Source organism: Chenopodium quinoa, unplaced genomic scaffold (assembly GCF_001683475.1).
Source record: "Chenopodium quinoa cultivar QQ74 unplaced genomic scaffold, ASM168347v1, whole genome shotgun sequence".
NCBI lineage: Eukaryota > Viridiplantae > Streptophyta > Magnoliopsida > Caryophyllales > Amaranthaceae > Chenopodium > Chenopodium quinoa.
The window spans coordinates 824,846-896,934 of record NW_018743623.1 but is presented as its reverse complement, the minus strand read 5'-3'; the positions used below and the strand labels follow the sequence as shown (position 1 = coordinate 896,934).

The 72,089-nt window shown below is 38.7% G+C and overlaps 2 protein-coding genes and 1 pseudogene across 3 annotated transcripts; 1 reads left to right on the top strand and 2 right to left on the bottom strand.

Annotated features, from left to right (window-relative positions):
• Positions 1–30,872: 30,872 nt before the first annotated feature.
• LOC110683191 lies at positions 30,873–35,156 on the bottom strand (annotated as a pseudogene).
• A 4,605-nt stretch (positions 35,157–39,761) lies between these two features.
• Positions 39,762–42,800, top strand: LOC110683190 (40S ribosomal protein S3-3-like). The gene is made up of 5 exons (XM_021859539.1): positions 39,762–40,079; positions 40,172–40,343; positions 41,951–42,005; positions 42,088–42,219; positions 42,324–42,800. The coding sequence occupies exons 1-5, from the start codon at positions 39,902–39,904 to the stop codon at positions 42,516–42,518; spliced, it is 732 nt and encodes a 243-aa protein (XP_021715231.1). The 5' UTR covers positions 39,762–39,901; the 3' UTR covers positions 42,519–42,800.
• A 1,312-nt stretch (positions 42,801–44,112) lies between these two features.
• On the bottom strand, positions 44,113–49,916 carry LOC110683189 (beta-glucosidase BoGH3B-like). Of its 2 annotated transcripts, XM_021859537.1 has the most exons (10): positions 49,747–49,916; positions 48,807–49,065; positions 48,489–48,693; positions 48,058–48,148; positions 47,788–47,933; positions 46,268–46,511; positions 46,050–46,154; positions 45,747–45,929; positions 45,448–45,652; positions 44,343–44,830 (listed from the first exon to the last, which is right to left on the bottom strand). In XM_021859537.1, exons 2-10 carry the CDS (start codon positions 49,027–49,029, stop codon positions 44,343–44,345), a joined length of 1,890 nt encoding a protein of 629 aa, XP_021715229.1. In that variant the 5' UTR covers positions 49,030–49,065; positions 49,747–49,916. The 2 variants fall into 2 exon arrangements, with proteins under 2 accessions (XP_021715230.1, XP_021715229.1); XM_021859538.1 differs by lacking the exon at positions 49,747–49,916 and having other exon boundaries at positions 44,113–44,830; positions 48,807–49,029.
• Positions 49,917–72,089: the final 22,173 nt, after the last annotated feature.

Sequence of the window (72,089 nt, the reverse complement as noted above, 5' to 3'; positions counted from 1 at the left end):
CCTCGATCCGATCGAAGTTCTTTTATTTTCTTGCCAAGTTGATTTTCAATCACTCTGAAATTCTTTGAATTTCTTAAAAGATTCAGATTTGTTCGACATAAGGTAGACATAACCATATCTACTATAGTCGTCCGTGAAGGTAATGAAATATCGATAACCTTGTCTTGTGGGTGTACTCATTGGTCCAGATACATCTGTATGTTTTTAGACTCAATAAGTAACTTGCCCTTTCTCCCAACTTGGAGAATGGATGCTTTATCATCTTGCCCAATAGACATCCTTCGTAATTTTCAAACGACTCCAAGTTGACACCTTCTTGAAGAATTTTCTTGATGCGTTTGACGTTAATGTGGCCAAGACGACAATGCCACAAGTAGGTTTGATTCGACTCAATGGTCTTAGCCCTTTTAGCGGTATCATTAATGTTATAAACTTGTTTGTCTAGAGAAAGCACATAAAGACCATTTTCTGAATATGCCTTACCATATAAAACATTATCGAAATAAAATGAACAACTATTGTTCTTAATTCGAAATTCAAAACCTTTGGCTTCCAACGTTGAAATTGAAATAATGTTTTTGGTAACTCTAGGAACATGATAGCAATTGTCAAGTTCGAAAAAAAAGCCCAAAGGGCAAAGACAAACTGAGAGTTCCAACGGATACGACAGACATCCTTGCTCCATTGCCGACCCGAAGCTTGACCTCTCCCTTCTCTAGCCTCCTATTTATCCTTAGTCCCTGAGCATTGGAACAAAGGTGTGAGCCACATCCGGTATCTAATACCCATGATGTTTTGCTAGCGAAGTTTAAGTCTATAACAAAAATACCTGATGAAGAAGCAACAGTGCCATTCTTCTTATCTTCCTTGAACTTGAGGCAATCCCGCTTCCAATGTCCCTTCTTCTTGCAACAGAAACATTCAGAATCGGATTTATAAGAGGTTACCTTCTTGTCCTTGCCACTCTTAGCAGCACTTGACTTAGGCGGAAAATTCTTCTTATTTTTTTTCCTTTAAATCTTCTCTTCTTGCCCGAGCGCTTAAATGGATTGCCTTTTCTCACCATGAGCATGTCATGCTTTCCCTCACCTTTGAGGGTTTGCTCGGCCTGCTTCAACATACCATGAAGCTCGGTGAGAGTTTTCTCCATGCTATGCATAGTATAGTTCATCTTGAACTGATCATAGCCTTTGTGTAGTGAGTGGATAATGATGTTAATTGCCATCTCGGTTGAATACCCAGCATCGAGCCTTTCCATGTTCTCAAACAATCCAATCATTTTAAGAACATGCGGGCTTACTGGCTCTCCTTTCTTAAGCTTGCTCTCAAGGATCTGCCTGTAGGTTTCGAACCTTTCAGTTCGGGCCTGCTCTTGAAACATATTTTGAAGCTTAGAAATGATCTCAAAAGCCGTCTCCTTTTTCAAAGAAAGTCTTTTGAAGGTCCAGAGACATAGTGGCCAACATGATGCATTTGACATCCCGATTGGCACTTTGCCATCGGTTAAGGGTAGCCTGGGTGACCTCCTCATTTTGAGTGTCGGGTATTTCCTCATCAAGAACGTATTCCTTTTACTCTTGCATGAGAACAATACGCAAATTCCTTTGCCAATCAAGAAAATTTGGCCCACTCAACTTTTCCTTGTCGAGAATTGAGCGTAATGAAAACTGGTTGTTTGAGTTACTTGCAGACATGTTTCTACAATTGAAAGAATTTGAAATGAAAAACTATTCATAAACCAATATGAATTTAGGCGAGAATAAAAAGATTCCAAGATCTTATTGAGCATTTTATCCACGCATTAACATTAGTCCCTTTTAGGCGAGAATAAAAAGATTCCAAGATCCCAAAAATCAAAAAGTGATTAAGTATGCTTTGGCTTGTCTTAACACTTAATATTTTAGGGTAAGAAATCCACTTGCTAATAGCTCCAAGCTACTCTTGGTTCGATAAAACATCGCATCTAATGCTTTCTTGACATTTTATCTCCATTGCCACGACATCTAAGGACTCCTTACCGATATTGTTGAGCTTAACCAAGACAACTTGTATACCTAGTATACCTTACGTTCCTAGGGGAGTAGTGATGCCTCGCTTTGGCATAGCCCATCACATACGCGCATTAGTTCGGTAAGTGTTGTTCTTGGAATGACATATTTTAGCTCAATATTTTAGGGACCTAGGGTTTTCATGTTGGTTGATTTAAGTGAACTCAATTAATCATCGCAACATTTGAAATCCTAAACATGCACCTAACATATCATTCAAATATATAAGAACAATTATATATAAAAAAACATGAAACAAGATGCATTTGACAACTAGCATGACCCCTTGAAATCTTCAAATCTTCAAGGGTCTTCATCTTGGCTCGTCTTCATGGAAACGTCGTCTTGAGACATTTTTGCCAAAATAAAATTACTAGCTACTACGATTAAGGTTAATCTAAATATTAAGGTACAAAAATACGTAACAGTACGCAGACCGTATTTAGATTTACAAAAATACATAATGGATCGCAGTCCGTATTTACTATCCTAATCGGGCCCCACTAGTTGTCATTTTCACGAAACCTGTGAAACAATATATTCTCCATTCATCCATTCACTATATGTGAATGGCCCATTCATTTTACAACAAAAAACAAGTAACAATGCATGACACGCGCGAACTAGTAACTAAATTAGGTAGTTAATCCAATTAACGCGCCAAATTAAAAGTAGTCAAAGTTGTTTAACATTTTATGTGATTAAGACGCAATTATATCATGCAATTAACGAAGATCCCACTAAATTCCGCATCCAACTTAATTAATCTAATTAATTAAGCCGGTTAACCCAAATTTTGTCAAAATTAAAATTTTGCAATAGCCGAAAAAACCGAGTTCTAACCTCGTTAAAATAATTAAATAAATTAAAACGGCAAAATTTGTAAAGCGATAGCCCAAGTTTAAGCAAAAATGGCCCACCCTTAAAACTCGTTGACTGCGCACCATGGCTGCTAGGTAACCCTTGTTGTTGCGCCTACTATGCTGGGTGCAAGCATGCTCGCCCATCGTAGCACGCTACACTAGCTAGCACTAGCAGCACGCAACGCATGCTGCGCATGCTAGCATGCTTGCTGGCGCCTGGCAGCGTATGGCAGGCTGGCTGGGGTTTGCTGCCATGCTGCCCAGCAGCTTGCCCAGGCTTCTCTAGCAACCTAGGCCACGCACTTAGCAACAGGCAGCACGCAACAAGCCTCGCCACACAGCACAACAGCATTACGAGGCTAGGCACCTTGCGCATACCTAAGGCAGCCACATGTGGGCTGCGTGGGCTGCCCGGCTAGCCTTAGTGGAACTTGGGTGTTATTGCCTCGATTTGTGTGCCATTTCTCAGGATTTTAATCCCGATTTATGTGTGACATAAAATTAGTTCTAAATTTATTTTAGAATTAACTTAAGGCAAAAATGAAAATAAAACAAGTCTAACTTAATTAAATTCAATTTTAATGGTGCATAAGCCTAAATCATCCAAAATTACCTTTGAACAATTTAGGTCTTTCTTGATGCTTAAAATTGAAAGGCTTCATCCATAATTAATTTAACCAAAACGCAAATTAATAATGAGTTTTGACAAAATAGGGAGTTGGGAAAATGAACCTTTTTCATCCAATGAATTTTTTTTCCAACAATAACTTGTGTAAAATTGAAAAATTACATCTTACAACATGAAGATTAATCAAAATTCAATCACAAATTTTGAACTTTAAGAACTTTAATCAACACAAAATGATTAAATCCAAAAATTAGTTCAACATGGAATTTAGCAATCAAAGTTCCAACCAAATAAACAATTAAAGATTGAATCTTTGAAATTTTAGGGGCTTCAAAATTGCAAGTTCACCATAAACATTCACACTTAAAGCAATTTATTTGCAATTATGTGAAAAATACAAGTTTATGTGAAAAGTGAACACACCAAATTAAGCACCAATTATGACTTATAAACATGCTTAATGAGGTTTATAATTGCAGTAGATTAGGGATGCAACCATACATTTAATCTACCTTCATCATGCAATAATTAATCAAGGTTAAGAGATTTAAAAAATTTCGTCAAAAACAAAAAACCCCTTGAAAAACATATTTTCTGGGTGGATTTTGGCTTCTGGACATTCCTAAAAGTATCATAAACGATTTAGAACATCGGTTCCACCCAAAAATCACTATTTTTGAGTCGAAATCTAGGTTCATCAGCAAAAATAAAAAAAATACGAGATTAAAATTAATTAAAACGAGCTTCTAATCCAATTAGAAAGCACAACCAGAAATTTAAATCCATTTTAAATCAACTTAATTAATTATTAGTCACAATAATTAAATGAGCGCGGCTCCGATACCGCTGTTGGGTTTCGTAGAGTTCGACTCTACACGGAAGGCAAACCCACACAAGACCCGCACACTAATTAAAGCGACTAGGGGTGAGCAAACCGGGTACCCGGTCAAAATTTTAGGATCCGGACCCGGAATTGGTTGGGACCGGGTCCTAAAATTTGGAACCGGAATTGGAACCGGTACAACTGGGTCCTAAAATTTAGGAATTGGAATTGGTTCCACCGGGTACCGATTCTGATTCCGGGTACCCACTTATATATATAAGTGTTGAAATATAATACAAATCGTAATATTTTTTTTGGTGTAATTTTACTTTTAGCGTTTAATACTAATTATATTTTTATATACATTAAGCTATTTTTATTATATTAAATATTAATTTTTTATTTATTTTACTAATTAGTTACGTTCAATATATTTTTGTTTTTTAAAATATATTTTGTACAATATATGTTGGGTAACTGGTATAGTAGAGCGGAGAGAAAAATCTAGAAGTTTTAGGGTTTTGTTTAATAGTGGGTTGAAAGTTTTATAAGCAATTGGGCTTAGAAATTAAAATGGGCTTTACAGAACTCTTTACTTTCTTAAAAACACAAACAATCCACATACTATATCATATACAACCGGGTACCCAGTGGGTACCGAGTCCAAAATTTTAGGATTTGGAACCGGAACCGGTGGCAATCGGGTTCGAAATTTTGGACCCAGTCCCGGAACCGATGAGACCAGTTCTGGGTCCGGACCCGGCGGGTCCTAACCGGTTTCGGGTCTGGTACAGGGTACCCTGGATCTTTGCTCACCCCGCAAATACGAAGGTCTCCGACGGCTCGTACCCACGAACTCGACCCGAACGATCCAAGTCCCGAAGGTTAGTCGGGACCCGACCAATAAAAACTAGAGTTTTACGAACTTAAGGTTTTCTCACTTTTCTAAGGAAATGCCTTTTTAGTTCAACTCAAGTGATCTTCCCAAATCCCAAAACCTTGGTATTTATAGGGAAATGAACCTTGAATTCCCACTCTTGATCAATGTGGGAGATTTGCAATTTTCCCATTTAATTTTAATTAAAACAAAATTAAAATTGGCATGTTCGATGTAATTTGAATGTCGCCTGTGATCTTAAGGGGCTTTGATCTTGGTATATGGCAACTCACACCCAATTCTTGGGTGAACATTGTCAGCTATGTTGCCGCCTGTGAACTTCAAAACATGACGCCTAGCTGGGAGGCGTTTGCACATATGCATTACCTAAGCCGTGCCCCAGGCGGCTGGAAGGCATGGTATACTTTAACCACGCATCCAGAGTATATGATGACACTTGATAAACCGTCTAAGTGGAGCAACTGGAAAAGCAAGTTCTACTTAGTTTCCTCACTATCCAGACGTCTAAACCGTATGCTCCGTCACTATAATAAGGACCCGGCTCTCCTGGGGAAAAAGTGTGTCCTTCCGCGTGTCCCGGAGGAGGCTTGGGCACAAATAATGGAGCCGGAGTTTTTCAAGAGTTCCACCATGCCTCTAGATGATGGAACTGAAATAATTGTACCCAAGAACTGGGTACCCCATCCAAACTGGCTCAAGGATGAGGCTTTCCTCTCCGCTTGTGGCCTTAGTACCATTTTTAGCAGACGTACGCAGACTAATTAACCAGCACTTTTTTGTAGTCTCCATGATTCTGTGTTGTTTTGTATTTAACCAACCGGTTTTCCTTTTGTAGAAAAAGGTCTAGAAATGGTTCCGCTTGAAAAGACGACGGCTAGGTCAGCAGCCCAAATCCGGAAGGATCAATTGGAAAAGAAAAGGGCTCAATTGGCGGTTAAGGATGATGGGGTAAGCACCGGTTGCATCCTTTATCTTGTAAAAATTTTGTCATTAAACGGCTTTTAACCGGCTGAGACCCTTGTTTGACTTTTAGAGTGGAAACAAGATTGTCCTACGCTCTATCCCCAAGATGCTAAAGCAGAAGGCTGAGGAACCTTCCGAAGCTCCCTCCAAGGAAAGGAAAGGCCCACCTGCCCAGACAGCTTCGTCAAGGCTGCCTGTATAGGACAAACCAACTTCCGCAGGCAAAAGCCTGAAGGATCTTAGTCTGAGTACCGAGTCGGCTGACAAATAGCTGGGCGTCCCGTTTCTGCTGCATCCGGTTCTGCAGCGGCTGGGGGTAGGGTGACCCCCAGTCTGAACCTTAAGGTATGGCTTACAGCTTTGATCCCCTATGGCCGCTTAGGCCTATGCGAGTCAAATCCCAAGTTACCCAATTAGGGGATTCTTTTAGCAGCCGGCATAATATTGGTGCCGCCTATGCTGCCGTCTCACCACATCATTCTATTGGTGAAGATTCCTCTCCAAGATGGACTAGCCTCCAGCAATATTCCAGACGGATGTTAAGGTGCCTCACCCGGTCTGAAAAGGAGTCAATTCCGGGAGTACATCAGGTCAATATGGACCGCATCAACTCCTTGCTTGCTGAGGTAACTTGTCGGATGTGTTGACTGAGCTAAATTAACTCTTTACCGACTGAGGTATATGAGGTAAATTAACATTTTTCCAGCTGAGTTTTGCAGGTAATGTTGAGAGTGGATGGGCTCAAAGTTCCATTTAAAAAGAATCAAGAGGAGGTAAGAGACACCAATAAATGGGCGGTTGATACCCTTGATGTTGCTCAATACAAATATACTGTGAAGGAATTAAGGACTAAAGCCCGAGAGATGAAACAGGAGGAGTTGATCAAGGAGTTCACGACTGCTGTGGAGACAACCAATAATAAGATGTCTGACCTTAAGCTTCAAATTATAAACCTTTAGTCAGATCTCAAGGCACTGGAGGATGCTGACAAAGAGAATACCCAGCTTAGGGCAGACGTCTCCCGATTGAAGGATGAGTTGGCCTAGGTGCAAATTGACCACAAGGCCGAGCTGGCTGCTGAACAAGAACTGTTGGTGGATGAGAATGAGCGAGATTTTGAAGCTCGTATGAAAATGGCATGGAATCTCATCCATCCGGACTACGACTGGGAGTTCTTCAACTTGAGGTACAAGTATGCCTCTAAGGGATACGATGCCCAGTCCCTCGATCTTGAGGCGCCGACTCCCTTCGAAGAATGGGCCGGCATTGAACCATCTGATGAGGAGCTTGAGGATGAGGAGCTCAATGAGCCAGAAGAGCAGGTGCTGGTTGACCAAACTCAACCAAGGCAACTTGAAGATGAGCTCCCATCCGGCCAAGACCAGACGGCGCCTCCACCTCAGCAACAACAAAATTAAACTTCTGTCTTTGTTTCCGACTTGCGTGCCTAATATTTCAATGTTAATTTGGGTTTGGGCGTCTGTATTGCCTCTGAACAATAACAGGAGTTTATCACTATACCATATTAGGATTATATCTAACCCAGATAGTAACCGGATACCGGTTGCCTTCTAGGTTTCATGGAATCTAATCAAACGGCTATGAATGTATCTTAATCCAGACAGTCAGTAGCGCCGTTTGTTTTTAAGTTTATAGAGCAATGTGTCACCCGGATGGGAGATGCTCTCTGCGACGAATTCACCCGCATGGGCGTCGCCAGGTGTCTGCTCATGTTGGAGCAGACGGGTAGATGTTTAATATTATCCGGCCATTGGCCTTATCAGTTCATTCTAAATGAACAATTTTCATGCGCTAAGTTTTTGGCTTAGCTTTTATCTACTCATGTGTGGAGAAGACGTGAGATTTTAAAAAGTCCGTCTGTACATTGCACAAACGGTATACATACTGAAAGAAATAAATATTGTTGAAAATAAAAAGCAACTTTTCATTGATAGGCTTTTCATTTACAAAAAATTTACAAGCCTTAGAAATAGTACTTTTTAAAGTTGTTTACATTCCAAGTTAGCCATCTACTGTCTAGGGTTTCCAGGTGGTAGGTGTCACCTCTTACTTCTTCATAGATCCGGTATGGACCTTCCCAATTGGGAGTCAATTTTCCATGCTCATTGGCCCTACCGATTGTCTCCATTTTCCGTAACACAAAGTCCACTACTTTCAAGGGTCGTTTGTGTACTCTTTTGTTGTAGCCTCTTGTCATTCTCGGACGGTATGTCTCATGACGCAAGGTGGCATTGCCCTCGCGTTCTGAGAGTGAGTCCAATGCTAGCCGCATGGCCTCCCAGTTAGCCTCTTCGTCATAAAGCATGAATCGAAGAGTCGGCTCATAGTGCTCAATAAGCAAGATGGCTTCTGCGCCGTATGTCATAAGAAACGGGGTTTCCTCGGTTGCCCCTTTTTCAGTTGTTCTAATGGCCCATAGGACATGAGGCAACTCATCTGCCCATAGACCGCCAGCCCTTTCAATTTTCTTCTTAATGCCGTCTGAGATAAGCTTGTTGAAGGATTCAACCTGGCCGTTTTCTTGGGGACGACCGACTAATTGCAGAACAATGTGAGATACCTTGATCTCCCAACCAATTCTTGAGGGTAGGCGTCTTAAACTGAGGGTCATTCTCAAAGACCATAGACATAGGTACCCCAAACCGGGTGATAATATTCCTCCAAATGAAGGAGATGACATCCTTTGTCTTTATGCCCTTAACCGCCTCTGCTTCTACCCATTTGGTGAAGTAGTCAACAGCAACTAGAACATATTGTCGTCCGCCTGTAGCAGGCGTATATGGACCTAGAATGTCCATGCCCCATTTGGCGAATGGTACTGGGCTGTAAATAGCCGTCAGATTAGTAGCCGGATGGTGTATGAGTTTGCCAAATCTTTGACACTTATCACATTTCTTCACCATTTCCATGGCGTCTGCCTCAAGAGTGGGCAAAAAGTAGTCTTGCCGCCTAGCCCTTTTTGCTAGGGACCTGCCGCCTATGTGTGATGCACAAAAACCCGAGTGCAGATCCTCTAGTACCTCCTTCCTCTCTTTTGGGGTGACACAATTCAATAACGGCTGCAGATAACCCTTCTTAAAAAGTTCTCCATTATGAATCTCAAAGTTTGCAGCACGTTTTTTCATCGCAACTGCTTCTAGGTATGCATTCGGTAGAGTGTCGTCTGTTAGATAAGTCCGAATGCCATCCATCCAAGTTGAGCTTCGGTCCAGATTTCCAATGGGATCTTGTTCAATACTTCTTTTTTCAATAACTTCCCAAAAGACTGACCTAGGCGTATCACAGAAGGCGGATGATGCCAGCTTAAAAAGAGCATCCACCTGGTTGTTTTCTGACCTGGGCACTTGACTTAGATGAAATTCATCAAGTGTCCTAACTTCTTCTTTGACCGCCTGCAAGTATTTAATCATAGCTGAATGGGTGGCCTCATAGTCACCATGGTATTCGCTAACGATTAGTTGTGAATCAGAGCAGGCGTCAAATTTTCTTACCCTTGCTGCCTTACACATGCGGATACCGGCTAGCAGAGTTTCATATTCCGCCTCATTATTTGAGGCTTGAAACTTGAACAGTAGTCCATATTTATACTTGTCCCCTTTAGGAGACTGGCATATAACCCGATCAAGATTCTTCGGCTCAGCCGGCCTTGTCATTTCGACAATGAAGTCGGCAAACGCCTAATCCTTCACTGCCTTCCTTGGTTCAAAAGAGTTCTCAAGACTTTGCATTTCAATAGCCCATTTGAGCATCCTGCCGGATGACTCCAAATGTAGATCACAATCGGATGTGCCAAGAAGTAAGGTTTTAACTTCTTGACTTCCATGAAAAGAGCAAGGCCAAATTTTTCAACCATGGGGTACCGTAGTTCAGCATTTTGAAGAACATGGCTAATGAAATAGACTGAGAGTTGAATGTCGTCCTTCTCAACCAGGAGAACAGCACAGAGGGCATGGTCTGAGACGGCTAAGTACAAGTAAATCACCTCCTGTGGCAGAGGGCTACAAGCCTTGGCAATGAGTGCAAGTGTTCTTTCAAATTTTAAAAGGCAGCCTCAGCATCCTCCCCCCATTCAAATCTAGTCTTCTTTTTTATTGCTTGGAAAAAATAGAGGCACTTGTCACCTGACCGGCTGAGGAATCTCCCCAATGCCGCCAAATAACCGGTTAATTTTTGAACTTCTTTGACAGTGCGGGGTGACTTCATGTCAATTACCGCATGTATCTTTTCTGGATTGGCCTCTATCCCCCTTTGATCAATCAAAAATCCGAGAAACATCCCAGAATCAACACTAAAGACACACTTCTTGGGATTAAGCATGACCTTGTGCCGCCTAAGGGTGGTGAACGTTTCTCGGAGGTTAGAAAGGTGATCCGTCTGTAGCTTAGATTTGACGACTATCATGTCATCAATGTACGCCTCTACATTCCTCCCAATTTGATTAATGAAGACTGTATTAATCATTCGTTGGAAAGTAGCAGGCGCATTTTTCAACCCAAACGGCATCACAATATAACAAAATAACCCTTGATTAGTGACAAATGTCAACTTCTCTTTATCTTTTTTCACAAGGGTATCTGATGAAAGCCTGAGTAAGTGTCTATAAAGCTCATCAAGGCATGATCGGCTGTAGAGTAGACCAAATTGTCGATCTTTGGAAGGGGATAACTATCCTTTGTACATGCCTTGTTCAGATCTGTGTAGTCAACACACATCCGCCAGGTGCAGCTTTTTACAAGAACAACATTTGCAACCTAATCCGGGAAGTAACATTGCCAAATGAACCTAGCATCCAACAACTTCTTTACTTCGGCGGCTGCCGCCTGACTTCTTTCCTCACCGTGGTTCCTTTTTTTTTTGCCTAACCGGCTTCTTCTTGGGATCCATGGCAAGTTTATGAACAGCTAGGTCTGGGCTGATGCCTGGCATCTCTTTTACTTCAAAGGCAAAGATCTCTTTGAATTCTTTTAGTAGGTTATGCAAGTCTGCACCCAACCTCACAAAAGCAACCGTCCCGACCTTAGCAGTTTGATCCGGATGTGTGTCATCCAAAACAATATCAATGTGTTCACCAGCCGGCTAGGGACGGAGTTCGTCTGGTCATTCCCTAGTCAGTGATTGCTATTGCTTCTCTTTTTTTACGGCCACCAACTGGTCGGCCTTTCTCTTATTGCCGGCTGCTATTAGAGCAAGCGCGGCTTCGTTGACCTCATTAAGGTCTATAGGCTCTTTACCTTGGCCGAATACGGCCACAATAGGCTGACGTCTGAGAGGTAACACTCTTTTGCCGTCTTCTGATCCCCATTCAAGGAACCTACAGACCCGTCATCCTTTTCAAATTTCAGGAGCATAAGGAATGGAATGATGATGGCCTTGGATTCATTCAGTGTTGGACGACCCAATATCAGATTATAGGCGGTCAACTCCTGAAGACCAAGAACCGGACTACCATGTGTTATCCTTCTCCATTCTACCCTAACCGGATGGGTAGGTCAATCCTCCCTACTGGATGCACTACTCCACCCCCAAAACCAACTAAGGGGTGAGTTACTTTGTGCATACTACTGGGCTTGTACTTAAGCTTTGTCGAGCACTTACGGCTGATCATGTCAGACGAGCTCCCGGGGTCAATAAGGATCCGACCTACCTTCTGGTTGGCCACTTTGCATTCAATGACTATGGGATCATCATGCGGCCGCCTGACCTTGCCCCTGTCCTTCTTAGTGATGATGACCTCAGGAAAGGTGTCTTTTGACGCCTGGCCCTCATCAACTGAGCTGACATCCAACCGCCTAATATAGTCTTTGGTGGCTCGGATGGTTAAACCCCCTCCGGAAAAGCCGCCTGCTATTGTATAGATCGGCTCTTCATCAGTGTCCGAACTATTAGCAGGTTAGGCCGCCTTTTTGGACGGCTGTCCATTGTTTGTCTTCAGGGTCACCTTGGACTTCAGAATGTAGGACTTCAGCACCCATTTATCAGCTAGACGGTTCAACAACCGTTTGAGGCTATAATAGTCATTGGTGTCATGGCCTATGTCTTCATGGAAATGGCAGTATTTGATCTAGTTTTGATTTTTGACGGAACCTTTCATTGCAGCCGGTTTCTCAATAGTCACCCGGTCTTTGATCTCCATGAGGATGGAGTAGCAGTTCTTGTTAAACTCATACTTGGGAACGCACGGTTTAAACTCTTTTTCTTTCTTCTTTTTCTAGGATGGCTGTTTAGAGTCATCTGCCACCCAGACTTCTTTTCTCTTTTTGCTCTCTTCTTTTTTAGCCGGCTGAGCAGGCCGACTCTCTTTTTTGTCGGACTTCTTAGGGTTTGACTGCTTACTGATGGCGCAAAGTTCAGTCGCCTGTATATAGGCTTTCGCCTCCATCAAAGCTTCTTGGAGGGTAACAACCCTCTTTCTGACGAGGTCGAACTTAAAGGTCGATCCATCCTTCAGACCTTTAAAGAAGTCTGTGTAAGCCACTTCGTTAGACAGCCCTTGGATCTAAATTCTCATCAGATTGAACCGTCTGACATAGGACCTAAGACCTTCTCTATCTTCCTACTGTATGGCACCTAAGTCAAAACTTGTTTTCTTAGCGAGGATGTTCATAGAGAAGTTAGAAGCAAACAAGTACGCAAGCGTCTTTAAGCTATTGATGCAGCCAGGTGGCAGGTTGTCAAACCATCATTGGGCAATTCCCTTCAATGTAGCCGGGAAACATTGGCACCAGGTAGCATTATCCAACCCTTGTAAGTGCATGAGGTTGGTGTAGGCCATCAGGTGATCTTTAGGGTTGGTGGTACAATCATAAGTACCCACCAACACATTCTTAACCTAGGCCGGTTGTGCCGCCTCGGTTATCTCCTTGGAGAACGTAGAAGGTTGTTCCCCAAGTTTGAGCAAACGAAGCTGCCAGTCCAAAGGTTGGACATTCTGTGCCGCCTGACCCCGAAAGAGAGCCGGTAGCATATATGGTTGCCTATACGGCATGTATGGCTGCTGAGGCGCATATGGAGTCGAATAGATTATCTGAGGGCCAGTGTGAATGGACAAGCCGCCTGACTGACTTTCTCGATTTGATTGCGAATACCTCCTTGAGGTATTCTGAAAGCTATTTGGGTAAGTCAATGTTGAAGCCGCCTCAGACAGTTGTTGACATTTCTTCTGCTGGATTAACATCCGGGCATCAGAATAAGTCTTCTTTAATCCATCCGGCTGAACATCCGGATGACCTTCCTCTTCCCTATTTCAGGGAATCGGATCTTGGACAAATCAATCAAGGGTTGGTTTCCCTCCTTTGGTTTAGGATGCGGAGTAGGCACACGGTCCTTGACCGGTTTTTTCTTCTCTGAGGGAGAAGGTTTCTTGGCCGACTGACTCATGTTGGAGCCAGCCGTTTTCTTGTTGATCAAGTCCTTGATTTCCCCTTTAAAACTTGTCATGAATTTCATGAGTTCGTCTCTAGTAACTTGGGTTGCGCTTTCTGCCGCCTAGGGTTGTCCAGACGGTTGTCCGATTGTCTCACTTGGTCCAACCTGCTCTTTGCCCCGTTCCCTTGTTTCCATGGGACGGGTGCGCCTGGTTCTTAGTGACCCGTCTAGGGCCACATAGGTTTCGACATCGAAGTCGTCACCACTGTATTAGTGTGTATAGACCTCAACTTCGGCCGAAGGCCGTTTCTCATGAGCAGGCGGTACAGACTCTTGTGAAGCCATCTTAAAAGTACTCGCCCCACAGACGGCGCCAAATGTTTTGGGGTGTTCTGTGTCCCTCGGGAGAGTTACAATTCCAAGACTGGATTCCGGGCACCTGTACCTGCAAAACAACGGAGACTCCGGTTGGGTGAAGTTTCGCCTTCGACGATCAGTTAGAACGTGTTCGGATGATATAAAAAGTGCGGAAAGTAAAGTATTGATGTATGTGTTTTATACCATGTTTCACCCCAGTTTTATAGCGTATATTTGCATGGTTTTTGGGCTATATGGAGTCGTTTCTCGCTAACAATCACTTCTCTAGTGTGTTCAATCTATTTTATTGAGTTTCACAGGAATATGGAGGTTTCTTGGGTGAATTGGATCTGTTTTAGATGGTTATGGAAGAGGTTGTTGAGAGAAAGATGAAAATTTCCCCAATGCCCTACCGAATACCCCATGCCCTGGCTCCTAGGGCGAAGGAAGGAAGAGCTAACTACGAAGAATCATCATAGATCCCGTATCCCCTATCAGGCATGTCATGCCCTGGCTGACCGGATAGTGAGGAATGTTATTTTCAGAACTTCATTAAAGAATTTGTTACGCGCGCCCGACCGGGCACCACATGCCCTAGCTGACCGGGCAGAAGAAGAAGAACACAGGAAGAAGGAAATTTTCGTCCGCCCGATCGGGCAGGCTCCGCCCGGGCAGAACGGGCACTGTTGCACGATGACTGTCTTTAATTAATTACGGGATTCTATCTTTTTAGGGGTATAAATAACCCTTGTAATCACATTTAGAGAACAACTTATTTTTGTTTTCACTAGTATTAAAACTACTTTAAAACCCTAGTTTTCTCTTCTTTAAGCAATTAATTTCTACTCTTAGTTTGGATCATTGTTCATCAACAATTCAAGTTTTTTCAATTGAAGCAATTGGTATTTATCTATTCTCTTTGCTTTTACTTTTCATTGCTCATTAATTATGTTTTCTTTATTGAATCTTGTTATTTATTTCGTTAATATGTGTGAGTAGATCCTTAATCTGGGATCTTGCAAAGCCCGAATGTGATTGATACATGAATTGAATCTTTAAATTCTCCAATAATAATCCCAATTGACATGCTTAATTGATTGTGTTTATGCCAATGCTAGATTAGGAATAATTAGTATTGTTATCATCCCTTTGTTCTTATTGCAACGGAAGTTAGGTATTAACGGGATTTGGGTATTTCAATTAAGGGTTTGAGAGTCATCACGGAAGTAGGTGATTGGATGATTAGGAAGTTAAGTATTGTGTTTAATGTCCCTTATTTGCTTGATTCCATGGAAATAGGCTTGATAGTTTATTTGGGAAGCCATTGATAACTCAGAAGAGACCTTTGGTATTGTTTAGGGAATGTTTCTCCTCTTGTCAATTGATTTGTTATTGGGGGTAGATTTATTCTTGCATTGGTTATATTCGTGGTAATGCTTGATCTTGGATGCTTTAATTCATTGATTATCATTTTCTCTAGATTAATTGTGCTATTTAATATATTAGTCATTAGTATTAGTCATTATTGATTGGTTACTTACTTGGTGATTGCTTGAGTCTGATTAATTAGGTGAACCTTAGTCTCTTGGGATCCGACCCTTACTTGCCTGACTACATAGTTAAGAGGAATAGTTAGGTTTATTTTTGTTAGGTATGCGACACGCCTATCAAGTATCATCTCGGATTCCGAGATCAAGAGTATTCTCTCGGTGGAGAATAAAATATCTGCAATTAATGATTGCTCTGTTTTTCTGTGAATATTTCTGAATGTCCCCTTTGGTAGGAATATCTCCCTATTTATAGGGTCTTGGGATTCGCGCCTGGAATTGGGCCTTGAAGGCCGTCTTTTTCCTAATGATTGGAGATGCCACGTGTCAGCTGAGGATTAGTTCATTTTAAACCTCTCATAGGGTGACACGTGTCACCATTTTATTGGGCCACGTGGCATGGGTATTTTTACCCAAATCAGGTCATGCTTGAGTCGGGTCATACATTATATCGGGTTTGGGTCAAATTTAGGTCGGTTCAATAAACAGGTCGGGTTACATTAGGGTCGGGTGAATAACAGGTCGTATTTAATTCAGGTTTTAACGGGTTAAAACGAGTTAGGGTCCTTCTCGGATTCGAGCCAGGTTCGGTTCTAGTCAGTAATTAGCAGTTATAATCAGGTTGGGTTATTTTTCAAGTTAGGTCATTCTCGGGTTCAGGTTGGGTTATGTTCAAGTTAATAATTTACGGGTTATAATCAGGTCGAGTCATTTCCAAGTCAGGTCATATTCGGGTTCTGGGTCTCAAATATTGGTTTAATTTCAGATTGGGTCATATCGGTTAGGGTAAATTTTTCGGGTTGGTTTGTTAACAATTCATGTATTGACGTTCACGTTTAATCATTATCAATTTTTTCATTTATTATAAGAGAAATAATATCAAATAAGTTCATTTCGAGCTATTATATAAGTTTAAACTACATTTTTTTTTCCACTTATTTTAGGATAAATAATTTCATACAAGTTCTAATTTGAATTAATGAGTTTATATAAATTTAAGATAAGATATAATAAGTTCATATTAATTCCAATAAGATAGAGATTTTTGGAAGATAAGTTCAGACCCTATTCTGATCTATTTTTCATTGGTTCCACTCATTTTAGGAAACAATTTCAGATTAGTTTAAATTCGAGTTAATAAGTTCAAATAAGTATAGATAAGATATAGATAATAGGTTCATATTAATTCTAGTAAGATAGGTTTAATTTAGATTTTCAGAGGATAAGTTCAAACCCTATTATGATCTATTCACATCATTTCCACTCATTTTAGGGATAACAATTTCAAAAAAGTTCATATTTGAGAATCGAGAAAACATGTTCAAATAAGTTTTGATAAAATACAATAAGTTCGTATAAATTTGGATAAAATAGGTTTAGTTTAGATAAGTTAAAATAAGTTCAGGCCCTGTCTATTCACAATGCTTCTACTTAAATAAGATAACCGAGTTATTTTATTTGAAATTATCTAAACTTTTTTTTTTCTAAACTTATTTTATTTGAAATTATCTAAACTGTTTTATTTTTAATAAGTTCATATCCGAGTTAACGTTTTTTTTAATGGCCTTTTTATTTTTTTATTTGAAACATGAATGGCATTGTTTAAAACATTTAAATAAGATGAAATAGGCAAATGAATAATATAAATAGATAAAAAATAAAAAAAAAATAAAAAATACCAATAAAAGGAGCTTATATAGTTATATGGATCGTAATTACTTAATCGAAATATAGATTGAACTTGCACCTAAAAAGTAGTAGTATTCGTAAATCTTAATTACTAAATTGAAATATAGAATGAAGTTGCTCCTAAAAAGTAGTAGTATTCGTAAATCGTAATTACTAAATTGAACTAAAGAATGCACATGCATCCAAAAAATAGTAGTAATCATAAATTTTTATACATATTTTTTTGAAACAATTTTTATACATTTTTTTGTACATAGAAATTGTAATACATTTTTTAATTAAGAATTTTATTAAAAATAATTGAATAAGATTTAATAGGAAAATAAATCATAAAGTTAGGAGAAAATAAAAAGAAAAGCCAATAATAGGAAAATAAATGATATGACGTATCTTATATCGCTAGTTATTAGAAGAAAACTAAAATAATTTATGACTTAATTAGCAGCAAACAAAAAAAAAAGTGATAAAAGGAGCATTATTGGAAAATCGTAGTCACTGTAATGTCGCCAATACCGTTAGAGTCTAGTTTTCCTAATATACTAAAATTGAGATCCACCCATGGCTATAATTCACCACTGTTTAGCCTCTCCTAGACCCCTACTCTCAATCTCACAATTCGGGTTGAATTAGGGCCGGGTCAATAGTAAGTCGTGTTGATTTCGGGTCGAGTTAGTAACAAATCGGGTTGAATATCGAATCGAGTTAGTAACAAGTCGGGTTAAATTTGGGTCGGGTTAGTAACAAGTCGGGTTGAATTTAGGTCGGGTTCGGTTCAGGTTAATAATTTACGAGTTATATTCAGGTCGGGTCATCTCTAGGTCGGGTCATGTTTGGGATCGGGTCTCAAATACTCGGGTTAATTTGGGTCTAGGGTTGGTTTTAGGTCGGGTCACATCGGGTTTGGGTTACCTTTTTTCTGGGTTCAAACAGGTCGATTAATAACAGGGTTCGCGTAAATTTTTCAGGTCAGGTCAGCTTTTGACGGCTCTAATTATGTTGGGTAAAGAGAATAAAATTGACTGACTGTTAATGGAGAAAAGAAAAAAGATAAAATTATATTATACTTTTATCCTTATTTTAGTAGTTAAAAAGACAATTTTAGCCCCTTGGGATACAAGTGATGTTTATCAATAAGAGAAAATTGCATTTACCCCTTCCTCCCTTTAATTTTGTTCTTTAGTAGTTGTCAATTGATCCAAATTTTGATAAATGGGTTGGTGAATTGCTAAAACACCATTTTCGATTGTTCGAATCCTTTGGTTAACTCCATACATGCTCACCTATTCAAAATGGAATTAAAGGGTTTTTTTTTTTTTTTAAATTGACTAGACGGCCTATGGATGATTTATGAAAGAACCTTTCAATTATTCTATATGGACATCAAATTTTCTCTCAATTTCACTTCCCTAATGAACCAGACGACCCCATAAAGGACTCATATTTTGAACATTATACGGGATTTTATATGGTAACTATGTATTATAAGTAGGTTTTTAATGACCTTACTTGCACAATTTAGTACTCCATTCATTTCAATATTTTTTTTTATTCCTAAAGGACATTATATTGCATTAATGAAAGTCATACGACATTTACAATTGACAATTAACGATAATGAAAATAGGTTTAACAAAATTAAACAAGAATTAACCGAGAAAGGCTAAGAATCCAAATATATATATATATAACAATTTGGCACATTCTAAATTCCTTCTCTCATACAACTTTTTGAGTGGATCCGTTGTTGCTTCATAATTTGATTGTGAAAGAGAAAATTCTTGTGTTGATTTCTTAACCCGAATCCGAGCATAAATCAATCGTAGCCTAGCACAACTATAGACCATATTAAATGCAAATAAAACCTTGTCTTTATAAGTGAATCGCTAAACATCGCCCGCAAATTACCATATAAAGCCCACAAATATGACTTGGTGTGACCATTATGCCCATTTTCTAAAATTGAAATAATCTCGATTTAAAAAATGTGGAGCCGTACTGGCTCGCCGGGGGAGACCGGAGGGCAGGCCGGAGATGCGGGGACGCCGGAGGTACGTCGTCGTCGACGGAAAACGAGGTAAGTCACCGTTAAAATTCACGTTTACCGTCGGAGTGGCTCCGGCGCCTAGGATGGACGCCCAAACTGTAGCCTGGACGTCCAAGCCAGACGCCAGAACCACCACAGTGGCGTCCAGCCCAGACGCCCAGACCACCAGACTGGTGTCCTGGCCAGGCGCCACTCTACTGGCTGAGGCGGCCCTGCCAGGCGCCAGTCCAGTGGCTGTGGCAGCCCTAGCAGACGCCACCTTTATATATTAATTTTTTTTTTCTTTTTTGATTTTGTTGTTGTTTTTTATTTATTTATTTATTTATTTTTAAAAAAAATCGAAAATGATTTTTTAAAAAAATTCGAAATGGGTTTTTTTTAAATTAATTTTGAAAATTCGAAATAGGTTTTTTTAAAATTAAGTTTGAAAATTCGAAATGGTATATTTTTAAATTTATTTTGAAAATTCGAATTGGGTTTTTATAAAAATTAAGTTTGATTATACATAATTATGCTTTTTTTTTGTGTTAATTCTGTGTAAATATAGAAATTAAATGTATTATCCGTTAAATGTATTTATTATAATATATAATTGATGCAGGATTATGGTGGAGACGGAAATGATTACAGTGGGATATTTGGACATGATAGTCCATTCGAAGAAGCTCAACAGGCGATTGATTGGGAAAAAGAGGTTGCAATTGCAGCTGGATTTTGCTTGGTAGTAGTAACTCATAAATCTCAACGGGATGGTAGAATGGATCGCATTTTGAGATGTGACCGTTATCGCAAAAGAGAAGAAAGAGATTTTCGTACAGCCACTCGGTTTGATACAAAGCGGAAAGGTTGTGGGTGTGAGTTCAGAGTAAAGGTTCGACAACTACGGAGTCGTGACGGTTGGGAAGTGATTGGTTACTCTAAATGGGGGTATCACAACCATGAGATGATGGTATATGAAGAGGGTCATCGACAGCTGAGCGGCTTAAGTCCTGCTGCGAAACTAGTTGTGAAAGAAATGAGTGATGCTCAAGTCAAGCCTGCTAAAATATTAGCATCTGTGTTAGAGAAATTTCCAGAAGACCATCCAAACTGAAGACACATCTACAACGTCAGACAGCAACTCAGGTTTGAACGGTCAGAGGGAAGGAACCCTATACAGCAGCTGCTATACCAGGCACAATCACGTGGTTACCTGTTCTGGTTTGATTCTGATGAAGATACAGCGGAGGTGACTCATCTTTTCCTTGTGCATCCTGATTGTGCTGATATGATCAAGTCTTGGCCATTTGTGATTTTGATCGACTCAACGTACAAGACAAACAAGTACAAGTTCCTACTGGTTGAAATCATGGGGATGACTCCAACGAACCAGAACTTTCTGATTGGTCATGCAATCATCAAGGATGAGACGGCTCCAAGTTATTATTGGGTGTTGAAGAAGCTGAGAAACTACATCGGGCCTAATGTTCATCCAGCAGCCATCGTCAGCGACTGTGAGGGAGGTCTCTTTGCCCCCATAGCAGAGTTGTTTCCAAAATCGAACCACTTATTGTGCACATGGCACATCAACAACTGCGTGAAAGTGAAAGCCTACAACCTTTTCAACAAGAATTTGGAAATGGCATGGAGATTGGTGAATGGTAAGTGGCGGAAGATCCTACAGGCTACCACAGAGGAAGCATATGAGCGAGCATTGGCTAACTTCAGGGATTCGTACCAGTGGTGTCCGGCACTGGTGGACTATGTGATGCAGCAATGGGTCCCTCACAGGGAAAAGTTTGTCAAATATTGGACAAACCAGGTACTTCATTTCGGGAACACTACAACATGTAGAGTTGAGAGCGCTCATAGAGCTACCAAGGACTGGATTGATTCATCGACCGCTGCTTTGGATACACTGTTCGATAGACTTAACAAGTCAATTGAAACTCAGAAGAACGGCATCAGGAACTCTCTAGAGACTCCAGACGACGACATGGTACGATGTATAGCCATTTTATATTTAAGATTCTCCATGGTCGTGTGTCGCATTATTGCTTGGGAATGATTCTCACTGAGCTGAACAGGATGAGGGACTTGGCTGACGAAGTGTATGCTCGGTGTAGGTGTGCTATTTCAGTAACTCATGGATTACCTTGCGCAAGCACCATTCACCGTGTTATTACAGTAGAAAGGGCGTCGTTACATGTTGATCAGGTCCATTCATTCTGGAGGACGCTCGTTATTGGTGAGCATGCAAACAACTCAAACGGCCGACCGTGAACAGGAGGAGTTGGAGCAGTTTCGTTCGATGTACGACCGAGTGTCTTCCAGCCATCCTTCTATTATTTGTGACGCTACTCATGTACTTCATGACATGTTCCACACGTCTACCTTAGATTATGAGGAACCCGAAGGAGTTGACCGTCCTCGAGGTCGACAACGGCGGAACAGGAGTGCGTTTGAGTATATCCGTGGTCTTGGTCGTGGTCGTGCTCGTGGTCGGACATCGTCATCTAGTCGTAGTCAATCTTCATCGTCTGTAAATATGCCCCTGAGAACTGGTACGTTTTGGTTGTTTACATTGCACATAGTTCTAAAGTGTTACTCCTGCCTTCTTAACTGTCTATAATTATATGGTGAATAGGAAGAAACGATGTTGATCAGTTTCCGTACAAGGAAAGGATACCTGCGATCATCATGCCGTACTTGGAAGGGTGGAATGATGTAGTCGGAGATGGTAACTGCGGATTCCAGGTCGTGGCTGATGTTTTTCAAATGGGCGAAGACAACTACGGTTTGGTGCGTCAGTTGATGTACAGCGAAATTGCCTCTAATCGAAATGTTTATCGTCATGTGTACCAGGATGACTTGGATGGCGCTCTGCGGCGTATCCGGTGGGGAGGTGGACCTTGCGGCCAAAATCATTATTTTGACGCGCCCCTAGATCTGTTTGCCGTTGCAAACATTTACAAATGCGCAGTCATGCATTTCGGCCTGGGAGTGCATAGTCAAGCTTATTATCCTTGTACCACGGTTCTCCCTTGGCGGTCGCGTGAGACTGTCACCACACCGGTCAGAGAGGTAGCTATTGCGTTTCTTGGGTCGTCATACAGACATTTCATTCGACTAGACATGTCATCCGATTTTCCAGTGCCACCGATTATACCTCGGTGGTACACCATCGCACAGCGAGCGTAGAGGGTTGGGATGCGCTATATCATGACCGGATCCACGAATGGAACACCCTAGCTGCATTTTAGTTTTTCATGTTTACATTCTTCCTATGTAATCTTATTCTCACGATACTGAATGAGTCCCGTGTACAGGGTCTTGGGTACCCTAACACTAGGGTTCGGGCCGAAAGGCATCCAGTTCACCTGCACATAGTTTTAAAATTTAATAACATGAATATAATATGTGCAAATAATAAAATGTAGAAACAATTTATAAACGTTACCTCTAAGGGGGACAGCCTGTCCAGCAATAACCGTATCGATCGGAGGCGGTCAACGGACTTCTTCTCCGAGCGCGGACTCCACGCACAAGCACGCGACATCCCCTCATCAATAGGAACGCGACATCCTAGTTGGCGATACAAATACGCCAACGTAGCCGATCCCCAGGAAAACTGGCCTACATTGTCGGGGTCACACGCCTCTACTATGTCGCGTGGCCTGAGCTTGTTTCCGCCGCTCTTATCCGGAAACAAGGTACATCCGAGGAGTAGAAAAACATAAGCACTCAGCTGTGCGTCGTGCGTCCTACGTGCACTGGGGTACAAACACCGCTGCAACACGGTTGCGATCTTCACACCGCCGTGTTCCCAAACACCAAGCGCCTTGGTGTACAGTGCAGCCCTGTCCACCGCCAACAACTCCGCCAGCAAATCTGCCTGATCCGCATCAGCCACAGCACAAAGTCGTTTACCCTCAACACGAATCCCCAGAATGGCCTCGACGTCATGTAACATGATCGTCATCTCACCGAACGGAAGGTGGAAAGAGTTTGTATCCGGCTGCCATCGCTCAATGAAAGCCGTGATCAGCGTACTGTCAATCTTATCGTGCATAATGGCAGGAACGTGATTCACCCCAGTGCCCTCCAGTCGCTCGAACATCTCGCTCTCCGCCGGCCAAGCCTCAGCACATGTACGCAAAAAGCTACAAGTCTTTTCCCGGGTATGACATTTCAACAACCCCGTAACTGAAGGCCTCTCCTGGTCCTCCCAAATACGGGCAGCTATGTGTCCTAGAAAGCTAGGAATCACACTCCCGTCAACAGGCCCACCGGGCACCTCACTCCTAACAACCCAAGAATCATTAACGACCCTCGACCGTTTCCTGCTTGCCCCAGATACAGTGGACGCAGATGATGTGCCAGATCTACTAACAAACCTACCACCCCTACCCTTACGCACTTCCACCATATGTGTCTCGTACATGTCATCAACCCTCTGACTGAATGGACCGTAATCATCATACGGTCCACTGCCATCGTCCACATCCTCATTCTCATTCGCGCCCTCCTCCTGCTCCTCCTCTTGGTCACCCTCCTCAGCATCATCATCGTCATCGTCATCCTCATCCCGACGGTGGATCCGTTCTCTACGAGCCGAGGCCGAAGTACCACGGGATCTAACATGTCTATGCCCCGACCACTCCACTGAATAACTTCTACTAAGAAGCTCTACATTCTTCCCCGCACCATGACGACGCAGTGAATTCTACAAAAAATTTAAAAATATATAAACATACAAAAAAATTATACGAAAAATAGCTACCACTACCCAAATCAAATAAACTAAAAACATACTAACAAATTAACATAATAAAGAAATTAACAAAACACTTAAATAAAAATAATAGAATAAAAAATACACTAAGAAAGGAAATAAAACCAACACATAAGAATATATATAAACATAAATAATTCATTCCCAATTAAAATAAATTAACTAACCAAAAACAATATCAATAATAAAAATTAAAATAAATTAACTAACCAAAAAAAATATCAAATGAACAAAAAAATGTACTAACAAATTGAAATTGAGAATAAAAATAAAAATGTACAAATAAAACAAACAAATAATTGTAAACAAAATATAAACATAGAAAAAATATAAACATAGAAAAAATAGTTGTATTTTTAAAATGTACAAATAAAACAAACAAATAATTGTAAACAAAATATAAACATAGAAAAAATACAACAAAATTGATAAAATTTATAAAAATAAACAACAAAATATAAAAACAATTGAAAAAGATATTACACAAAAAAAAAACAATATTTTAATACAAATATAAAAATAAAAGGGGGGGGCGCCTTGGCTGGACGCCCAGCCAGCGGTGGTGGCGCCAGCTGCAGACGCCGCAACCAGTGGGCTGGCGCCTGGGCTGGACGCCATAGCCACGGCTGCGGCGCTTTGAATAAACGCCCCAACCGTGGCTATGGCGTCCAGCCCAGGCGCCAGCCAACTGGTTGCGGCGTCTGCAGCTGGCGCCACCACCGCTGGCTGGGCGTCCGGCCAAGGCGCCCCTCCTCCGTCACGGCGGTTTTCCCTTTTTTTTTTTGTTTTTTTAACAAATTGTACCTTGCCTCCTTGAGACCTCCTTCCCTCCGCCGCCGCCGCCAATTCCTTGCCTTGCCGCCTCGACATTGCCGTTGTTTGAATATTTTTTTTTTTTGAGATGTTGAAAGAAGATGAGCGATGAGAGTGTGAGTGATGAGAGTGTGAGTGTTTTTTTTTTTAGGTCAAGGGCAATATTGTCAAATCAAGTGAATTTTGTGGGCTTTATGTGGAGATTTGCGGGCGATGTTTAACAAATCCCCTTTATAAAGGAGATCGAAAAAACTTTGTCTTTTGAAGGAGATAAACCCTTTCTTTCGAGGGAGACATTTTAATAACCTAAGAAACAAAAAAAACCTAAAAGAAAAAATAGATTGGGGTTTCACCATTAAAATCCGATGGAAGCCCCTTCAAAATTTACAATGGAGGCTATAGTTTAGGAGAGTGAAGAGAGAGAGGAGACTAGGGTATTTTCGGTTTTTTATATTCGAATACGGAGTGATTTTTTCCATTCAATTCAATCTAATAAAACAACAATCAGAGGTTGAGGTGATAAAGTAGTGTCATTGCTCCCACCTCATATCCTTAAGGTCTAGGGAACAAACCTCATAGGAGTATGGGACTCATTTGAGAATTTTTCTTGTATAAAACTTGTCAAAGTTTCAACAAAAATTAGCACGTAAGGTTACCAAAGCAATTTTAAACAACTTGAAATTTCGAGGGGGAAAAAAAGTGCTTTTTGATTTCTAAACATTAAACAAAACACATTTATAAAGAGTTAGCATGCTTTTTTTTTAATCCTTTTTTGGCCAAATAATAAGTGGACAAATACCTTTTCTTAAAGCCATTTACTTTAAGAGAAGATATTGGGTTCGGACTGCCGTACACATAATTATGTGCGGCATACTTGGTTGATATATTTCATTTGTTGGTTGATATGTTTCATTTGTTGGCTGATATGTTTTTTGTATTGGCTGATATATTCCTTTTGTTAGCTGATATGTTTTTTTAATATTAGCCAACAAATGAAGCATATTAGCCAACAAGAGGATAAAATCAAGAAACAAAACCAACACATAAGCCAACAAAATAAATATATAAGCCAACAAAATGTAACATGAACAAAATAAACATATCAGCCAACAAAATAAAATATAAGCCAACTAAAGAAACATATCAGTCAACTGATGTCTGGTATGTTCCTTTTGTTGGCTGATATGATTTTATTGTTGTCTGATATGTTCCTAATGTTGGCTGATATATATCAGTTATCAGTTGGATGATATGTTCCTTTTGTTGGCTGATATTTGTATTGTGTTGGTTGATATACATGATATCACATCCACTTGGTTGTTGTTTCTCCATGCACATCACAACTTACAGTTGATTACTTCTGATTCTTCTTGCATGATGTCCACCATAATCACTAGGCTCTCCTCTTTCTCTCTCATAAGAACATTTAAAACGAAAAAAGGGGAAAAAAAACAAAGCAAAAAGTTTAAATAACACCTAATGCAATCTACAATTGATAATTGAATGCTATAGTAACTTTTAATTTTTAAAAAAATATCAAAAAGCACATGCTAGCATTGATTCACATAAAAAAATTAAATAAAAAAGAGAAGTAAACACTCAAAGTATCAAACAGACTGAAGAAAAGGAAAAATTAAAACTACAACTTCTGAACAAAGAAAGAAGAGATAAACACTTACAGAACGTTGAAAGGTCGCCGACGTCGGTGTCGGACTGTCACAAGTGGTCTTCGGTCGCCGCCTAGAATCAAACACACTTACAGTTCATCTGTTAATAGAGCAGAGTAAAAAGGAGGAGAGTAGAGGAGAGAGAAAGAGAAGGGAAGAGAAGGAGTGAGGTGCCTTTGCCGCATTAAGTCTTTAACACAAGATAACACAATAAATGAATACATTGGTACGGAGTAATTTTAAGTTTTAATGTAAGCTAAAGTCATGCCTTTTCAATCACTAAAAGTTTATATTAAAATATCAAGACTAATTACAAAAATTAATGAAAAATGACGATTTTCATACAAGATTATCTAGATAACACCTTTAATCACAATTCACAAATCATGTATTCATATATTTTTTTTTTCTTTGGAGTAATTTTCTCAAACACCTACCCTCAAAACATATACCGTTTCTCCAACAAAGATTTTTGCCTAAATTGGTCACTATAATCAGCAAGATCCCACTCCTGTGATGTTATATTATGTAACCGACACAAGAGTACTTTTTTTTAAAAAAGGTAAGATGAAATACCCTACTGAACCGACACCTCTCACATGTTTAGCCAGCCCAGCTCCGCAGATTGACGCTTGAGAGTAGAGGGGGAAGGTAAGGAAATTCCCCTACTCTCAAGTATTTTGTAGTTGGTGGGGCTCGAACTTGTGACCTCAAAGTCACAAGGTGAGTTCCCCACCAACTCCACCAAGCTTTGCTTGGTTAGCAAAAGAGCATTACTAGTCAGGCAATTACGGCAATTCTGCTAATCCAAAGGTCTGAGTCGTATGCTTCAAAATTATACTTGGGCAAGTATTACCAACTCCGAAAACACATCAATATATGCTTGTAGAAATTGATGCACACCAACTCCTACATGATAGAAGAGTCATCAGCCTGGCATGTGTACAGCAAAAATGATGTTTAATTTCAGCAAGTACTCTCATAAACAAGTATGAGATAATATCACAAGTAACTTGTAAGGTTCCTAATTACAGTTTAAGGCCATCATTTTTTCGGAAAACCAGATATCATAGCTTTTGTCAAACCAGTGGTGCCTTCTAGAGAGCAAAGAGATGTCATTTTCGAGTACAAAGCATCAAATTCCATTGGATGGACGGAGGGAAAGGATTAGGACAGATGGTTTGTATATCTTCCTCACAAGACGTCTTAGGTTTAAGTGCACTAGAAGCAGAAGCTCTCTTGTAAGGAGAAAACATCGATCCAATTTCATTGAGAATTATAAGAGCATTCTGAATGTTTCCCTGTTCACACAAGTCAACTAGAAATTAAAGGTCTCTACAGATTCCGTTTCAAGAAAGAAATCAAGGGAAATTCCATTTCCTTTCATATCGATGAAAAATTGAAGTGCATTCTCCATGTTTCCCTTAGAGGAAAAGCCATAAATCACAGTACTTATAGTGAATTTTTCAAGCTTAAGAGAGTGGTTCTCCCCATATAGAAGCCTCAATGCTTCTTCCACATTCCCAAATTTACAGTATCCCTCAATTAGGGTATTTGATTTTTAATTCCTTGATGATGATTCTCTCAAACAATTGCCGAGCATCCAACAAGTAGCCTTCTCTAACCAAAGCATCGATTAGCGTACCATAAGTAATATCACAAGGAATTATTTTATTCATTGAAAAGTGAGTTATAAGTGACTACATTAAGTCTAACTCCCATCATCCCGGCAAAATTACAAGCCTTATCAATGTTCCCTTCTTTGCAGAGTCCATCAACAAGGACTGAGTAGTCAACCACATTCATACTCGAAAGATCATTTTGGGCACCCATAACAAGCCTGTAAGCATCTAAAGGTCTTCCTTGTGCTGTAAGCAACCCAATAACATCAACAGGAAAATTTACCTTGAATTTATTTTTGTTCAACTCATTAATGAGTATAAGGGCACCATCTACATTGTTCTCCATACACAAGTAATGCACCAACATCTTGCCCAGTGTAGCTTTAATTAAACCATATCTCTTTATAAATGGCGTGAACACAGGCTAGATATTCCCAAAATTATAGTCTTGTGCAAAATTTTGTAGTAGCACTTGGATGCCCTTTTTGTTATTCAATTATACAGCATCACAGTGAAGAAGCCTAAAATCTACCCCGAGATATCAAAACATGTTTTCGGGTTTTTGTCAATATTAACCTTAGCTTGATACTTTACCTTAGAGACGAATTAGAACCATAATTAAGTTATTTCTTACTAATATTTCTCCTAGGCTTGGCTATGATTCTGGAAAGAAGGCAATAATATATGTATACAAAGATATGGATTCATCGGAGGCTTAGATGTAATAAAGCAGATACTATACCCAGATGTCAGAATAATGGATAATATCTTGCTAAAAAGTGAAAATATGTGAGGAAAAAAAGAGATAAATGGACTTATTAGCAATAGCTGTAGTTGGGGATTAACAGAAACATTGCTTCACCTGCTAATAAAAAAGTGAATAAACTATAAGTACACATACACATTGTGTGGTCAGTTGTCACGGCGAAAAAAATAACATAAGGTTCTCATCCAACTCACACTGCAGGAACATGTGCATTCGACTCATCACCAAACTATCTAGGTTCATAGACAAGGCACAAGGATAGCAAGATATCAAACATGCATGTTCTTAATGAGGATTAAAACATTGCAAATTCAGAAACTTTCAATTTTTTGGCATTTGAGTAAATATGTTAAGGTGGATGTGCGGGAACACTCTAAGAGATAGAATCACAAATAAGGTTATTATTAAGAAAGTAGGGGTGGCAGGCATTGCAGACAAACTAAGGAAAAATTGTCTGCGTTGGTTTGGACATGTAAGACGGAGACCCAAGGGTGCACCAGTACGAAGAGTGAAAGAGTAGGATCATGGAAGGGTTAAACGAGGGAGAGTGAGACCGAAAATAACTTGGTCGGAAGGAGTTATTAGGAAGGATATGAAGTATATGGATTTGCATGAGGATGAGACATTGGATAGTAAGGGATGGAGGAGGAAAATTTTTTGTAGAAGACTACACGGAATAATCACTTTTGGTTCATGTAGTCGACTCCACTTTTGTGATCAAGGCTTTGATTGAGTAAATACCAGATAAATTCTAATATCTGTTTCCCAAACCCAAGGGCTAATGCATCTTGAGGTTTGATAGGGTCAGGTACGAGCATTAGATTAGTCAGAAAAGCTTATAGACTAGATAGCATGGTCAATCAGGAAATGAACTTCAAGGCCACAAAAAGCACAGAAGCGAATTGATCAAGAATATGAATATTATAAATCTAATGTTAAATGGCATTGTTCCTAATAGGACATAACTTCAGTCTCCTAGGCTATTTATATTTTTAGAGATACTGAAAAATTTTATTGTTCCCAAAAGGACATATCTTCAACATCCTTGGCTATTTATATTCCTAAAGATATTGAAAAATACGGGTTGATTGGTATACAAATCAGATCGCATTCTATTGGATTTTCTTTGATTTTGAACTCTTGGAACTCTGTATTCAGTTGGACTCTGTTACTCTGGCAAAAATTAACCTAAACCCTCTTATAGAGATGGACTAGAAATGTGAAGATCCCTTGGGAAATACATGTCCCAAGGGGAGGGGATTGGTATGGAAAATGATGTTACATTAAAGTGAGGGAACTCCAAAAGGAATAAAGAGAAAATCAATTATATAAAATGCGAACCCCTCGAAAGGGCAGTCGTCCAATGAGTACACGAAAGTGACGAAGTTGCTTTGACTATAGAACCATGCCTGTCTGTTGGAAACACTCGCCGAGGGAATCTGGGATTTGAGTTCCTGACATATATCCCGATGCCCTCCTTAGTGCCTTGTATGCTAAAACATATAATTATGGATACAGTTACTCCAGCCCATGAACTGACTGCTATAGCTAGGAGTGCGAAGCTAAGTAGATGGTTGTTTGAGCCTTTCCAACGTTAGATCTCTAAAAAAAGGAAAAGTTTATCACAGTTTCTTTCTCCTTCAGTTTACTACTTCAGTTCCCTTTTATGCTAAAAATTAACTTAGCTTACACAACATTAATGGCAGAAATTAAGGAAAAGGAAGATGATTTTCACTAATAAGCTGGAAATTACATAAAATAAAATACATTCAAGAGGCTTGATTCTCTCCTGACTTATTTATTTCAGTGAACAAATTTATTTCAAACAAATCTAGAAAATCTTCTGCTGAATCAAGTACCAAGAGTATCTTTATGCAAAGAAATTATTCCATGATATAATCGGTAAAAAGTATAGATTCTAAGTAATTGTGGGTCTAAAGTCAACACAATAAGAGTCACAGAAACAATCAATCACAGCTAGTGATTAGAAGCAAAACTGAAAATTTATTTGTTTGATACAAAGAACCCAAGAAAAAGAATATACATGTACTTCAACTCATTCCCAATCGCTTCATCCACAATGACTATCTAACAGCCTCTAGAAACTTATCATTCCTGTGCATTGCGGTTATCAAGTTGAGATAAGTGATCCTATCAGGATCTACCCCATTGCTCTCTTTTCTTTAACCACAATAACATCATCTTCAATCATTCCTGCAATGCCATATGCCTTTATCAATGTATTATAGCTGCATAAATCTAGTCCCGGTCCATATTCTTTTAGCTCTTCCAACACTACAACAACTTCTTCAATCTATCGTTGTTCCCCATATATATTCATCAGTATATTGTACGTGTACTGGTCTCAGGTGTGACTCGATTCCTTAATACTTTGCAAGACATCTCTAAGTTTATCCATTTGACGCTTTTTTCCATAAGAAGCCAACATACAATTGTAAGCTTCAAGGGATACGGAAAACCATTAAAACTGCATTAGTTACACAGTTTTTGTCATTTTCTCTAAGTTTGTGCTTTAACCATATGCTGCTATAAGAGTATTGTAAGTTATCATGTCTGCCGATTGCTGTTTCTTAGCCATCGAAAAGACTTTTGTTGCCTTTTTGAAAAGTTTGGACTTCCCATACACATCAAACATAACATTATAAGTGATAGTGTCAAGGTTAAATCCTTTTTTAATCATCTCGTCAAAGACCTTGGAAAGCTCATCAACAGGCAAAGCATGGGCAACAAGTTATGACACAATTATACATTTACTGGTCCCAGCTAACCCCACTCTTTAAGATCTTGTAGTACAAGTTTGCCAACTTGTTTGTCACGGAACAAATAAATATCAGGAACGATGTTTGTTTGCTTGTCCAAGTCTTTCAAAACATAGCAAGCATCTTCCAAAGGTCCAAATTTCACGTACATCCTGACAGCAATATTATAGGCAACCATGTCCAGAGCAAGTCCTGAAGACCATAATAGCTGGTAGGTGTTGTCTACATCAGCAAATCGATTCATAAGGCAGTAGATGTCAACCATAGTCGAGTAAATATGCAAGTTTGGCCTTCCATTACAGTTCAGCATATGGGTAAATATTTTGACAGCATTTTCCAGATGCCCCAGTTCCTTACAAGAACAAATAAGCAAATGGATCAAGTTGTCCTCGAAAGTTGTGTCCTTCCAGTGCTTATATTTTTTAAGTTTAATAGCATCATCCATATTAATTATCTTCCCATACCCGACCAGTTATCAGTGAGTTGTATGTAATGATACTTCGAGCACAACCTACCTTACCCATTGAAACCAATACAACTTCGGCTTTGTTTACCTTCCCTTGTTGGCTATAAGCATTCAACATAACCAACCAGTTCTCAAGATTCATTACAACTTCCTCCTTAAACAGCAGATCAATCTCCTCTTCCGCTTTGGTATGCAAACCAGACCGGGTGTAAATTGTGATCATTGCTGAGTATGCAGATTGACATCTGATATTTAATCTCTGCATTTGGGAAAATGCAACTTCTGCCTCCTCAACATTCAACCTTTCTAGTACAAACTCATAAGCATACCAAAAGTTGCAATATTAGGCTCAACATCATACTCTTAACATCATACAGAACCATTTAGCACCAATATCCACAAGCCCCTTTTTAGAACAAGCATAAATGATAGTATTAATGACCTGAAATTGCATCTCACACGCTGATTCCAGTCTCATCTCCTCAACCAATTTCTTTATGGCATCCTAATCACCTCTTCTTCCCAATACCCGGCTGCCCGCAAAGCCAAATTGTAAGCAATCACATTCCCTTTTAACTTCAAAAAATATCAATGATTTCCTATCCTCACCCCTTTCAAGGCCTTTTAATATCTTATTGAAAAAGGCTATGCTCGACTCAGGCCTAATACCATTTTCCAACATCTATTTTGATAGTTTTGCTTTTATTTACAAATCCTGCCATTAGAGAAACAATGATTGTTTCTCAAGAAGAGAAACTAGGGCTTGGCAGAGAAGAAGTACTCCTTAGTAGTTTTGTACTTCGTGTGTGTAAGCCTATAAGGTATTGAATTGGAAACAAATAAACCACAAGATTATATACGACATACCGAAAACTGAACTACAATAACTAGCAAATTCTGGTAACACCTTTAACTTCAAATACAATCTAGTTTTAACACAGGTCAGTTTGATAGGTTGCAATAATAAATAGATTGATCACTATAAGAATCCAAAATTCAACCAACATTATGCACGACGAACTTCATAAACCCGTTAGGTAGAAAATGTCTGGTTTTCTTGTCACTTCCATACCTGATGTTTGGCACATCAAAGTGACACCGTTGAACTTTCTACGTACATGGGAATCTATACCTTTTGGGCGTCTCTAGTTAGTCTAGAAGGTACAACCATTCAGATTAATGAAAATTGGGTGGAAAATCGAACAATTGTACAATTAAGACCTATATATCTAATGCACATAAAATAAAAGGCTATACTTCAAAATACACCCCAAGTTGCTAAAATAACACAATACTAATTAGATTACGAACTCGAAAACAAATCGAGAAAAGAACACATTACAATTAGTTTCAAGCATTAATATCAAGTTTTAATGAACCATAATCATAAGCAAGTCACGGAATGCAATTCACTCCCTGAGTTTCGTATAATATCAAAAATCAAAATATGCACAACCTACTAAAAACATTGGATTAGAATTTCACTTTGAGTAAACATAAATAATCAGGCTCCAACCAACTTTATAGGACAAATTAACTAAAAATTTGGAGATCAACATTAGGCAAGTCATAATCGAAAACTGAGGTGCAAACTTCATACCTTCACGCATATCTTCTTGTCACTCTAAGGTCTCTTAAATTGTTTAACCCTCTTCTTAACAATTTTTTTGTCAAGTTTTGGGACCGCCATTGCTAATTTCTACAAAATTTACCAAAAATAAATCAAACTTTCAAATTAAATTCAAAATTAAGAGGAAACATACAAAATTATGTGCAAAATGCAGGAAATTAAGTGAGCCAATGAAGATGAATATAGAGAGAAAAACTTGAGTTTACAACAAAAGTTAATATAAACATTCAACAAGAGTATAAGGTTATTCTGACAATTTATTAGTAGAAGCATACAAAAAATTAATTAACCTATACAATAATTGATGAATGTAGCATTAACCAACATTGAAGCTCAAAGACATGAAAGAAAAATGCAACCTTGAATAATTTGCAAACTAATGAAAATCAATTGTTCCAGTAACTTTAAATCTGGTTGTAACTTGAAACAACAAACAAAATTGATAATGTAGGTAAAACATAATATTAATCTCTAACCTAAGCCATTAGTATCAATCTACCCATGAATTTTATACAATTGATCATAGCAACACACAAATAAGTTTCTAATTGTCACGAAAAATACTCCATGAAAACATAAAGTTGATTTAACAAATAAATTAATTTATCAATCCATACTCAAATTTTATGAAATCATAGCAAATGTATAATTAATTTATTAATTTTTCTAATTATCACGTAAAAGTAGTATGTTTATAAATCAAACCATTAACATTAGTATTGATTCACTAATTTTTTTTTAAGGAAAGGTACACAAGTATTGATTCACTAATTATTTAACATTTCAAAACCTAAAAAAAATACTCGATAAACCAAATCATTTAACAAATAAATTAGCAAAGAGAGCAAACCCGAGCATTGATTATTGAACATTTCAAAGCGTAAAAAATGTTTAAAATATAGAAATTGAAAATGTCAATTTAAAAATAGGTATAATTTTACAGTAATAATCTATGAAATAGAAAAGAAAACTCTTAAGAAGATAAATCTGATTGATATTAAACAAACAACTAATAAACATGTATAATAAATCATACAAAAAAGAAGAACAAACGTATTAAAATCAAAATCATGAAAAATAGAAATAAGATTGAGAAGAGGAGAGGGAAACACCTGAAAGTTGCAGAGAAAAGATGGGGTAGTCGAAAGCGCAAAGAGTAGAATGGAGTGAGAAAAACATAACCTGATGTTTTAAAGCATTTAAAACCCTAACCCTTCCACAGGCCCATTTTAACACCTGGCTTTTTCATTTTTATTTGGTCCATTAATTATTGGGTGGCCTATTTTATTGGGCTAAATTTATTTATTTATATTTTTTTTACAACTTAATAAAGATCAAATTTAAAATCAATCCAAGTTCAATTCAAATCAGACTTGGACCTTTCGCATAACCCATTTCCGTGTCCAAGTCGACCAATAATATGATGTAAGAAATGAAATTTAATAAAAACCAATACAAGCAATTATAAGTATAGCACGCAAATGAAATGGATTAATCGGATTTTTCCAACAAACGGACTGGATTCAATTGCTAAAAAGATGAGTTGGTTTGGACTCATACTCGGACCAAATGGATTTGAATTCAAATGTGAGTCCAAGGTTTGATTATTAAGCGAATCGAATATGAATTTAGCCTTATCTACTCCGAATCCAATTTGTTGTCATTCCTATTCAAAATAAAAAACTGAAGTAAATTATTTAAAACTCCAAAACAAGTGTTACTATTAAATAACCAAACAAATGTGACAACGATCCACATAAATGAGAAGTAATGGAATAGTTGGTGGCTTCCTTTAATCGTGTTCTTTCAGTTTTTAAGGTGCCCTCTACTACTTGTGAACGAATTGATGCTTTACTTACGAGATTTTGGTGGAAATCTGGGGAGTCATCTAAAGGCATAGCTTTGTCTTTTTCAATTGCCATTCATTTGCCTAAAGGTTTAGGGGGTCTTGGTTTACGCCATTTCCGCAGTTTTAACCTCAGCTCACTTTGTTGGCTAATCAAACTTGGCGTCTTATTCATCACCCCCAACTTTTAATTTCTAGAGTTTTTAAGGCAAGATACCCTTCATTGCTTTTGACGTCTCCGGCCATTTCTGGTACTTGACCTTCTTGGGGAAGTCGTAGTTTGTTGGAAGGCAGGAAAGTTTTATCTCGGGGTATTGCTTAGAAGGTTGGGTCAGGTGTACGGGTTAATATTCTTTGTGATGATTGGTTGCCTGGAGTCAATGTTGCCTTTAAGGATTCGACTTTTGTACGGGAGAAGCCCTCTTTTGTTTCTGAATTACTGGATGTGAATTCTGGTAATTGGAATTCATCTCTGGTTATAACCTTATTTCCGGATTCTACTGCACATATTATTTTGGGTTTGGAAAGGCCGAAGCAGAAGATTGGCGATTTTGTTTACTGGAAATTCACTAGGGATGGTTCCTTTTTCACTAAGTCTGCTTACTATTGGTTAGTTTCCCAATTGTCAAATACTGCTTCTTCTCCTTTGGTGCCTTCCTTGTCTTGGTGGAAGCGTCTTTGGGGTCTTCTGATTCTTCCTAAATGGAAGATTTTTGCTTGGAAACTTGTCCATAATGCGTTGGCTACATCTGCCTTACTTGGTTTAAGAGGGATCCCTGTTCATCTGGGCTGTGTATTTTGTCAGCAGTCTGTGGAAACAACAATGCATTTATTCCGGGATTGCGGATTCACGAAACTGTTATGGTCTTCTAATCCTTGGGCCCTTGTGGTTGATACCTCGTATACGTTTTCATTGGAAGTTTGGTTTGCTGACCTTATATTGCGATTTTCGGGTTCTAGGGACTGAGAAGGATTAGTCTTTATCTTTAGTTTATGTTGGGCCATTTGGTTAGCTCAGAATAACTTCTGCTTTTGATCGAAGGTTTATTCTCCTCGTTCTATCTTTGCCCTAACTAAGAGTTGGGCAGAACGAAGTCGAACTGCTCGTCTTTTGGTTGCTTCTTTACGGCCGTTTGCTCCTCCGGGGTTTCCTTGTCCTTTGGTGGTTCGCTGTCTTCAAGGGGACTTGGATTCTGTTTGTGATATTTGCCTACTTTTTGATGGTGCTTGGAAACGAAATACTCATAGGGCAGGTGCAGGTTGGATATTTAGGGACATGTGTTCCTCTCAGTGTACTGGTGCCTTTGATGGGGGTGCGTAGGTTTCTATTATTTCAGTCGGAATTAAAGGCTTGTTTGTTTGGGATTCGTCATGTTCAGCAACAGGGTTTTGCTCGTGTGTTGTTAGTTACTGATTGTGTTGTTATTCCTACTCTTCTGTTTGGGCAAGGTCACCAAGATATCTCTATTATTTGGCTGATTAAGGAGATTAGGGATACTATTTCTTCTTTACAGGTATGTTAGATCAAGAAGGTTTCTCATTTGATGGTCTCCTCGGCACATGCCTTAGCGGGAGCGGCTCTTCGTCGTGATTTACTTTGTTTTCGCTTTTAATTTGTTTGTTAGTTTCCTTTCTAAAAATAATAATAATAATAATAATAATAATAATAATGATGATGATGATGATGATGATGATGATACTGTCGCGGATTTACAGTCTAAACACCCTACTTCTCCAGCTCCATCCTTGCCTGATATACCTGTTGATGGCCTTCATCTCGTTACTACTTCTGATGTTGTTTTGGATCGGATTAAGAGTTTTCCACGTGGCACATCATGTGGTAGGGACGGTTTACGTGCTCAGCACCTTATGGATTGCTTGAGTGGTGCTGCTGTGGTTGTATCGGATGAGTTAGTGGACTCTATTTCTGGGGTGGTTAATCTCTTTCCTATGGAGCTAAAAGGGTATATTGCTAGTGCTCCTCTTACACCACTTGTCAAGCCTGGTGGTGGTATTCGTCCTATAGCTGTGGGTACTGTTTGGCGGCGTCTGGTTTCGAAGGTCGGTGCTGTTATGGTTGGTCAGTCTTTAGGAAGCTACTTTGATGGTCTCCAATTTGGTGTTGGAGTTTCTTCGGGAGGTGAGGCGATTCTTCATGCTGTGAATCGGTTGATTGAGGATCGTGGTTCCGATGTGGGTTTTTCTATGTTATTGGTGGATTTTCAAAATGCCTTCAATCTAGTTGATCGTGCGGTCATGTTACGTGAGGTTCGTCGTCGTTGTCCAGGCCTTTCGCGCTGGGTAGAGTTCTGCTACTCTAATCCAGCTAGATTGTATTACGGGGACCACACCTTATGGTCATCTCAGGGAGTGCAGCAGGGTGATCCCCTTGGTCCCTTGCTATTTGCTTTGGTTTTACAGCCCCTAGTGTGTAAGATCAGAGACACTTTTGATGTATGTCTTCAGGCCTGGTATTTGGATGACGGTACTGTGATTGGTGACACGTTGGTGGTAGGGAAGGTTCTGCAATTGATTATGGAGGACGGGCCTCGTTTTGGGTTACATCTTAACGTGGAAAAAACTGAAGTTTTCTGGCCTACAGAAGACCCTCGAAGCAGGCTTGTGGGTGTCTTTCCGCCTAATATTGCTCGACCCTTGCGTGGTGTTAAGCTGCTTGGTGGTCCCGTTAGTTCCGATTCCGGTTTTGGAGGTGAGCTTGTGATGCAGAGGGTGACCAAGACCATTGCGCTTATGGATAGGGTTGCTAAGCTAGATGATCCTCAGTGCGAGCTGTTGTTGCTCAGGGCTTGTACCGGAGTTTCTAAGCTATACTTTGCATTGCATACTTGTCCTCCTAGTACCTTTGAGACGGCTCAACGCACATTCGATGGGGCTCTTAGATCTTCATTGGAGCGTATTGTTACTGCTTTAGGGCCTGGGTTTGGCGATTGGCAGTGGCGGCTTGCCACCTTGCCTTTTGCTAATGGCGGTCTTGGTGTTTATTTCGCAGGTGATGTTCGACATTATGCTTTTCTTGCTTCCCGGTTACAGTCTGCTGGGTTGTAGACACAACTATTACGACACGCTGGTGTTGTTGGTCTTGGACGAGCCTTTGGAGATGCGTTGAGTTTGTTTAATGGAATAGTGGAGCCTGACATTATGAGTAATCCTAGTGAGGTCGCTGCCCCTAAACTCATGAAGAAATTGGCAAATATGTATTTCACAAAGGTTACCGCTTCTGCAGAATCCGCCTATTCTTTGACTCCTCGGCAATCAGCATTGTGGAAATCGCAACAGGGAGATCACACCTCTGCTTGGCTTCGGGCAGTCCCTATTTCTGGGTTGGGTTAGACGATGAACCCAAAGACCTACCGATGTGTGTTGTGCTACAAGATGGGTGTTTCATTGTTCTCTATCTCGACGCCGTGCTCTGCTTGTTCTCGGGTTTTTCCTGGGGATATTTTCGGTGATCACGCGGTGTCGTGTGCTGGTCTTGTCGGTATTAAACATCGGCATAATATTGTCCGGGATACCCTTGTTGATATCTGCTACAGATCTGAGATCTCAGCAAGAAAGGAGGTTGACATAGGGTTGTCTGGAGGGAGTGACGGGGCCCTTAGACCTGCTGATGTGTTACTTTATTCTTGGGATTGTGGTCGCGATGTTTGTGTGAACTTAACAGAGTCTTCTCCATAGACACAGACAGTGCTTTCTGACTTTGTTCCTGGACGGGTTGTGGCTGAAGCGGCTCATCGGAAGCGAATGAAGTATGAAGCTAGTTGTCGGCTGATGGGGTATGGTTTCATTCCCATCTCCTTTTCTTCGCTTGGGGAATTGGAGAAGGAGGCTGTCGTGTTGCTGAAGCGGGTTCAGAGGTTCTCGACGACGCAAGACATTGGGGCTCGTGCTGCAGCTTATATCTTCACTAGGGTAGATTTTGCTATAGCTAGAGGAGTGGGGGCCCAGATTGTATCTCGGCTTCCCACTAATTTGTTGTAGGTTGTATGACTTTGTCTGTTTTTGAGATGATAATAATAATAATAACAATAATAATAATAAATAAATAAATTAATTAATTAATTTAACAAAAAAAAAAAAAAAAAAAACCTTCCAATAACCTCATAAAACCCTAATATTTATAACACCCCTCAAAGTCCATAACCACAAGATCTAAATTTCTCCATCAACCTCACTTCATTTCCGTCGACCAAAATTAGGGTTTTAGATTTGTAGAGTTATATCATTTCCGCCTCACTCTCTCTCTTTCTCTCTCCTCGGAGATCCTGCAATCATGGCGACCCAGATGAGCAAGAAGCGAAAGTTCGTCGCTGATGGTGTCTTCTACGCTGAACTCAACGAAGTTTTCACTCGAGAGCTTGCTGAAGATGGTTACTCTGGTGTCGAAGTTAGGGTTACTCCTATGCGTACTGAGATCATCATTAGGGCTACTCGTACCCAAAATGTTCTTGGTAATTCTAATTTTCCCCTTTTTTTTTTGGGTTTTTTCATTTCACCTTTTTTGTGTTCTTGCGATTTTGATTTGGGATTTGGATTGGATTAGGTGAGAAGGGAAGAAGGATTAGGGAGCTGACCTCGGTTGTTCAGAAGAGGTTCAAGTTTCCAGAAAACACTGTTGAATTGTATGCTGAGAAGGTAAACAACAGGGGTCTTTGCGCTATTGCTCAGTGCGAGTCTCTTCGTTACAAGCTTCTCGGTGGTCTTGCTGTCAGAAGGTATATAAAATGTTTCAACCTTTTTTTTTTTCCATTGAATTTTAGTTTTGATTCGTTTAAGTTATCGTCCAAATTCCAAAGTTATCAACTTTAGTGTTTCTTATACAGTGGAGCATTGATTATTAATGTATTGTTTGATTGTTATTTAGGGAAAAATGAATAATTATGTAGCTTGTTTCATGCTGAGATCCTGCAAAATGTGCTTATGAAATGGAATTTGATTTATCTTGAATTTTCCCGATTTTAAATTGTTGTATAGAAGTTTTGTATTGAATTTATTTGTTACTGGGTTGATTAACATATTTGCTAAATATATGTAGCCTTGAATGTGTGTGTCAGAAATATGTAATTCTGATGCTTTCTTTTTGTTGAGTTTCTGTTTGTTTAATGACAATGTTGCTGCCAAATTTGGTTAGTTTGCATTTGAGTTTCTGTTTGTTTAATGACAATATCACTGCCAAATTTGGTTAGTTTGCATTTGTTTGAATTTGCAGTTTTAGATGTTAATCTGATTAATTTCTTACGTGAACTCATTTCCTTGGATGGTGAAACGTTTTGCTTTGTGTGATATGTGCATTGGTTATGCTGTCTTCTTGTAGCTTGTTTTTATGTGGTATTGTCCATTTTAATGTCATTCATTGAACATATGATTGTCATCCATAAAGCAGATTGGTTCCTCTGTACCTGTTCTGTGTCGGAAGGTGACTAGATTAAAACCATCCTCTATGCTATTATGCTCGTGAGATAAGTTGATTATTCACGTATAACCTGCTAGAGGGCACATCTATTAAGCCAGCCTTAATAACCTGTTTTTGGCTTTAATTTTGTATGAATAATTCATAAATTGTGAGCTGTTTTTGTTTTAAATATTTGTGATTTGTTGTTAAGATAGATGGATTTCTAATGTCTGTATAAGGTCATGCTGTATATTTAGTGTTTATACCTCCAATAAAAGGAAATTAAAAATTGAAATCAATAGAAAGTACTCTGTATCTTAGAAGAATGATGTTTTGGCTCATTATTTGTATTTCAATATTGTGACAGTCTATCATTGATATTGCTTGTTTATCTTGTTGCCAGTAATATGTACAGGGCTATGTGCTTATTAACTTTTGGCTATGTGCATAAAGGATATGTCTAACTTTTATGTTTTGTTTATTGTTTGAATGTGGAAATGATGCTTTTCATCTAATGTCTTCTACAAAGCTTATTGGTCTATCTGTACCAATCTTGTGTCGGAAGTTGACTATATTGAAGCTCCTCTCTTTCATTCTCCTACTGAGATATGTTAGTTTTCATGTAGTATTGTTAGTGAGGGCACAAGATATGGTTATAATTTCCTTGATTTTGTTCATTTTTTATACTTTTAGATGATTTATTCTTTGGAAGTGTTGCAGTGTTGGTTTTTATTGATGATGTCTGTAAAACAATTGGCGTGAACCCATCTGATGTAGTCTTTTTTGGTTCCTACAATTGCTTGTTGTATACCCTTCATGAAATAAGACCTCATTTTTGAATAAATCTCTCCTTAAACATGCAACAGTTTCTGGCTCTTTAATTTTTCCTAATTCTAATTTTTCTGGTGGGTGTGTGATTGTCTCTTTCAGGGCGTGTTATGGTGTTTTGAGATTTGTCATGGAAAGTGGTGCCAAGGGTTGTGAGGTCTGTTAATAGTCTCCTAGATTTACCTTGTATAGTTTGCAATTGACTGTTCTTTGTAATTTACCTTTTGCTGTTTGAACAGGTCATTGTTAGTGGGAAATTGAGGGCACAGCGTGCTAAGTCCATGAAGTTCAAGGATGGATATATGATTTCCTCTGGTCAACCAGTTGTTGAGTACATTGACTCAGCTATTCGACACGTGCTTCTTAGACAGGTAATCTTAATGTGCAAAATATGACTTTTGTATGGGTTATCTTTTATATTTGTGGTGTGTCTTTTTGTTGATGTCTAATTTGGTAATGTATTGGCTTAAAACAGGGAGTGCTCGGAATTAAGGTTAAGATCATGCTTGACTGGGATCCCAAGGGAAAGATTGGACCTCAAAAGCCAATCCCTGATGTTGTTGTTATCCTCCCACCAAAGGAAGATGAGGTCTATGCTAGGGTTCCAGTCTTGGCGCCAGAAGTTGATCTTGTAGATTCCAGTGGACCAGTACCTGTTGCCGTTGCATAAGCAGATTCACTAGGCTAGTTTACAGTACCTGTAATCCTCATTTTAGGTTTTCTTTTGTTTCATGTCAGCTTAATGTTAATCTTTTGCTGAATTTCAGCAAAGATTGTACAAATGTGTCATGGAGCTATATTGCATGCTGTAATTTCAATACCCCATTTTGAAAAAAGTTATTTGTTGGCTTTAAGTTTGGGAGGACACTTACTCTTATTAGAAGAATACTTAGCCTGATGAAGGACTCTCCCTGATTTTGTGCTTTCATCAGGTTTTTGTTATTTTTTAAAATTCTTATTCAACCCAAATACGGACCATGAAAAGTCTTAACAACAGCATGTATGAAAATTGTCATAGCCAACCAAGCGATACCAGGATCTAGTCATAGCAGTGAAGTAGTCAATTAATGTCATCTTTCTGATTACGTTTGATTTTTATTATGCTTCATTGTCTGAAAATTGGAATGGTTATTTATGTCATTCAAGATTGTAGGCAAGAGTGTCTGATGCATGGGAGTATTTATGCAGTAGCTCCTGTTTTCTTCTAGTAAATGATAGCTGTCAGTGGCATGGAGGGCTGAAACTAGCTCAACTTAAGATGCATATGCAGTAATAAAGATTTTGTAAATTTGGCTAGGATTTGAAACTGGAACATATTATTCCCTGAAAGCAATTTAATTAAACTGAGACTCTAAATTCTTTTCATAGCTTTGGCTTAAAACAGAGAGTTTAAGCTGAGTCTTTGGTCGGGATTCACCAGAATCAACGTCCAATGAAGTTCTCGTAATAACAACAGTTGATTTAGATTTCAAGAGTGCTAAAGCAGTAAAATCATTTAGGATGCAAGTAAAAAGTGTGAAAGAACAGATGCTATTCTACTGGGAGTGTGATTTGTTGTTTAGCTGGATACTTGGATATAATACTGTGAGTATGCCTCTTTTATTTGATTGATAGCATGGTGAAGCTTGCTATTATGATGTCAAGTGTTTGAGAAGACGCGGAATTGGTGTTATCAGCATGTCCTCATTGAGATTCATACTTTCAGAGGATAATTGGTCATATCTATGCCCTGGCTGCTTGTATGTACAGTATGGAGAAGCTGCATTAAAGTTACATGCCAACTATACCCCTATAGTCGAGATTGTTAAGTTTTATGTGGTCTGAAAGTGTTACTTCGTATTATATTAACAGACATTCGTAATTCCTCAAAATCTTCATTAGCAATCCCGTCGATTCATTAGGAGAAAGTTCATTGTTTATCAGTAATCTCATTTATGCAATGTTGATAGTTCCATCAGTTATCCCATATGTGCCTTTGTCTGTTCCCTCATATGAATCAGTAACCATGGCTTATCAGCTTTTTGGTTAGTAATGCAACTCTAAAAGCATATTGTTAGTAACCCTATTTAAATCAATCATATTATTAAATAATGGTGAGGCACGCCAATCATCGCATATAAGAATTTTGGTAATTTGTATTCTGGAAATTAGGAATAATTTTTCTTAATTATCATTCTTTCATCTAGAGAAATCACACTTTTATTGTGGTAAATTATTAGTCAAAGTCAAACAGGGGGTTCAACAACGTTGTAGAAAGTGAAATATTAAAATCAAAGTCAGACACTCTAAAATTTCAGTAAAATAGAACAAAATTAACACTTATAGAAGTGTGAGGACATATTTAAGAAAAAGGCCATGCTTCCCTTGTGAGTTGTGACATGGAAGATTTACTTGACTAGGGTATATTATTCTCAACAACAATCACTCAATCAGTAAACAATAAGATGGATCACTAGGAATATAAATCAAGGCCTAAGGCTACCCTAGCTGAATTCTAGTATTCCTTGCTAGGCTTCGTGGTTAATCCGAATCCGAATGGGAAAAGTGGGTCATAATGAGGATCACCTACATTCATAGGGAGTTGATCAACACTCTTAAACCAAGTTCTAGGGCTCTTCCCTGTGAAACCATAATCACCAAACAGAACATCAGCAACACCTTGACCCTCAGTTCCTGGTAGCCAAGCAGCTACAAGGGCATTCATCTTGGAAACATATGGCTCAATAACAACAGGCCTGCCTGAGATGACAATGACAACACACTTCACTGCCCCACATACATTTTTAATGGTGCTGTAGCCGGGGTCAGCTATCGTTAGATTCATGCTGTCACCGAATGTCTCAGCATAAGGGGGTTCACCCACCACGACTATGGCATAGGAGAATTTGTTGGACTTGACAAAGTTGCTATCAGGGTTCTCTTGGTACACTACTTTTGTCTTTGGATCAACTGTGCTCTTAATGGCTGTAAGGATCGTGGTCCCTGATCATATTCATTAAAATTGCGATTAGTTGCATGACAAAAAAAGCCCATCAAACTACAAAGAAACAAGGAGTAATACAGCACACTCAAATACACAAAAACGCACAAGTGAAAGCATAAACAATCAACACGCTATTAACTACTATACTGTCCAAGATACTGTAGTCTACTGCCTGATCAATTTTTACCTTAATAGAGTGCACTGATTGATCAATAATAAATTTAAAAACTTAGTGTGTGATTAATACTTCTTCAATGCTGAAAAAGCTTAGATTTGTTTTCGCTCAAAAAAAATCCATTTATAAACATATTTGTACTTTATTAGTAAAAAAAAAAGATAAAAAATTATATATAAGCAAGGGATCTTTCTATTTAGTGAAGGTGAAAGTCTCCCATCAAAGTCATCACCTTAAAATATCAAAGTCAAAAGCATAGGGTACCTGAATCTCGCTAAATATAGTAAAAATATACCGAAAATAAGGAACATGGAGAAAATTATTACATCCACATGGTTGAACTATTATGAAACTTTGGTCTAAAATCAAAGCACATGTTATGGCTGTAGACTTGCAGGAATGTGATTAAAGAAATCGGCAGTGGAGTGCAAAAGATATTACCTTCAGTGAGGTTGTTTCCACTGAGTCCTTGCCACTCAATTGTCCATCCACCACATTGGTTACCCAGATTGTCAGCATGGCTTCCAGCAACAAGTATCTTCGGCACTTTCTTAGGAAGAGGTAGCATTGGCTTATCACTTTCCTGCCCGTTCTTCAATAGCACCAGTGATTTCCTCACTGCTTCCCTTGCTATTTCTCGGTGTTCCTGTTTTATTCAGTGATTGAATGAGCGTATAAATTGACATTTCATTGTACAGTGGACCCTAACAAATGAATGAAAACTTATTAGAAGTACAAACCTGACTTCCCAGCTGGTGGACATGGCTGTTATCAGCCAATGGGTACTCAAATAAACCCATTTGAAACTTGACTCTTAGAATTCTATGTACTGCATCATCAATTCTGCTCATTGGGATTTGATTATCCTTCACAAGGGAGGTTAGGTTACTAATGAATTCTGTATAGTTGTAAGGAACCATGATCTGCAGCGTTTACATACGAAATGTTGTATTAGAGCATGGTAAGTTAAGATAATAGACAGGTTTGATGCCGTAGAATGCCAGAGTATATAGCAGAATTCAGTTAAAAGCTGGAGTTATAACCATATCAATGCCGGCGTGAATGCCCTCTAGTACAGACTTTGGATAGTCAGCATGTGGTGGTGAAGTAATCCTGTCGAGGCCCTGCCAGTCGGATATAACAAATCCCTGCCATTGTTCGTATTTAAGAATCAAGAGCAAGTAACTAGTTAAAATCTGAACAGAAATATGCATGGAAGAAGTTTTTGTTTGATCGGTTAGCTAGAGAAAAGAAAAAATACCCTGAATTTCAGTGTGTTTTTAAGGAAACCAGTAATGAGATTATAATTAGAATGCATCTTAACACTGTTCCAGCTGGAGTAAGAAACCATGACTGTAGATACACCATTGATAATTGCGTTGTAGTAGCCTGGCATGTGAGTGCTGAGCAACCCATGAAAGTCTATAACCGTGTTGTTTTCGTTGATCCCATCTGTAGTTCCACCATCACCCACATAGTGCTTAGCACAAGCAGCAACCTTGTTCCTGAATATAAACAGATCATCAAGCCATGTATAGCATGACAAACTTAAAGTATATAATCCAAACTCAGCTATTTTTTTTATTTTAAATTTGAGTGATTATGTCTAATTGATTTCTTTGTTTGGTCTTCGAAATTGGAGGTAACATTACATATGATGTTATCCATCCATCACAATGCCTATACAAAGGCAATATTATAACCTGAAACTATGTGGTATGTATCATTCATACTCTGATCAAATTATTTAGCTCTTATGTTATTTATGGGATCAATGAATCACAGATACTGTCATAAGAGATACACAGTCTAGTAAAAAGATTATGGCGCGGTTGTTTCAGATTATCTATGTCCCATCAGCCCTTCCTATACATCATCCTCAGTCACTACCTCACTGGCATAGCCCAGAATTCAACTAGGACTGTTTTTAAGCCATATGACATTTAGTGAGTTGATTTTATTAATTATTCAACTAAACACTCTGTCAACCATGTTTCAGGATTTTGGTTCCCCAGACTTTAAGCAACTTGAGAAATTTTATATTTGCAAATTGAACTCATATACATCAAGTGGTTTTATTCAACACATATAATCAAGTCACTGGTGGAATTGTGGTCCAGATCACTCTTCTGTCATGCCATCAATATAGGCTTCTTCATTTGACCACTAAACTGTAGTTTATTGCATCTGACATCTTTTTTCAATCCACGTTTTCTAAAAAATTAGAAAAGCATGCTAGCGGATCCAATCTAGATTAGCCATCATACTAGACTATGAGTACATTTCAAAATTTTGTTTCAACAAAATGCTATTGCCTTCGTCCTATTTTATTTGCCTCATTTCCTTTTTATAGTGCCCCAATTTACTTGCTCCATTGCATTTATAATCGTACTTAATTTTTTCTCTCTCAACTTTTTCACTTACATAAAATCATGTGCAAATGGTTATGGAGCAAGTAAATTAAGACAGACAAAGTAAAAGTCTAATACTTCCACAATATAATAATGTCTCATCTACTAATTGCAACAATCTAGAAAATATTACTAGTTTTTTTTTTTATTAATATTTCAGCCATATTTTAAATATACACTATAAAGAAAAAATGTAATTAAAGGCACAACTTAAGATAAGGTTGTTACTTGTTAGTAATAGATAAGGCATTTGGGAAAGAGTAATGTTGCAGATAAGCTAAGATAGTAGAGAAAATTCATTTTCTAAGTCAGTGAACCAAAAATTCAGTAACAGAAATATGAAAAGGACGAAGTTTTGAAAAGAACTTACTGTCCACCAACAAAGGGTACACCCTTTCTTGAGTTGTGTGGGATTTCACCCTGTAAACCTGGTATAATCTCAGTCATTTTTTGGACTATTTTTGGATCTTCGCTGTAACTCTCATAACATCTACCCCATCTTGGATCTCTGCATACCTGTTAAATAATGTATAATGTATAGTTATATAATAGAATATCTGAAAATTATTGCTAATTTGAATCTACCTATACTCTGAAATTATCAGTTTATTACTGTATTAGCTGTTACTGATCAACATACCGCGATACAAGGAGCAAAAACATAAGGGATGCCGGTAGCTCTAACTTCCAAAGCAGTTGCAGCACCAATTCTCTTAACAAGTTCAGGGTCCCTGATTCATACATACATAGAAAGTTCATAGCAATGTATCAGAATATGATCCAGGCACAAAAACACAAAAAACTCGTAGCTACTCTCTTCGTTCCATAATTAGTTAACATCTTCTATTTTGGATGTTCCAAACTTCCACACATAAGTGAACTATTTCTTTTTTAATAAAAATAATGATCATTCTCTATTGCTTTCTTTAAAGTTGAGCCCCAATAACCACCAAGTCACCAACCCACTTTTCAATCACATGAATTTTTGTGCAAAAAGTAAAAGTTAACTATGGAACGGAGGGAGTAAACATTTAGGCTAGCTATTAAGTATTCCGTAATAATTTAAATTACCTAGTAGCACCCAATCCAACATTGTGAGGAAAAACAGTGGCCTTGTAGACATTGTTGTGACCATGAACAGCATCAATCCCATAAATCATAGGAATACCGAGGCGAGTAGAGAGAGATCCTTGTTGAAAGTCATTCACCATTTTGATCCAAGTCTCAGCAGAGGCCTGTGGAGCAGGAACACTCCCTCCTCCACTTAGTACACTCCCTTCAATATCGAACCACACCAAAATTCAACGTACTTTAGACATCAAAAAAATAACTAACATTTTAAAACACAATAGAAATTAGCTACTTCATGCCAAATGTTATGTAAAATACCAATGAAGTACTTGTTCATGACATCGCCGGAGGCAACACTCCTTTCAATTTGAGTCATTTGGCCTATCTTTTCCTCGAGTGTCATACGACCCATAAGATCACGAATTCGAGCATTGATTGGTTGCCTTGGATCTTTGTACTTCACATACTCTGCATTTGCTAAAGTTTTGCAGCAACATATTGACAGCAAAATTGCCACCCAATAAATGGGATGCATTGCCATTTTGCTAATTTAAATAAGCCTTCTTTTTCTAGTTCCCTTCAAATAAACAATGTAACAAACATTTGAGCTAAAATCATATCATATGTAAAATGATGCATAAATATATACATGAACTTGGATTTCTATTTGATTTTTTTTTTTTCAATATCTCATTTAATAATTTAATGTTCCCACGATTTTCCATCCCACATTGTCTACATAAACCAACAAAATATCTAGAAAAATACCTTACAATAATGATATGGGACCATACACTATAATGAATATGTTACGCGGCTTACGCCCACATAAAATCATAAATCATGCATTAAATCAAAACAACTAAGGAAATAAAAATTATGAGAGAAAGTAGGTACCACTCTTCGATGAGGAACCTCGAACACTATTATAACTTTGTTTTGGAGTATAGAGGTCTATCAAAAAATTAAAAACTCGTTTTATAGACATTATTCCATCTCAGGTCTTAAGTACCACCTCGCTAATCCAGCTAATGGGATATCATGGACACTAAACTATTATACTCCGTAAAACTAGTAAATCATCCTAACATACTATATCATATGGAATAAATTCAGCAGCTAGCAATGCAAATTAGTACTTCTATGAGACAAAAGAACCAAGTATAATTATAAGCATTAAAAACATGTACAACATTGTACAATCTACTTAAAACTTTGAGTAATGCTTAATTAAAAATTGAAGTAATCAAGAACTTACCAAAGAGAGAACTTTCTGGCTTACAACATACAAAGGAAGTAGATGAGAGAAAGAGAGATGAGTTGAATGAGAAGTGAATAATAGAGAGTTAGAATGACAGATTTTATAGAAAGTCAGATTTTCTTTCGTGCTTCCTCGTATGATTTGATTACATTTTATTGTTGACAGATCCAAAATAAGGAATTATATTATCTTTAGTGACATCTACATACATGTGACTTAGATTAATTATATCCAAATTATTTTATCATAAATATGTTCTACAATTTCTAATATTTTATTGCTGTCAACATTTTCTAATAATTGGTCATTCTTATCCTTATATAAATTATTTTGCTTGCTCGTCAATTATTGATCTTGATCGCCTTTTATGGTGAGTATAATAAAAACGAAGTGTCATTAGAGGTGGGCACTGTGTCGTGTCGGGCCACCGCAGGCCGTACCTGGTGGTGGCTCGTGCCGTGCCGTGTTGTGTCGGGCCATCATTTGGCACACCTCAGCCCACGACACGGCACGGCCCACGTGCCTGGCGTGCCGTGCCGGGCAGCAGGCCGCCCCAAATTTCTCTCATAATTGTAAGTGAAACTAAGGAAGGGACAAGACACCTTAGTAGACATGTAGAAAAACGTGGTGGTCCATCTAGTGATCCAACTCAACCCAAAATTTCTCAATTCCATCCACATGGCTTCACTTAGAATTATGAGAGAGATAGAGATGAACTTGGGAGAATGTTAGTACGTGCCGAACAACCTTTTTTTTTTGCCGAAAATGATCCCTTTAACAATTACATTAACCAAGCACTACAACCCCAACACAAAAAAAATCTCTAGAAAAATTGCCCGTTCGGCTGCCATGAAATCTTTTCAAGAGTATAAATTGAAGTTATATGATGAATTAAGTAATCTTACTTGTAGAGTTTCTTTGACTGCTGATGCATGGAATAGTGGTTATGGATATCACTATTTGTGTGTGACTTGTCATTGGTTGGATACTGATTGGTTATTACAAAAACGCATTATCCATTTTAAAATGCTTGAATACCCCCACACCAGTCTTAATATTGCTCATCATTTAATGCAAACTATTGATGCATATAATCTTAGGCCCAAAATCATGTCTATCACTTTTGATAATGTAACTTCTATGACATTGAGTGCAAATTTAGTTAAAGCATAATTGATCGATGTAATATTAGATGGAGATGCACTTCATATTAGATGCATTTGTCATGTTCTTAACTTGTGTGTGAAGGATGGAACACAAGCAAGTGGTCCATTTTATCACAACATTAGAAATGCTATTATGTCTATTAACAACTCTAACATGAGATTTCAGGAATGGAAAGCTTTTTGCAGGTAACAAAGGATAAAGGCTATTAAAATATCAACGATTGTGCAACTAGGTGGAACTCCACCTATGGAATGTTGAGTAGGGCAATCAAAACAATTTTTTATAATAAATTTTTTTCACAATTTGCTTTACTAGATGATGATTGGTCTAATTGTGAAAAATATATGCACTTTTTACAATTATTATATAGTATGACACATTGCATTTCTTCTATTTATAACCCTTGTGCTCATTCTTTTCTTAGCAATGCATGTTTACTTGCACAACTTTTCGATGAACACCGATTACAACACGTGGATATCTTCTATCAATGGAGGAAAAATGGCGTAAATATTACACTACTATTCCTATGATTTATATTTTTGCTTCTATATTAGATCCAAGGCAAAAGTATGATGGCACATTTTTATTAATTGATATTTATTTTCAATGCATGAATTTTGGAGATGATGTTAAATCTTATAAAACTAATGTGACCAATCAATTTTTTTGCCCTATATAGAGTTTATGAATCTAAATATGGAACCGTGACTCAATTTGCTCCTTCTCAATTATTCAAAAATGTAAGTAAAAAGGGCCAAAGGTTTATTTTCACAAGCTGCTAACATGATGTCTAAGTTTTCAGGTAGTGAATCATCATCTAGGAGAACACAAAGCGATGTTTTGGAGTTGCAACTGTACTTAAGTTACGACTTCATGAAAGGCATGGACGACGAAGAGAATTACGGCCTTGACATCCTTGATTGGTGGAAAACACAAAGCACGAAACATCCAATTTTGGCGGCAATGGCTCGTGATATTTTTGCTATTCAAGTCTCCTCCGTTGCCTCCGAAAGAGCTTTTAGTGCGTCAAGAAGGGTTTTAGACGATATAAGAACAAGACTAAAATCTGAAACACTTGAAATGTGTGTTTGTTTCAAGGATTGGTTGGATGCCGAAACTCGCTGCCAAGATCGTACTTATGCAGAAAATGACAACGGTGAAGGAACGTCGGGTTCTACTAGTTCTCAATCAATTCAATTGGCCGATGAACTTGAACAAGAAGAAGAAGAAGACGAAGACAAAGAAGAACAAGAAGAATAATTAGATTATTACCTACTATTAATTATAGCTAATTTTTGTATTATTGAACCCCGTATAATAAAATAAGCTATAAAGTTAAGTTATTCATCAATTATTTCACGATTTTTATCATTATAAATTATTGTATTATCAATTTATCGTACTGGCGTATAATAAAATTAAATAAGTTATTCATCAATTTTTGTGTTATCGCACTCGTAAATTTTTTAATTATATGCATTGTTGCTTTTTGCTAAATAATGATAAATATGTATAATTATAATTAAAAAAATAATTATAATAAATTAATAATAAAAATAACATAAATAATAAAGAGTAAAAGAACTATAATAATAAAAAGAACAATAATAATACAAAAATATAAACATAAATTAATAAAATTATTTAAATATACTCATTTTAAAAGTTGTTCAAAAAAATATATATCAATTTAAAAATAAATAAATAAATTCAGGGCGGCCAGCTACCCGGCACGCCAGGCATGTGTGCCGTGCCGTGCCGTCGGCTGGGGTGTGCCAAATGTTGGCCCGGCACGGCTCGACCCGCCAAGTTGCAGGCATGGCACGACCTGACACTAGCCACCACCAGGCACGACCCGCGATGGCCCGACACGACACGGTGCCCACCTCTAGCCAGCAGTCTAGCACTATATATGATTTTTGCTTTACACGGAGTATTAATTTTGATCATATATGACGCCCTCTTCATTTCAAATTATTTGCAATATTTTGTCTATTTTATTTATTTTTGGATAATATTTGAAAGCAAATGTTAGTATGTAAGATAATAAATTTACAATCAGTGAATTCAAGATATCAATCCCATAATCAATCAAATCAAAATTTTCCCAATTATCATAAGATTTTATTCTTCATTATCAATCTTCTCGTCAACAAATCAATAATACCTAATTAATTTGTAAAAATATTCCCTTTTTTTACAAGATTTATAAAAATATTCCTTTGAATTTCATTGTTTTACTCATTTAATGTATAAAAATATTCTAGAGATTGTTATACACACCCGGGTGTACATACGGTGCACCCAAGGGTATTATTTGCTCATTTAGATGATTATTGCTCATTTTATCTCGAAGTATCATATCAACATATTTTTTATCCTTCCCTTTTTTTTATAACCATGTGTTATTTTGTTTAATAACGAATTGATAAAAAATTAACGTAGGTTTTATTAATTGATTAGATACTAACTACAAATACTGAGTGATATACTTTGATCCATTGATTTAGATTAAAATTTTCAACATATTAGACATCTTTATTCTTAACCCATAAGATTTTAATACATAATGATGTAAATTATTTTAATTAATGCATAACGCACGCACCGTGTGATAGAAAAATTACTTTAAAAGTAGGGATTAATGAGAAGAGAGAAACCCACAACTGCTCCTCTTTTAGAGTGCCTCATCAGCAACCGCGTGATACCTCATTAAAGACCATTTTATTTATCACTTTTGGTAATATCCCAATTGAAGCGATTTTATGTGCATAATTGAAAACATTTAATTTACATAAGTAAAAAATAATTGGAAAAATTAGAAATAATAATCCCAACTTTCAAGAATTTTGCTAAAATAATCTCAATTTTGGATTATTCTTGAATAATCCGAACTTTGGGGGTTCTTCTTTTTCTTCAATCCCTAACCGGTCAACAAAAGTCAATTACCTATTATATTAGGTCACTTGACACGTGTCAAGCCCTGATTGGTTCTATTTTTTTTATTTAAAAAAAAACCCCCAAAGCCACCAAACCACCAGTCAGCCTCCCATTCTCCCACCGGACCACACCACCACCCAACTGCCCAGCCTACTGCCCCTTGCTCGCCGGCGAGCAGAGCAAAAAACCATCATCTGCGTCGCCATCTTCCTCCCTCCCCGAAACACCCCCCATTCCCCACGAAACCACTGATGAAACCCCTCCCCACTGCCAAAAACCCTAATCGTTCCTCCCACCACCCTAAAACCCTAAGCGGCTAGGATATTTCGACGGTGTGGAGGAGTTTTTGGGGGGTTTTCGGGAGTGGTTGCCCTGGTGTATTGGTGGAAGAGTGGGGGAGTTGATGGTGGATAATTGAAGGTGAGAGGAACAATTGGGTGGTGTTTGGTGGTTGGTGTGGGCTGCTGCTCTGTTTTGAAGCGGTGGAGTGCAGGGAGCAGTGGGGAGACGAGGTTTCAGGGGAAATTTGAGGGTGGTGGTTCAAGGGGGAAGGATGTAATACTCCATACTTTTATAATATTTTTATATATGTAAATTATTTATTTTATTTATTTTTATAAATTAAAATGATTCATTTCATTTTAAAAGGAATTAATTAATTAAATATTATGTAAGTGTGTATAAAATAATATGAGTCATTAATTGAGACAATAAAAGTAATTTGAATTGGGTCATCTTTATTTAAATGGTTGGATTAACTTATTGGGAAATTGAGGACACTTAAGAGTCCAACAAGTTGGCCCCAAAGGAAGAAAGTTGGCCCCAAAGGAAGAAGTTAAGGGGGAGTAGGATTTAGTAATGGTAGTCTTGTAATATAAGTTTTTGTTTTAAAAGGGGAGTATAAATAATTTAAAACCTCAAGATTTTACACTAAAAAATCATTATTGTCAGATTTCATAAAAACCCCAAAATCTTCTCTTTATTTTTCCTCTCTTTTTCCTCTCCTTTTTCTCTCTCTTTCCACACCTCTCTCTCTCCTCTTTTCTCTCCCATCGGCGCCACCACCAACGACCGGCGGCCTGCAACAGCAGCCGACGACCCAGCCGGCCACCGGTTCTCTCTCCTCCTTTCTCCCTCCTTTTCGGTTTGGTACAAAAGGAAAAAAAAACGCTTTCTATTCCTGATTTAATTATAGTGTTTTATTGTTTTTAAAGCATGATTTCGATTATATATTGGTATTGATTTTGGGTATATGATGTTGTTAAATTATTCATATAAATTTCAGATTTTTATTTAATCAAGAACCCTAATTTATAAACCCTACAATTTGAGAATTTAATGTATATGATTAGGGTTTGATCCTAGATTGTTGTATTGTTTAATTCATGCTTTAAGCATGTTTTTAATGAGTTTAAAACCCTAAATTAAATGCTGTAATTTAATTATACACACTACTTTTCATTTATTTAGTTAGGGTTTGACTACCCATAAAAGGGTAAAGGTTTTAATGATTTAAATATGATTTCCTAGTCTAAAAGTGATTTTTTATATTAAATAAGTATGCTGGAATTTTATTAAAGTCATACAAACTAAGTCTTTTTGAAAGAATTTAAAGTACCCACTTAAAGAAAAGGTTTTATGGTTTTTATGTCATTAAATTGGGTTGATTAGTAAGGTTTAAAGAATATTATAGTTGCTGGAAATTTGTGAGAATGGTGGATTAGTTATAGTTATGTATTCTTATTGGTAGGAAACTTCGAGCTAGGTGATTTCTAGCGATTGTGGCCGAGTTTAGGCATTATTCAAGGTACGTATGTGCACAAGAATATTTGTGTATGCGTAGTATCATGCTAGGATTGTAAAGTATGAATTTAGTGATGAATTAGTAGCATGTTTGGTTGATTATATGCTTGGAATTGATGTTGGTTGAGCATGAATTATTATACAAGCATGTGAATATGTATTTGAAGCATGATACAAGTTGAATATGTATAAATCATGGAAGTATGTTTTATTTTTAAGTATCACTACTACAAATCCCTTAGTTTTTGGACGCTATTTGCTCGACGCTAGGTATCAAGCGTTAGCCAAAAAATTAATTTCCGTGTTTTTTCGACGCTTTTAAGCGTCACCATTGGATCTCGACACATAAAAGCGTCGAAAAAAAGACATGTGATTTTCACGCGACACAGTCCATATCCCGGGACTTCAAAATTTCAGAAAAAAAAAGAAAAAAAGAAAACCGCCATATACGTATACAGCATAGACAGAAGAAAAAAAAAACCCTTTAGCTCCCCAATCCCCATTATCGAAATAAACAACGAATTGAACCCTAACTCTTCTTTGCTTGCTCACAATCGCTCTCATCTAATCTCTTAAACCACTTGAAATTGTTGAATTTTCGTTTCTCTCTTCAATATTATCTTTAATTTTCGGTAATCTCCTTGTTATAGGCATCAATTTCGTAGGTTTTGGTTGATATATCATTCACTCGAATTAAGTTGCTTAATCTGAATTTTTGTTTATTCATTGCATGTATGGGAATTCTTTTTGCTAATGGGATTTCGAAACGACCGACGCAGAGAAGTGAAGAATTTATATCACAGGTCATGGTCTAATTATTTTTTTTTATATAATACTTTTTATTATTGATTGGTATTTGTTTTGGTTGATTATGTTTATTGAATTGTTGATTTTTTGTATTAATTTTGTCAAATTTTAATTTTATTTGGGGTTTCTGGGTTGAAACTTTTTTATAAGTTGTGATTCTTGAAAGGAGATTTGTGTTGAGTAATATACGTACAGAAAATAAATCTTAGTTGAGTTCTATTACTCTGAAATAGGCAGATTGTTCATAACTTTTGAAGGAAGGCAGATTGAGAAAGGTCTTATGCTAGATACAATTGTCCATGTACTTGTGAATTATTGCCAATTGTTGGCTACTTCTGTGAAGTGACTGGTTGTACTGTCGTAGTTAGGCTTATGATACCGAGTTTATTTTTGGCAATACAATGTTAGTAGGACTACCTCAAAGGTAGTCTTAGATTGTTGTCATTCTCAATTCTGCACTTTTCAATTTGTATCTGCAAGTTGTTACTTAAGGTGCTTTGTTGTTTACACTAGTGTGTGAAAATCTATACAACTTGTGACTAATGGGTGGTTTTAGTGGCTGTATGCCTGCATCTTATCTGTATGCCTATCTTGTGCCATGTATGTGCCGTCAATGATGCTATCCATAATCCATTGTTTGCCTGTGATTCGGAGTCATGTGTCTATATGCTAGATAAACCAGAATCTAGTCATTCATTATTAACATCGATTATGTTATATCGATTATGTTCCATCGAATTTCTTAGTCCATTCAAGGCTTGCAGGCTCCAACTTTTCCTAATCTGAAAGCTTGTAGGCTTATCTATATACTTGTATTACTTTCAGTTTAGTTTTAATAGAATCAAGTAAACTTAACGTTGCTTGGAGTTCTTTATCATTCTTTAGTGATTCCAGGCCAAGAATCATAGCTACAAACTTTGTAAGACGTTAGATTATTATACATAACTCTTTATTATCTATTAGTAAAGTAATGATTCCAGGTTTTTTTAATCGTATTTTTTATAAGGATTTCTATTCATATTGCATCCAAACTTATTATAGCTTATTATATTATGAATAGTTTGATAGATTTCCATTTACCATATAGGTTGTATTAAATTGTACAAGTTTGACTTATGTAAAAAATATATATAAATCTTAAGCCAATAGGCTAATATTTATGACATATCTTAAAATTTGAAGTTGTGTTTTTGTGTTTAATAGGTGACAGAAGAGGAGCTTATCTAAAAATTGTAGAGATGATCCAGAAGCTAGAAAGGCTCTTGAGAAGAAAAACATAAAACCTCATCTTTGGCTTCAATCTCATCCTAATCGGGCTAAAAAATATATGCCTCCAGCTGCATACACCATGTCTAATGAAGAGAAGGAACGATTTCTAAGAGTGTTAAAAAAACTTAAAGTTCCTAATGGATATGGGTCTAATTTACAAAGATGTGTCAATTTGAAGCAGCGAAAACTTATTAATTTGAAAATCCATGACAACCATATCCTTATGCAAGATATCCTTCCAGTTTAAGAGCATCAAATGCCACAAAAGTTATTGACTTGCTTGAGGAGTTGTCGTACTTTTTCAAGAAGATATGTTCACCCGCTATTGACATTGAAGAACTAGATTCCATTCAAAAAAAGCTTGTGTTAACTCTTTGTAGAATGGAGATAGAGTTTCTACCGACATTTTTCACCATCATGGTTCATTTGCTCATTCATCTGGTGGATGAGGTAAAACTCGGCGGATCAGTTCATTATAGATGGATGTATCCCATTGAAAGGTTAATATCTATATATGTCAATATTTACTCTTATATAAGAATACTTAACACACATTAATATTTTTTAATATACATCAACATATATAATTTTTGTTTTAAGGTATTTAGCCTTTTTGAAATCTCATGTAAGCAATAAAGCACAACCTGGAGGATCTATAGCAGAAGGTTAATTTTTATGGGAAACAATTACATTTTGCTCAAGATATTTAGAAAGTGTTGAAACGATATTTACCAGACCGAAAAGGAATGAGGATGGTGTTCCAAACATTTATACTTATTTATACAATTCTTGTGGTCGTGTACTTAGAAAGAAAGATAATGTTCGTCTTGATGACAAAAGTTTAATGCAAGCGCATCGCTATGTTTTGCTTCATTCAGATGAGATAAAGCCAGTGCTTGAGTAAGTAGTACTATAAGCAATTTTAGAGTATAATTACTTTTAACTATGTAGTAACACAATTGTCCACTTTGAAAAGTGAGTTCATAGAACAAAAACGGCAACAAGAGAATCAAGTTGGAAGAAGGCAGTCGAATGAGAGTATTGAAAGCTAGTGGATAATCAATGAGTTCGTTGATTGGTTGCAAAACCAGGTTATATGCTTTAAAACGGTGAAAACTTGTCTTATTTATTTTTATAACTAATTTATGTGTAACTTTTTTTTTTTGAATTATAGGTCAATAATCTAGATGATAGCACAACAGAAGGAAAAATGAGAAAGTCCTTAGCCGGTGGTTTAAGTAACTGGGTATAAAGTGTTTCGGGGTTTTCTGATGTTGATAGGACGTCGTCAACCTATCAAGAAATAAGACCTAACTCGATCCTACTCAACTAGTAGCAAGGGCAAGAAAGGGTCGAACCCATGAGAGGCGTTGAATCAACCACCAAATGTTATTGTTTAAACAAGCTAGATTAAGTCGGGGGTTTTAAGTTGGTATTACGTCACACTATTCTAATTCAAATCAACTAATTCTAAGAGGTGATTAACAATATTAAGAAGGCCTAGGGCATGGGTTACACCACTAAACTTCATCACGGACCACAAGTAGCATGCATAGAAATGGTGATTTAGGGGATAAATTAGGGGAAGTTATCAAATGCACCCAACTACTCTCTCAAGCTAGAGGGATTACTTGACATCAAAACCATAACCTACTCTCGTGATTATGGGCAAGAAACAAGTGTTAAAACATCCTCACGATAACATGCAAATTCCCTTGACTAGAAATTCCTATTCTTATGGCAAATCAAGTCAATCAAGCATAAGGGAGCTTCCTCAAGTTCATCTCTCGATCCTTCGTTGAGGAAGCTAGATAAATAATTCAAGCAATGGCCAATTACAAGAATTAACAATGAAACCTCTTAAACTCAACTAATTAACACCCCACAATTAACAAATTAGTTCATGCAACAAGTGTTGGTGATTACATTGAGGGTTCACCCAAACCCTAGAAATTAGACTACTCACAATCCATGGAGGTTAAAGCAATTAAAGATTTCAAGGAATTCATGAACAAATTAAAACTAAGAATTAAGTAGAATCTAACAATTAAACATGCAAAGAACAACCAAACAATTAATAAAAAGCAAGAATTAAAGATAGAAGAGAGAAAGAAAGAGTAAGAAAAAATTACTAGAAGCTTCAATAATTGACTAACAATGGTGGAACTTGTCTTCTACAATGATTGGATTGAAAAACCTTCAAAACAAGAACTAAAATCTATGCTAATTTGAGGATTTTTGTGTTTCAAACTAAGAGGAGTATGAAAATCTGGAAAAATTGGAAACCCCTCTAAAATGGTCCAAAGGGGCTATTTATATTACCCCCTAAAATAAGAGGACGGTGAAAACAAGAAACGGGTAAACAATAGGTCTGCACGGACGTGCTGAAGTTGGCACGTCCGTGCAGACCAAGGCAGAAACTCAGTTTAAGACGACCTGCTGCAGCACGGGCGTGCACCTTTGGCACGTCCGTGCTGCATCATCTGCACGGACGTGCAATATTTGGCACGTCCGTGCAGGCCTTGGCAGAAAGATGGCTTCAGGTCTGCACTCCTGCACGGACGTGCAACATCTTGCACGGCCGTGCTGCCTCATAATCACGGAAGCACGTCCGTGCTGCATCATCTGCACGGACGTGCAATATTTGGCACGTCCGTGCAGGCCTTGGCAGAAAGATGGCTTCAAGTCTGCACTCCTGCACGGACGTGCAACATCTTGCACGGCCGTGCAGGGTCTTCTGGGCCCTTTTCTTCGTGTTTTCTTCTACGATGCTCTTGTACTTGGATTCTTTCCATCATTTCCTTGCTTCTAACCTCGGTTTGGTAACCATGGGCTTCATTTGGTCGTCTTTGGACCTAAAATCTCAACAAAAACACTAACAACCCGTGAAGCATAGGATACACAAAAATTGCATAATAATAGGGTAAAAGTGAACCAAAACACAAATTTGTTCAGGTAAACTAGGTTCAAATACGCCCTAAAACCGCATAAAATAGCAAGTTATCAAATCCCCCCAAGCTAAGATTTTGCTCGTCCTCGAGCAAACTAGTCATGATAAAACAAATAGAGGGAACTAACTTGTTATAGAAGGTTGAAGCAAAAGTTAAACCAAGAAAGGGTAGGCATACACAATAAACCGAACGATCACTTTTAGCAAAAGTGAGAAGCCGTTTAAACCTACAAGTCGCCTAGTAGGACGAGTCCATCTCTCGTGAGGGTTTCCAAAGAGAATCACCCACAACTCCCACAAAAACAACACACGATTTTTTTTTTTTTATAGCCCAAGTCAACTCATCGGGATGTGATTCAAAAGCAAGACAAGTGAACAACTTTCAAGAATTACCAATCATACAAATGTACACATGAGTTGGGGGTAGAGAGGAGAACTAAACAAGGTTGCACTAGGATACTTCCTTTGGCCTTTTACTATTTCATTAGAGCACACCTAGATATTCCAAAGTTGTAACAAGCCCTCTTTCGGTTATAAAATCTCAAAATGCTAGTCCACCTCCCAAAATGCACACCCAAGGCCCCTTAACTACACTCTAACTCGGGAATTTCATAAGAAACAACAATGCAAACAAGGTGTGGGAGGCATCCACGAGTTGACCTCTAAAGAAGAGAATTTTTTTTTTTTTTTTAGAAGTTTTGGGGTAGTTTTTGTTCTCCCCTTTTTTTTATGCTCTTCTTTTTTTTTTCAATTTTCAATGCCCTCGCCTCTTTTAACTGTGAGCGGCTCTTTCTTTATTGAGAACGTGTGGCTTATTACGCCACTTATTACACATGATACAAGTAGAACCAATTCCCTAATAGAGTTTCATTTCGGGGAGGAAAGGGGACACATCAAGGGCACAAGGGACCACAAATTTATTCAAACATATCCTACTTGAGCAAATTAGACAATATCTTATACTAGGCGTGCAATTGAGCATTCATTGGCTTTCATTTCATATACTCCAATGCAATCAAGATTAATAGACCTCTAAATGACCCCCAACTCGTGCACACACTCTTCTAAAAAAAACTTTTACTCATCACTCAAGAGTCAAGCAAGCAAAACATATAATCGTCATATGAGTTTCATCCTTGGGCACTTTTTCATCATTTTTTTTTTCATTTTTTTCTCTCTTTTTTTCTCTTTTTTTTTTTTTTTTTTTTGGCATAAAATAACTATACATCTAAATAAGGGATAGGAGAAGTATTCACAATGCAAGGGATTTGGATTTCAAAGGAAGCAATTTGGATTCAAAGGGTTTGGATGTTAGGGAAATGGGAATAGGGGCATGCAAATCAACATATACATACGAGAACACAGCATGAACCAATGGTAAATGAGAAAATACTCCATTCCCCCCAAGCTATCATAAACATTGTCCCCAATGTTGAAACAATATAAGCACAAAGAGAAGGGGAAGGAGATACTAACTCATTGGTTCGGGCCCCCTTGGGAGCTCGAACCCCCGGGGTAGAGATGGTGATATACATTGCGGAAGTCGCCCAATTCCGATCGAAGACCTTCAAAGCTTGACCTCATTCCGTCAAAAGAAGTCCTCAAGTCTTCATTTGACTTCCTCATGGTCTCAAACTCGGAATTCATGCGGGCGAAGTTCGCATTCATATTAGCCATCTGCTGCTCGAAGGTGAGGAATGGGTTGCCTTCACCCATGCCCTGACCTTGGTACCCCTCTTGGTACCCTTGTTGGAACTCGTACTGCTGGTGAAATTCTGGTTGTTGCTGAAATTGTTGTTGTTGATGATGTTGTTGTTGCTCTTGCTTCTCTTGCCCTTGTTCCTCTCCCTCTTGACCGGGAGCCCAAGGGAAGTCCCTCTCAAAGATCCAGTTCGCTTGGTTGTAGATGGCGGTGGCCTCGGGGTCGGGTAAGTAGGCATAGGGGCGCCTACTCACCAACCACAAATAGGGGTGGTTCCCCTCTACATCCGTGAGCCATTTCATGGCTCTCAGCGACTGCATATCCAACTGTGTTAGACCTGGAACAACCTGCTCTTCTGCAAAATCAAGGTTAAGAGCAGCAACAATTATAGTAATCATACCACCTATGGTGATGTTGCCTGATCCTGTGGCAACATCTTCTAGGTGGTCCATAAACCAAGACCCCACATTTAAACTCGTACTACCCTCACTCAGATGCCATAGAAAGTAAAGCTCTCGAGTAGACACGACCCCTGAACTGTCTCCCCTAGCAAAAACTGTGTTCGCTATGGTACGCTGGGCGATCCTAAAGGCAGGGTGAATAATGGCTGTGGCCTTATCAGTTCTAGGGTTATACCCAAACAGCCCTGTGATTCTTCTCCAAAATTCACCCACCATATAGTTACGGGGTTGCCTATCCTTAGGCCCCATAGTTCCAGAAACAGGCCACCCGAAAGCTTGGTTAACTCTCGCTACGGACATTCTATGTTGGGCATTCATGAGCTGGAAGGTCATGTAACGGGGGGATCTTGTGGTGTCACGGTGCACACAAAGGGAGGAGAGGAATTCTAGGGTCAGTCTCCTATAGGTTAAGGCATGTAACTCTAGCCAAGAACCTAGGTCGGCTCCCTCGAATAACATTGTGATGTCAGCTCCTACCCCTAAGGCGTCCGCCACCTCACTATCATAGAATTTGGTGGGCTTGACCCGCCTCCTACTGATTTTAAGGAAATTGGCCGAAAAGGCCTGGTCAGCGAAAACTATTCCCATTGTGTCCACTTGCGGTGGATCAACGGGAGGAGGAGGCGATGGGTTCCTAAATCTAAGGGAAGAGGTGTTTCGGGATTGGTTTCTTCTTGGCATGGTTGTTTTTATTTTGTTTTTTTTAGAATGACTAAACCCGCCACACAAAGAGATCAAGACACTAAACCAATTCACCAAGCAATTTTAAGGTCAAAAACCCAAGACTTAGCCACACCAAAGGACACCACAAAGAATAATCCACACAATCACAAAAACTCACAAAACCTAAACAATTAATCCTCACAATATTCAATTAAACCCATAATGCTTTACATAAAAGCACAAATACTCAACAACTATCAATTCAACCAAGATTGCAAGCAAAAATAAGCACAAAACAACAAGTTTCAAGTATGGAAATAGTAAGTGGAAGGAACGATTATACCGAGCTTAACGTGGGTGTAAAACCCGCCAATGAACCTTCCTAGCCTTCCTTTCCCTTGCTTGAACCTTTTCCTTCAACCAATTGTTAAAATTTCAATCCAAAAGAAAACCCCCAAATTGATTTTTTTCTTCTTAGGGTTTCGGTTAATGGGTGATTTTTGGGTTGAAGATTGGAGAAAGGAGTAGTATTTTGCGTTTTTGTTGAAAAGGAGTGTTGATTATGGTGGGAAATGTTGAATTTTGGGTGAGAATTTGAGTGTTTGAGGGTTGAGAGGAGGAGTAAGAGGGGTTAGAGAGAAGGAGGAGAACCGTGGGTTTGAGAGGAAGAACAAAAAAATTGTGGATTTTTTTCTTTTTTTCGAGCAGTTTCGGCCTTAAATACTTGGTATGCACGGACGTGCAGCATTGGCACGGACGTGCAGCATTGGCACGGACGTGCAGCTCAAGTCAGAACGTGCTTAACTTTCTGCCTGTAAAAGCACGGACGTGCTGCTTTTGGCACGGACGTGCTTAACTTGGCAGAATACTTCTCAACTTTCTGCCTGTAAAAGCACGGACGTGCCATTATCGGCACGGACGTGCTGCTTTTGGCACGGACGTGCTGCTTTTGGCACGGACGTGCTTAACTTGGCAGAATACTTGCTGCTTTTGGCACGTTTACTCTCCTTTTTTTTTTTTTTTTTTTTTTTTTTTTTTTGAGTAAAATTACTAAAATACTCGGGTTGCCTCCCGGAAGCGCTTCTTTATTGTCACTAGCTTGACCATATTACGTTTTCAATCACGAGGGATATCAAATTCATCTAAATGAACTACCTTTGTTTCTTCTTGCACGAAACCATCGAAGTATGCTTTCAACCTTTGGCCATTAACTTTGAATGGTTCACCTTTGTCGTTGGAAATCTCAATGGCGCCATATGGGAATATCTTTGTAATGGTGAAAGGGCCACTCCATCTTGATTTTAGCTTTCCCGGAAACAACTTCAACCGGGAGTTAAATAGCAAGACCTTGTCACCCTCCTTGAACTCTCTCTTGTTGATGTGCTTGTCGTGCCATGTTTTGGTCTTCTCCTTGTAGATCTTTGCACTCTCATATGCATCTAACCTCAACTCTTCCAAGGCATGGAGGTCAAGCATCCTCTTTTCTCCGGCGGATTGGATATCAAAATTCAAGGTTTTGATAGCCCAGTGCGCACGATGTTCCAGTTCCACCGGTAGATGGCATGACTTCCCATAAACGAGCTTGTAAGGGGTGGTGCCAATAGGAGTCTTGAAGGCGGTGCGGTAGGCCCATAGAGCATCATCCAACCTTGATGACCAATCCTTCCTTGACCTATTCACCGTCTTCTCTAGTATCAACTTAATCTCCCTATTTGAAATTTCAGCTTGACCACTTGTTTGAGGGTGGTAAGCCAATGACACCTTGTGCCTCACTCCGTATTTTTCAAGGAGAGCCTTGAAAGATCGCTTTGCAAAGTGCGATCCTCCATCACTTATTACGGCACGTGGTACACCAAACCTAGGGAAAATGACTTTCTTGAACAACTTGACTACTACCTTAGCATCATTTGTAGGAGATGCAACCGCTTCAACCCACTTTGATACATAGTCGACGGCCACCAAAATGTATTTGTTCCCAAAAGAGGATGGGAAAGGTCCCATAAAATCTATTCCCCACACATCGAAAATTTCCAGCTCTAAAATGTTATTCAAAGGCATTTCGTTCTTTCTTGACAAATTACCGGTCCTTTGACACCGGTCACAAGCTTTAAAAACTCCCCATACGTCCTTGAACATAGAGGGCCAATAGAAACCGCATTGCAATATTCTCGCCAATGTCTTGTTAGCACTCATATGTCCTCCACAAGGTGAGGAGTGACACATTGTGATAACTTCATGAATTTCATCGTCGGGGACACACCTTCTAAAAAGACCATCAACACCTTGTTTGAAGAGCAAGGGGTCATCCCAAAAGTATTGGCGGACATCATGGAGGAACTTCCGCTTTTGTTGATAGGTGAGGTCGGGAGGAAGGATGGAGCAAGCCAAGTAATTTACAATATCCGCAAACCATGGGGCCGGGGCTTGAATGATTGCGAATAATTGATCATCCGGGAATGAATCATCAATTGGCAAAGCTTCAATTCACCTTCTACGATCGGTAGCCGTGAGAGATGATCGGCTACTACATTCTCGGCACCCTTCTTGTCCCGAATTTCTATATCGTAGTCTTGTAAGAGCAAGACCCACCTAATCAACCTTGGTTTAGCGTCCTTCTTGGACAGCAAGTACTTCAAAGCCGCATGGTCGGTGAAGACTATAACTTTGGAGCCCACCAAGTAAGACCTAAACTTTTCGATAGCATGGACGATGGCTAGGAGCTCTTTTTCAGTCGTTGTGTAGTTTCTTTGTGCTTCATCAAGAGTTTTGCTAGTGTAATAGATGGCATGGAGCTTTTTATCCTTCCTTTTCCCAAGCACAGATCCAACGGCATAGGCCGAAGCATCACACATGAGTTCAAAAGGGAGCTCCCAATTCGGTGGTTGAATGATGGGAGCCGTGATCAAAGCTTCCTTCAACCTATCAAAGGCTAGCAAACAATCATTAGAAAACACAAAAGGGGCATCCTTTACCAACAATTGAGTGAGCGGCTTAGCGATTTTGGAAAAATCTTTAATGAACCGGCGGTAAAAACCCGCGTGTCCAAGAAAACTGCTTATACCCTTCACATTAGTGGGGGGAGGGAGGCGCTCAATAACCTCAATTTTGGCACGATCAACCTCAATGCCCCTACTAGAAACAACATGTCCCAACACAATACCCTCTTCAACCATGAAATGACATTTTTCCCAATTAAGCACAAGGTTCACCTCTTGACATCTTTTTAACACTTTAATCAAATTACTTAGGCAAGTGTCAAAAGATGAACCGCAAACAGAATAGTCATCCATAAATACCTCGATTGATGATTCAAGCATGTCGGAAAAGATAGACATCATACACCTTTGAAATGTAGAAGGTGCATTACATAATCCAAATGGCATCCTTCGATAAGCAAAGGTGCCAAAAGGGCATGTGAATGTAGTCTTCTCTTGATCCTCGGGTAGGATAGGGATTTGGAGGAATCCCGAATACCCATCCAAGAAGCAATAGTGACTATGTGATGCCAACCTTTCCAAGATTTGATCGATAAAGGGGAGAGGGAAGTGGTCCTTCCGAGTGGATTTGTTCAATTTTCGATAGTCTATGCACATTCTCCACCCGGTGACCGACCTAGTAGAAATGGTCTCACCCTTATCGTTCTTGATAATGGTCATGCCCCCTTTTTTTGGAACAACTTGAACCGGGCTAACCCACTTGCTATCGGAGATAGGGTAGATTATGCCCGCTTCAAGAAGTTTCAAAACCTCTTTTTTAACAACTTCTTTCATGTTGGGGTTGAGCCTTCTTTGGTGCTCAATTGAGGAGTCATGATCATTATCAAGCAAAATCTTGTGCATGCATATCGTGGGACTTATCCCCTTAATGTCATCAATGGCATACCCAATGACACTCCTATACTCCCTCAACACAACTAGGAGTTTCTCAAGGGAAGTGTCATCAAGGTTGGTATTGACAATAACGGGATAAGTCTCATTATCATCAAGAAAAACGTATTTAAGTGAAGGGGGAAGGGGTTTAGGTTCAACCTTAGGAGGAGGCGTAGACCTCTCCTCTTTTACCTCCACCTTAAGTGCTTCAAACTCCCTTGCCTTGCCATGTAGGGGTTGGTCTAACAACAACTTGTACCCCTTAGCTTCATCATCATCATTGTACAAACTTTCCGTGAGGATCGCTTGTAGAGTATCTTTGCTATTGTTCATCATCTTCAATTCCTCCACTTCTCGGTCAAGAGTATCGATTCTATTGATATCCTCATACATAGGCTTCCTCATGGCTTGCGAGAATGAGAAAGAAATTTTCTCATCTCCCACATTCAATGTTAGCTTGCCTTGTTTCATATCAATTACCACTCCCGCCGTGTTCAAGAACGGCCTTCCCAAAATGAGAGGAACCTTGTTGTCCTCCTCCATTTCCATCACCACAAAGTCACAAGGTACAAAAACTCTTCCCACTTGTACCGGTACATCTTCAAGTATTCCCATTGGTAACCTAACCGAACGATCGGCTAATTGTATTGAGATTCTTGTTGGCTTCATCTCACCAACTTTTAAATTTTTCGCAATTGAGAAGGGCATCAAGCTTACACTTGCCCCAAGATCACAAAGAGCATCCATGGCTTCCATATCTCCAATCTTCACCGGAATTGCATAGCTACCCGGGTCACCAAGCTTTCGGGGAAGCTTGTTTTGAATGATTGCGCTCACCTCCATTGGAAGGGAGATGGTTGCACTCTCTTCAAGCCTACTTTTGTTGGACAAGAGATCTTTTAAAAATTTCGCATATGTAGGCATTTGTGACATAGCATGAAGAAAGGGAATGTTCACTTGGAGCCCTCTCATGACCTCAAGGAACTTTGAAAACTTCTCATTCAATTTTTTCTCTACCAACCTATGAGGGAAATGAATAGGTGGCTTGTAGACTCTCATTGGGGGTTTCTCCACTTCAACTTCAACTCCCTCTCCTTTCTTTGTGTCTCCCTCAACACTCTTTTCTTTTTCTTTTCTCTCAACTTCTACCACCTCATTTTCAACATCATTCTCACTTCTCACCTCCACACCCTCATCTCTCTTTTGTGGCACATCTTCACTCATTACCGGACCTTCATACCCTCTCCCGGACCTCAATGTGATAGCCTTGACATGCTCCTTTGGGTTCACAACCGTTGAGCTTGGAAATTGACCACTAGCATTGGAGGTAGAACTCCCAACTTGTTGTGCAATTTGAGCTAGTTGATTCTCAATTATTTTGTTGTGCGCTTGAAGTTGTTGGATGTTGGAGCTCATTTCTGCATTGCTCTTCCCTTGTTGATTTATGAAAGACTCAAGAGCGGCCTCAAGGGAAGTCTTTTGGGGTGGAGGAGGTTGTTGGTTGAATTGCTGTCTTTGTTGGTTTGGATGGCGGTATGGGGCTTGGTGATTTTGTTGATTTTGGTTGTAGATGTTTTGAGGAGGGTTGTTGTAGTTGGATTGTTGGTTTTGATTGGGTTGTCTCCACCCTTGGTTTTGTTGCCTCCAACCTTGATTGAAAGGTTGCTCATTTCTTTGGTTCATGGCCGCAACTTGCTCATTAGTAGCATTGCAATATGAAGCCATGTGATCATTACCCCCACAAGTCTCACAAGACATGACTTGTGGTTATGGTTGTGAAGAGGAGGTACCGCTTGAGGAGGTTGCTTGGTCTAGCTTGTGAGCTAGCATATCAAACTTTGAGGCAATGAGATCTATTGCACTCAACTCATGCATACCTTTCTTCTTCGGTTGACTTTCTCTTCTATCATATCTATAGGCGTAATGCCTTGCAACTTCTTCAATCATATTCCCGGCTTCTTGCACCGGTAGCTTTTTAAGACTACCACCGGCTCCGTTGTCAAGATTGGCCCTTGAGGTAGGAGTGAGACCGTCGTAGAAGCTTTGAATAATCATCCATAAAGGCAACCCATGGTGTGGACACTTCCTCTTTAGATCCTTGAATCTTTCCCATGCTTCACCTAAGGTTTCATCATCCTCTTGAGTGAAGCTTGTAATCTTCCTTCTCAATTCCGCGGTCTTTTCGGGCGGACAAAACTTCCCAAGAAATGCTTTGGTAACCTCTTCCCATGTTGTTAAGGATCCTTCTTTCACGGACCTCAACCAACACTTAGCCTTGTCCCTAAGAGAGAACCGAAACATGTGCATCCAAATGAATTCCTCCGTGAGGTTGTTTTGCTTGATGGTAGTGCACAACTCAAGGAAGTTGTCTAAATGAGCTAGAGGGCACTCATTTGCACTCCCCCCGAACTGTTCACTTTGGATCATCCTTATGAGTTGAGGAGAGAACTCATAGTTGTTTGCATTGGTGGTGGGAAGAAGTATGCCACTCCGAAGTTGGAATGCATCGGGGTGGTCATAGTCTTGTAGAAGTGGAGGAGGCGGTGGGTTGGCCATCTCTTGCTCGTTGTAAAGATTATCCTCCGACTCGGAATCCGTATAAGCTAGAGAAAATTCCGGCGTGCCTTGTAGGAGCCTTCTTACGTTCCTCAAAGTTCTATTTAACTCCGGATCTACGGGGATAAGCGGTGATTGCTTACTCCTCCGTGTCATGCACAGTCAAACAAAGCTAAGGAAAACGTTAGCAATGACTATCACAAAGTAAACACGCTTAAACAAAAACAAAATAAGAAGATTATATACATATACACAAATCTAGACTCATTCAACAATAACTTATTCAATGTGACTTTGCCTCCCCGGCAACGGCGCCAAAACTTGATAGGACGTCGTCAACCTATCAAGAAATAAGACCTAACTCGATCCTACTCAACTAGTAGCAAGGGCAAGAAAGGGTCGAACCCATGAGAGGCGTTGAATCAACCACCAAATGTTATTGTTTAAACAAGCTAGATTAAGTCGGGGGTTTTAAGTTGGTATTACGTCACACTATTCTAATTCAATCAACTAATTCTAAGAGGTGATTAACAATATTAAGAAGGCCTAGGGCATGGGTTACACCACTAAACTTCATCACGGACCACAAGTAGCATGCATAGAAATGGTGATTTAGGGGATAAATTAGGGGAAGTTATCAAATGCACCCAACTACTCTCTCAAGCTAGAGGGATTACTTGACATCAAAACCATAACCTACTCTCGTGATTATGGGCAAGAAACAAGTGTTAAAACATCCTCACGATAACATGCAAATTCCCTTGACTAGAAATTCCTATTCTCATGGCAAATCAAGTCAATCAAGCATAAGGGAGCTTCCTCAAGTTCATCTCTCGATCCTTCGTTGAGGAAGCTAGATAAATAATTCAAGCAATGGCCAATTACAAGAATTAACAATGACACCTCTTAAACTCAACTAATTAACACCCCACAATTAACAAATTAGTTCATGCAACAAGTGTTGGTGATTACATTGAGGGTTCACCCAAACCCTAGAAATTAGACTACTCACAATCCATGGAGGTTAAAGCAATTAAAGATTTCAAGGAATTCATGAACAAATTAAAACTAAGAATTAAGTAGAATCTAACAATTAAACATGCAAAGAACAACCAAACAATTAATAAAAAGCAAGAATTAAAGATAGAAGAGAGAAAGAAAGAGTAAGAAAAAATTACTAGAAGCTTCAATAATTGACTAACAATGGTGGAACTTGTCTTCTACAATGATTGGATTGAAAAACCTTCAAAACAAGAACTAAAATCTATGCTAATTTGAGGATTTTTGTGTTTCAAACTAAGAGGAGTATGAAAATCTGGAAAAATTGGAAACCCCTCTAAAATGGTCCAAAGGGGCTATTTATATTACCCCCTAAAATAAGAGGACGGTGAAAACAAGAAACGGGTAAACAATAGGTCTGCACGGACGTGCTGAAGTTGGCACGTCCGTGCAGACCAAGGCAGAAACTCAGTTTAAGACGACCTGCTGCAGCACGGGCGTGCACCTTTGGCACGTCCGTGCTGCATCATCTGCACGGACGTGCAATATTTGGCACGTCCGTGCAGGCCTTGGCAGAAAGATGGCTTCAAGTCTGCACTCCTGCACGGACGTGCAACATCTTGCACGGCCGTGCTGCCTCATAATCACGGAAGCACGTCCGTGCTGCATCATCTGCACGGACGTGCAATATTTGGCACGTCCGTGCAGGCCTTGGCAGAAAGATGGCTTCAAGTCTGCACTCCTGCACGGACGTGCAACATCTTGCACGGCCGTGCAGGGTCTTCTGGGCCCTTTTCTTCGTGTTTTCTTCTACGATGCTCTTGTACTTGGATTCTTTCCATCATTTCCTTGCTTCTAACCTCGGTTTGGTAACCATGGGCTTCATTTGGTCGTCTTTGGACCTAAAATCTCAACAAAAACACTAACAACCCGTGAAGCATAGGATACACAAAAATTGCATAATAATAGGGTAAAAGTGAACCAAAACACAAATTTGTTCAGGTAAACTAGGTTCAAATACGCCCTAAAACCGCATAAAATAGCAAGTTATCAGATGTCCTGCGGGAGAGTTACAATTCCGAGACTGGAACCGGACGCCTGTACCTGCAAAACAACGGAGACTCCTGGTGGTGGGAGCTCCGCCTCCAACG

What these genes read in the sequence shown, in the direction of transcription:
- LOC110683190 (XM_021859539.1), top strand. Translation starts at nt 39,902, where the DNA reads ATGGCGACCCAGATGAGCAAGAAGCGAAAGTTCGTCGCTGATGGTGTC. An exon ending in TCGTACCCAAAATGTTCTTG is followed by an intron (nt 40,080 to 40,171) that starts GTAATTCTAATT and finishes GGATTGGATTAG; the next exon opens with GTGAGAAGGGAAGAAGGATT. An exon ending in GTGGTGCCAAGGGTTGTGAG is followed by an intron (nt 42,006 to 42,087) that starts GTCTGTTAATAG and finishes CTGTTTGAACAG; the next exon opens with GTCATTGTTAGTGGGAAATT.
- LOC110683189 (XM_021859537.1), bottom strand. Translation starts at nt 49,029, where the DNA reads ATGGCAATGCATCCCATTTATTGGGTGGCAATTTTGCTGTCAATATGT. An exon ending in TTTTTGCTCCTTGTATCGCG is followed by an intron (nt 47,934 to 48,057) that starts GTATGTTGATCA and finishes ATTATTTAACAG; the next exon opens with GTATGCAGAGATCCAAGATG. An exon ending in TTCACGCCGGCATTGATATG is followed by an intron (nt 45,930 to 46,049) that starts GTTATAACTCCA and finishes TAAACGCTGCAG; the next exon opens with ATCATGGTTCCTTACAACTA.